The sequence below is a fragment of the Rhinopithecus bieti genome, unplaced genomic scaffold, assembly GCF_001698545.2.
Source record: "Rhinopithecus bieti isolate Rb0 unplaced genomic scaffold, ASM169854v2 scaffold_6946, whole genome shotgun sequence".
NCBI lineage: Eukaryota > Metazoa > Chordata > Mammalia > Primates > Cercopithecidae > Rhinopithecus > Rhinopithecus bieti.
The window spans coordinates 1,790,000-1,862,088 of record NW_016805697.1 but is presented as its reverse complement, the minus strand read 5'-3'; the positions used below and the strand labels follow the sequence as shown (position 1 = coordinate 1,862,088).

Sequence of the window (72,089 nt, the reverse complement as noted above, 5' to 3'; positions counted from 1 at the left end):
CCTAGTAGATGGGATTACAAGCGTGCACCATCACACCAGGCTAATTTTTTTATTTTTAGTAGAGACAGGATTTCACCATGTTGGCCAGGCTGGTTTCGAACTCCTGACCTCAAATGATCCACCTGCCTTGGCCTCCTAAAGTGCTGGGATTGCAGGCATGAGCCACTGTGCCTGGCCAATCTAACTTTTTAAGCACAGAGAGACAAGTAGAAAATTCCACACTTAACCTCATGTGATGGGGTCGCAGTCAGGATACAGGCACATAATACACAATTTATTCAGTGTTCCCCAAGGGAAAAAAGGACCCTCTCAGCTCCCTTCTGCTGCAATATAACTTTTCTGAGCATGCCAGATATATATGTCATTTTTTAACTAAGTGCTTATGTGTGAGTAAGTGTAAGAAAATGATTGCTTATCAGTAGCGTATCAGTTCGGAATGAGGAATGATGGTGACACCAGACAACTACAGACTGTCCTTGTGGATGGCTGAGACAGGGACACCTTGCTTTCTGATGGTTCGATGTATACCAACATTCTTTTATGTGCAAAATTATTTAAAATATTGTGTAAATTTACCTTCAGCCTATGTGTATAAGGTGTATATGAAACATAAATGAATTTTGTGTTTAGACGTAGATTCTATCCCCAAGATATCTCACTGTGTATATGCAAATATTTCAAAATCCCAAAACATCCAGAACCTGAAACACTTTGGCGTCAAGCATATCAGATAAGGAATACTCATTCTATATACGGAAAAAAGAATCCTTGTGTGCTGACTCTGTGGATTATTGGAAGATAAAGACAATAGATTTAGATTATTATAATGGTCAAGTAAATTATATGCATATCTTATAAATAGATCAACAGGCCTTATGAAAACTCTTTGGTTATTGCCAGATTTTTATCTAAAAGGCAGTGAGAGATCCAGGCCATTATCTGCCATGCTTGAAAAAACTTTATTTATTATTTGTTTGTTTGTTTAGAGACAGAGTCTCACTCTGTTGCCCAGGCTGGAGTGTAGTGGTGAGATCATGGTTGACTGCAGCCTCGACCTCCTGGCCTCAAGTGACCCTCCCACCTCAGCCTCCCAAAGCACTTAGACTACAGGCATGAGCCACTGCACCTGGTTGACAAAGCTTTAATATTGAACCACTTGTTAGCCAAAATGTCACAGAAGTTGTGAATTAATATGACTTCTCTTATAGTAGGTGAAAGTGAATAATTTTTAAAATTATGTGTCTGCATTAAAAAACAAAACAAACACCTTCCTAATCACCAAGATCAGATAACACCTAGGGGATTTTTTGGCCTGTCCATTTGTCAGGGTCCTGGAATAAAACAGAATTATTCTCACTGGGGTAAGGGGATGAAACAATGATTCTGGAGCTCAGTGAGAGCTAGAGCTGGGACCGTGGTTGCCTTGTGGGAGCAGTAGCCTTCAAGGGGAACCCAGGAAACCAGCAGACTGAGACCTGGTGATGCCAACTCAGGGTCAACCTCGCAAGGGCACAGAGCAAGACAGAGAAGTGAGAGCACAGGCAGGCACAAACAGAGCACCCAGCACAACCTCACTCTGCTTTGGTCTGGCACGCATCTGACGGTTCCATGATGGTCCCTACCACTTTTTAGGTGGAGGGACTGCAGTTCATCCTTCTGCACTGTGCAGCTGATAGCTGCTCAGATACATACACAATTTTGAGGACTATATATAACTGTTGACTTTTATTTTTTACCCAAGATCCTAATTAATTACTATAAAGAGGCAATTGGGTGAAGTGCACAAATGGCACAGAAGAAGTTTTAGAGCCAGGGGTGGTGGTGTGTGCCTGTAATGTTATCCCAGCTACTCAAGGAGGCTAAGGTGGGAGGATCACTTAACAGGAGGAGTGGAGACCAGCCTGGGCAATATAGCAAGACCCCAATTTCTTGAAAAATTTTTAAAAGACTGGGCACAGTAGTTCACTCCTATAATCCCAGCACTTTGGGATGCCAATGTGGGAGGATCACTGGAGCCCAGGAGTTTGAGACCAGCCTGGACACCAGGGTGAGACCCCATCTCTACAAAAAAATTTAGGCCGGGCGTGGTGGCTCAAGCCTGTAATCCCAGCACTTTGGGAGGCCGAGACGGGCGGATCACGAGGTCAGGAGATCGAGACCATCCTGGCCAACATGGTGAAACCCCGTCTCTACTAAATATACAAAAAATTAGCCGGGCAATGTGGCGGGCGTCTGTAGTCCCAGCTACTCGGGAGGCTGAGGCAGGAGAATGGCGTAAACCCGGGAGGCGGAGCTTGCAGTGAGCCAAGATCGCGCCACTGCACTCCAGCCTGGGTGACAGAGCAAGACTCCGTCTCAATAAAATTTAAAAAAAAAAAAATTTTTTTTTAAATTAGCTGGGTGGTGGCATGCAACTGTAGTACCAGCTAATCAGGAGGCTAAGGTGGGAGGATCACTGGAACCCAGGAGATCAAGGCTGCAGTGAGTCATGATTGCACCACTGCACTCCAGCCTGGGCAACAGAGCTAGTCCTTGTCTAAAAAAATTTTTTAAATAAAATAGGCTGGGCATAGTGGCTCATGCCTGTAATCCCAGCACTTTGGGAGGCCACGGTGGGTGGATCATTTGAGGTCAGGAGATCAAGACCTGCCTGGCCCACATGGTGAAACTGCGTCTCTACTAAAAATACAAAAATTAGCTGGATGTAGGTGGTGCAAGCCTATAATCCCAGCTAGTAGGGAGGCTGAGGCAGGAGAAGCGCTTGAATTCAGGAGGCAGAGGTTGCAGTGACCTGAGATAGTGTCACTACACTCTGGCCTGGGTGACAGAGCTAGACTCTGTCTCAAAATAAATAAATAAATAAGTAAAATATAGACGGGTATAGCGGTGCATGCCTATAGTCCCAGATCCTCGTGGGACTGAGGTGGGAGGGTCACTTGAACCCAGGAACTTGAGACTTCAGTGAGCTATGAACATGTCACTGAACTCCAGCCTGGCAATGGAGAGGGACGTGACTCTAAAGAAAAGAAAAGAAAAGAAACAGAAGTTTTAGGAAGCCTACTAAAATTATTGCACATATTCTATGAACACTGCAAAGTAGCGAGCACTGAGGGTGAACTGGCCTTGCCTGGTGGGGGGTGCTCGTGGGGGAAGGTTAAAGAGAGATGCCCAAGAACATTCCTGCTCTGAACACTCTGGGAGAATCATATCTCACATTTATTTTTGTTTGTGTGTATATGTTTGTTGTTTTATGTTTTATTATATAATCCTCTTTTTCTTTTATTCTCCAAGTCTTTGATAAAATCTCTTTCATTTGAGAAGACTCTAATAGCCTTCTGACTACATCAAAAGAAGCCGGTGGTTGATCTGGGGTGAGCCCTCGGTGAGAAAACCAGGCTTGATTACTGGGAGACTGACTCATGTTTTGGCTTCTCCTGACCAGGGGTGAGGACAAGGAAGATGGGGTGGGAATGAGAGCTTGGAGGACGGCCAGAGTCTCAGAGCTGTGGGTCCTGGTACTTTGCAAAGAAATGTCATGAAGAAAGCACTCTGATTTGAGGGGAAGCTGGACTTCCATGTTGTGGATGATGGGCTGGTCCTAAGAGGGAGGTGGCCAGTAGGTTCCCTCAGAGAAAGGTTGGTGACAAGGAAAATTGTTTCCTGCCCTGTGCTGTTTTCCTCCTACAGTCGATGGTGGGGAGTTAGGAGTCAGGCTGTGCACACCCTGGGGACAGGGGATTGGGGGACTGTGGCTGTCCTTCTTCCTGTTGTGGGTCTGCACTGTGGTGGCAGCGTTGTTCCAAGAGAGGACCCGGACTTAGGAGCATGAGGAAGCAGTTCCCAGCCAGAGGTGCTAGATACCATCTGGGGAAGGGGTGTTCTTCCTGCCACCCATAGGGGAGGACTTGAATATTCTTATTTGGTATATTCTTAAATATTCTTCCAGAGTGATCTTGGAAGGCAGAAAAACTAAGGAACATCTGAGTAACGTGTAAATTCATTAAAACATAGAATAAAAAAGAAAAGAAAAAACTACTATACTGGGTCCAGGTGTGGTGGCTCACGCCTGCAATCCCAGCACTTTGGGATACTGAGCGGGGTGGATTGCTTGAGGCTGGCATTCAGGCAACATGGCAAAATCCCATCTCTACAAAAAATACAAAAGTTATCTGGGCATGGTGGTGTGCGCTTGTAGTCCCAGCCACTCAGAGGCTGAGTTGGGAGTATGGCTTGAGCCTGGTAGGCGGAGGTTGTAGGGAGCCAAGATCGTACCACTACACTCCAGTCTGGGTGACAGCAGAAGACCCTTTCTCAAAAATAAAATTAACAACAACAAAAAACCCACTATACTGGAATTACTCTAAAGTAGATGATACAAAATACCATGCATTTTCCTGATATGTATCCTTTATCATTTTCTTTTTTCTGTTTTTTTTTTTTTTGAGACAGGGTCTCATTCTGTCACCTAGGATTTCCCACCTTAACTTCCTAAGTAGCTGGGACTACAGGCATGGGCCACCACACCTGGCTAATTTTTGTGTTTTTTATAGACAGAGGGTTATACTATATATTGCCCAGGCTGGTCTCAAACTCCTGGGCTCAAGCGATCCACCCACCTAGGCGTCCCAAAGTGCTGGGATTACAGCGTGAGCCACCGCGCCCTGCCTCATTTTCATTTTTGACACTTTCCATGACTGTATAGAATGTTCTTTCTTCAAATTAAAAGTAATTTAAAAACTATTTGAGGAATGCCATGATACAATAATGCTTAATAGTAATAGCACATTTTAGGCTAGGAGCCCAAACAACTAAAAAAACAGAATTTTTAGAACAGCAATATCTTTTAAAATGTCAAATCAAAACAAACACCATTTTAAGTTTACTTAAATATTTAAAATGATTGTACTGAGAACCATTGTCTGTATGTCTTTATTATTGTTGAAAGGAGTTAGCCAGCTTACTTTAGGCAGAAAGTAAGGGAAGGGTCCCCGGAGAACCTCCAACCCATGTTTTGTGCAGATAAGGGAGCGTGCACAGGGGGCTTGCCTAAACATGTCCCTAGCGGATGAAGGGCCCACATATGCACTGGGGGAGTGCAGTGGAGCCACCAGGAATTCATGCCTTATACAAACAGGAAACTCAGCCCCATCAGCTTTTATATAGGAGCTCTTGTATTCAATTACGAAGGGGCAACCGGCAACCTGCTTTCAGGACCCCACTCTTTCCCGAGAGCTTCCCTTTTTGCTTAATAAATTCTATGCCACTCATTCTCCGATGTCCGCGTACCTATTTCTTCCTGGGCATAAGACAAGAACACAGACCCAACTGAGCTGAGGAGCAAAAAATCCTGCATCACTGTTGTCAAGTTTTACTTTAGATTTTAAGTTGGTAGTTTATGTTAAATTATTGTTTTCATTTGAAAAGGAGATTATTTGGTTATTAATAAAGTGTATGTATATATAGAAATATATGTATGAAACAAAATAAACTATTTTTTGCTAGTAGTGGTACTTGCTGGCTGCACATTGCATTGAGGGCTACTTTTTACTGCTTTTGCCACCCTTCATCCCACATAACTGATCACTAAATCCTATCCATTCTATTCCATTCATTCATACAAAAAGTATTCATTGTATATGAATGTTCATAGCAACTTTGTTCATAATAGCCCCAAACTGGAAACTTGGAAACCACCCAAATGTCCTTTAATGGGTTGAATGGGATGAATAAATTCTAGTACATCCAAGCCATGGAATACTACTCAGTAATTAGAAGGAGTGAAATATTGATACACACAACTCAGATGAACTTCAAAGAAATTATGAATGAATAAAAGCTCTTGGGAGTGGTGGTTCATGCCTGTACTCCCAGCATTTTGGGAGGCCAAGGCGGTTGGATCACTTGAGCCCAGGGGTTCTAGACTAGCCTGGGCAACATGGTGAAACCCCATCATTACAAAAATACAAAAAATTAGCCAGGCGAGGTGGCGCGTGTCCGTAGTCCCAGCTACTCAGGAGGCTGGGGTGGGAGAATCACCTGAGTCCAGGAGATAGAGGCTGCAATGAGCTAAGATCATGACACTGCACTCCAGCCTGGGTGACAGAGTGAGATCCTGTCTTGCTCTGTCACCAGTCCCAAAAAATACATACTGCACATACCCATCTATAAAACATTTGTGAAACAGAATAATTATAGAGATGAACAGATTAGTTGTTCCCAGGGGTTAATGATGGGGGGATGGGTGTGGCTATAAGGAGGTAACACTAGAAAGTCTTCTGCTAATGGCTTGAATATCTTCATTGTGGTAGCAAAGCTTCACATGTGATAAAATTACACAGAGCTCTGCACACACACACACACACACACACACGAGTGCATCTAATAACTGGTGAAATCTGAATAAGCTCTATGGGTTGTAGCAATGTCATTTGATTGTTTTTGATATTTTAATATAGTTGCATAAGATGTTAATGGTGAAGGAGGCTGGGTAAAGGCTGCATTGTTGTTTCCTATGCATTTCTTTGCAACCTCCTGTGAATCTATAATTATTTCAAAAAAATTTTTTTAAGTATTTAGGAATTGTCTACATTGTGCTGTGCATTTTCTTTCTTTATATTTGTTCCCTCTTTTACCTCCCTTCTGTTGCCCTGTGTTTAGGCCCTTCCCACCTCTCTCTGACTTGTCTATTCTGTTTCAAATGTATCTTCCACGCTCCTATCAGATGGATCTTTTAAACTAATGCTTTTTTTTTTTTTTTTTTTTGAAACGGAGTCTTGCTCTGTCGCCCAGTCTGGAGTGCAGTGGCGCGATCTCGGCTCACTGCAAGCTCCGCCTCCCAGGTTCACACCATTCTCCTGCCTCAGCCTCCCGAGTAGCTGGGACTACAGGTGCCCGCCACCACGCCTGGCTAATTTTTTGTATTTTTAGTAGAGACGGGGTTTCACCGTGTTAGTCAGGATGTCAGGATGATCTCGATCTCCTGACCTCGTGATCCATCCGTCTCGGCCTCCCAAAGTGACGAGATTACAGGCCTGAGGCACCGCGCCCCGCCCTAAACTAATGCTTCTTAAACTCTACCATACAAATGGGCCACCTGGGATCTTGTTACAGTGCAAGTTCTGATTCGGTTTGTCTTGGGGACTTGGGATTCTGCATTTCTAACAAGTTCCCAGCTGATGCCAATATGGCTGGTCCTGGATCATACTTTGAGTAGCAAGGATCTTAAGTAATTTTCTTTCATGGTATACCCATATTTAAATCCATCTAGTTGATTCTCATTGTTCACAGAATAAAGTTCAGTCAGAGCATGTACCTCTTTGCTCAAAAGTCTCTAATGACACCCCAGTGACCCTCAGAATAAAATCCAAATGCTTTACAATGACCTATAAGGTCCTGCAAGACCTTCCCCACCCTGAAACTCTCTGACCCCAGCTCCTATCACTCTCTCCTTTTCCACTCCATCTCTAGCTTCACTGGCCTTACTGATGTCAGGATCATGTCCCAGGTATAGTCTTGCCATGGGACCTTTGCACTGGTGATCCCTCTGTCTGGAATGCTCTTCCTCCAGAAATCCACATTCTTAACTCCCTAAATTCCCTCAATTGTATGCACAAATTTCCTTCTCAATGTGGCCTTTCCAATGAGGCCTATTCCGTTTTTTTTTTTTTTTTTTTTTTTTGAGACGGAGTCTCACTCTGTCGCCCAGGCTGGAGTGCAGTGGCGCAATCTCGGCTTACTGCAAGCTCCGCCTCCCGGGTTCACGCCATTCTCCTGCCTCAGCCTCCTGAGTAGCTGGGACTACAGGCACCTGCCACCACACCCGGCTAATTTTTTGTATTTTTAGTAGAGACGGTGTTTCACTGTGGTCTCCATCTCCTGACCTTCTGATCCACCCGCCTCGGCCTCCCAAAGTGCTGGGATTACAGGCGTGAGCCACCGCGCCAGCCTCTATTCCCCTTTTTAATGGCAACCTACTACCCTCCCAACTCATTCCTGACCTTCCTTACTCTCTCTACTTTTTCTTTTACCAAACACTTAGCACTTTCTAACATGCTTTGTAATTTATTTATATGTTGTACCTATTGCTTATGTTTTTATTTTATTTTATTTTATTGAGACGGAGTCTTACTCTTTTACCCGACTAGAGTACAGTGCAGTGATCTTGGCTCACTGCAACCTCCCCTTCCCGGGTTCAAGGGATTCTCCTGCCTCAGCCTCCCAAGTAGCTGGGACTACAGGTGCCCACCACCGCACGCAGTTAATTTTTGTATTTTTAGTAGAGACAGGGTTTCACCATGTTGGCCAGGCTGGTTTCAAACTCCTGACCTCAGGTGATCTGCCCACCTCGGCCTCCCAAAGTGTTAGGATTACAGGAATGAGCCACCAAGCCTGGCCTTCTACTGCTTATTGTTCACGTTTTCCTAAGGATAGGAATCTTTGTTTTGTTGTTTAGTGAATCTCAAGTGGCTAGATGGTGTCTCTACGTGATTGTGGGTGTGAATAATGATCAAAACTGCTTACCATACATACATGAGAGAGATGGACCCTGGCCTATCTCTCCACACTATCTCCCACTGCTTTGTCCCATATACTTTGTGTTCCAGATGTCCTAAACACTAACATTTGCATGAATGCACAATAGTTTATTTTCCCTCCTTGCTGTATATTGCTCCTTCTAGGTCTTTCTCCCATTTGTTTCTTATCCTTCAGTGTTCAACTCAAGATATATTTACTTATCTCTGTTATATGAGCACTCTTGATGGCGTGAAAATGCGCCATTTATTGCCCCATTCTACTTATGTATACCTCTATTATTACACTTCTCTTCCTCTATTTCAATAATTTGTTTTCCTATTGAATCAGGGTCTGCACAGGAAACAGAAGGCACACTCAGAGGAAATTATAAAAATAGTTTTATGAAGAAACTATTTTCAGAAGTGAGCATTTAAGGGAGTCTGTTATTGGATACAGGAACCCAGTGAGTGTCGGATCCTTGGAAGAGGTAACTGCAATTGCAGAGGAACCACCAGAGCTGCCACGCCAAAATGATGCCTCCCATTGACTGAACTCAATTAGAAGACACAGAGCAATGAGCCACAGTGATCCAGCCCCCCTCCCTGGAGGCAGGGAGAAGGGAAGAAAAAGGTGGAGAATAGATCTGGAGGAGAGGGGGAGAACAGAGACCAACTAAATCTCTGTAGTAAATGAAAGGTTCCTGAGGGCAGGACCAATTCTCTTTCATCCCTGTAGCCCCACACATAGCACAAGGTTTAGCCTAGAGTAAGTATTCAGTAAGTCCTTGTGAAAGCAAACTACAGTGTCAGAGCATGTATTGCATTTAACTTAGTATTTTAAGGAAGGGAGGCTGGAAGGCAAGCAAGTTGTTCATTAACTCTTAAAAATATTTTTTTTCTTTCATAGAGATGAGGTCTCACTTTGTTGCCCAAGTTGGTCTTGAGCTCCTGGCCTCAAGTGATCCTCCCACCTCAGCCTCCCGAAGTACTGGAATTCCACGCATGAACCACCATGCCTGACCCTGTCTGTTACCTATTTTGGCCAATTTTCATTTATGTTCACACAAGATTTTTTTATACTTTTCTTAGTATATCTAATTTATGTATTCATTTATTTATGTATTTATTTATTTTTTATTATTTTTATTTTTTGAGATGGAGTCTCACTCTGACACCCAGGCTGGAGTGCAATGGCAAGATCTTGTCTCACTGCAACCTCCGTCTCCTGGATTCAAGTGATTCTCTTGCTCAGCCTTCTGAGTAGCTGGGATTACACACATGCGCCCCCACATCCAGCTAATTGTTTTTGTTTTTGTTTTGAGATCGCATCTCACTCTGTTGCCAGGCTAGAGTGCAGTGGGGTGATCTGGGCTCACAGCAACCTCCCACTCCCTGGTTCAAGCGGTTCTCCTGCCTCAGCCTCCCGAGTACCTGGGGTTACAGGCACACGCCACCACGCCCAACTAATTTTTGTATTTTTAGTAGAGACAGGGCTTCACCATGTTGGCCAGGCTGGTCTCGAACTCCTGATCTCAGGTGATCCACCTGCCTCGGCCTCCCAAAGTGCTGGGATTATAGGCATGAGCCACCGTGCCCGGCCATTGTATCTAAGTTAGATGACAACAGCACAACAAGGACAGAATTCATTTTGATCATCCTATTTTGCTGAGTTCAGGCTAATATCTCCAGAAGTGACACAAACCTGGAAACAGAAATATCCATGTGGGGCTGTTGGCACAGGACACAAAGCATGAGAACCACAAAATATTTCAATCAGTGATGCTCGTCCATCAGTTGAACAATATTACCTCCAGAAAATGGCACACAGTAGGCAATTAATAAAAGCTTCTTGACTGTCTAGAGTCAGGTAAGCCAAGGACATTTTTGAGGCATGAAGTAATCCAGATATTTTAATGAGACAGATGAGGCCACTAGGTTGGTTGATCAACCGTCCCAGTTTGCCTGGGACTTTCCTGGTTTTGTCCCTCAGCCTGGGAAACCCTGAGTCCTGGGTAAACAGGGACAGTTAGTCACCCTATGATTACAGCCAATTTTTTAAAATGTAGATTTTTATTCCTTATGATATAGCTTCATTGAGAGGTAGCATTCAAAGATGATTAAGCCATTACAGCTCTTGGACAGTTATCTTGAGTTTGGTAAAACTTGGAACTGTCTCTAACTGGGATCTGGTGACTTCACTGATTATCCAGTTAAGAAATCCTAAGATAGGCCGGGTGCGGTGGCTCAAGCCTGTAATCCCAGCACTTTGGGAGGCTGAGACAGGGGGATCATGAGGTCAGGAGATCGAGACCATCCTGGCTAACACAGTGAAACCCTGTCTCTACTAAAAAAAATACAAAAAACTAGCCGGGCGAGGTGGCGGGCGCCTGTAGTCCCAGCTACTCGGGAGGCTGAGGCAGGAGAATGGCGTAAACCCGGGAGGCGGAGCTTGCAGTGAGCTAAGATCCAGCCACTGCACTCCAGCCTGGGCGACAGAGCAAGACTCTGTCTCAGAAAAAAAAAAAAAAGAAGTCCTAAGACAAACTTCACTGCTGGTATTCTATTAACCCCAATCCTTATAAAACTACTTAATCTATTAATTCCCCAGGTGTACAATCAAAACATACTCTAGCATATTTCTAGAAATAATAAGCCTCTCTTGCCACTGATTTCCTCAGGTTTCTGAGTGTATTTCCAAACACCTTGCCAGCCTTCTCTGTAAACTGCCAATCCCTTGTTCTAATATTCTGCAAGAGAAATATGCAGACACAACTATTGTACCACTGACCATTTCAAATCTCTGCATATGCTAAGCGAGAAAATGGTTGAGAACAATAGAAGACTTTTTGCAGTAAGTCCTTATCCTCAAACTTTTGGCTGAACTGTAGGAATCTGATATGCAATAAATGTCCTGGTCTTGAACCAGATAAACTCCTTTACAGTGAGAAACATCATACAGAGACTGATTTATGTGTTCTTTATGTCTGTCCAGGAAATATTTAGCCAGTATTTATAATGTATGAGAGATTTTAGGGGAAAAAAAGGCAAATGGATTGTTCGAATCTTGGTAGGAAAGGCTAATGCTACTGAAGCAAATAAAAAATAAAATCCAACTGCTGAATTCAGTCACAACATGCAAGTGATCATCCATCTAACAACAGTTCGCTTTTAGGAAGAATAGATAAACCAGTCACCAAAACTATCATCAGCCTATATGATGTGATATTAAAGGAAATAATTCAGTTCATACTTCGGGTTTAAATTATTATTAATTTTTTCTTTTCTTTTCATGAGATGGAGTCTCACTCTGTCGCCCAGGCTGGAGTGCAGTGGCGTGATCTTGGCTCACTGCAAGCTCCGCCTCCTGGGCTCACGCCATTTTCCTGCCTCAGCCTCCCAAGTAGCTGGGACTAGGAGCAGCTGGGACTACGAGTAGCTGGGACTACAGATGCCTGCCAACACGCCCGGCTAATTTTTTGTATTTTTAGTACAGACGGGTTTTCACCGTGTTAGCCAGGATGGTCTCGATCTCCTGACCTTGTGATCCGCCCGCCTCGGCCTCCCAAAGTACTGGGATTACAAGTGTGAGCCACCGCGCCCAGCCAATTATTATTAATTTTTATCTTTATGACAGTCATTGACATTTTGGGTAATAAAATAAATCTGGTGATAAAATAAATGATTAAGCAGTCTTAATCATTTGAAAATCAACTATTTCTAAAGTTTAAAAAAATTACCTAAATATTTAAAATCACCATCACCTGAAAAAGTTAATAATAATAGTGAAAGCTATCTTTATTAAGCATCTTCTACTGTCCCAGGCACCATATTAGAAGTTTTACATAGAGCCTCATTTAATCCTTTCAACCTGATGAGTATTACCAATCCTATTTCATAGATAAATAAGATAAGGATCAGAGAAGGTAAGTAATTTGCTCACTATCACAAACTGTTAAGGTAGACAACCAGCATTCTATCTAACCCAGGTCTCTGTTCTTTCCACAACATCACATCATTACCTTAAAAACAACAACAACAACAACAACAAACACTTAAAGACATGTAAAAATACTATGCTGGTAACTATATTACTTTGCTTCTATGTAATTTTATTTTGAGAATTAAGAATGAAATTAAATAAGAAACCTTATATGGCATTATAAAATCTACTATAATCATACCTTTTATGTATTGCAGAGGTATTTGTTTCTTTAGTGCTTGTTGAATGGTACTAGCTAATAATTGTACTCATTTCTCTAATTTGCTCACATATTTCAATCTCTGAAAAAGTTGCCAAAAGCTGTTAACAGAGAACAATGGACATATTTTTAAAGTTTACTAAATCAGAACAACATGGGCACATGCTAAAGATTAACTTGGAATCATTTACATATATGCCTTCTAAAAAAAAAAAGGTGGTGCTTTTCATAAGTGCAGAAAAAGGAATGTAACCTATTTCTTGCAAGGGCATTTGAGTGGATCTCCTATTCTCACACATGGCTTTGTTTTCAAATTCTTGAAAGTGCAGAAATTCTTTTAATTTAAAGGTGAGCCCATGGAAAATCTGGACCAGCTGTAGAAAACCATCCAAGAACTCAGTGCCACAGCCATTTTTTTGGTTGTGACACCAACCCCCGGGTGATCTGACCCTCTGCTCACCAGTGTTCTAAATTATCCAAGAGAGGTACTTCTGTTTCCACTGCTGCAAGCGAGATGCCTCCATGGAATTCATTGTCTCATTAGCTGATACTGCCTAGAGGATGTTAGAGAGGAACTCAGGCAGCCTTTAGACTCAAGAGAGAGACTCATGCTGTCGAAAGAAGGAAGACTCACAAAGGGTCTAAATTCAGTGCACTGGAGAGGAAGAGTTGGGAAACAGCCACATCTCACCGTGCTATTTGAGGAACCTGGAAAAACAGATCATCGTGACTTTCTTCAAGGTCATGCAGAGTTTAAGTGATTTTTACTGTCCCACATTCCAGCATGTCCTCTTCTATGAATTCATTTCCTATGGTAGTTCATCATTCTCTATTTACGGCATTTTTATTAGGTAACAGTATCTCATCTTTTCCCCATAATTATGCTGCCGCATATTTTTAGAAATTTTCCCACCCGCCATTGTCAGGGACTGAGGGGTTGCATGAATGTTGAGTTTGAAAATTCTGTTCTTGCATCAGACAGGTAAAAGTGGCCTTATTCATATTTCTGTTTTCAATGTCTGGAAAAAAGTCCCAGGGAGAGAAAAACAAGATAAAGCATCATGTTGTCCACTGGTAAAATCTGTACATGGAAAGTAGGCTAAGCTAGAGTAATCGGTTTAAGGTAGCAGTAAATAGTGTCTACAGCTCTTTACTTGGTTAACCTCAGTTAACCAGGACCTGGCAGAATGGGGATTGAAATCAGGGGGCTCATCCGCGGTTTCCTCAAATACTGATTTTATCAGGTTGGGCTGATAATTCCATAAACTGTCTGAGCATTGATCCTTGAATGTGATCGTTTTCAAAGTGATTCTTTTTCTGTTTGGGTTTGTTTATTTATTTTGAGACAGAATCTCACTGTGTTGTCCAGGCTAGGGTGCAGTGGTGCAATCTTGGCTCACTGCAACCTCTGCCTCCCGGGTTCAAGCCATTCTCCTGTCTCAGCCTCCCGAGTAGCTGGGATTACAAGCATGTACCACCACAATCGGGTAATTTTTGTATTTCACAATGCAGGCCAGGCTGGCCTCCAACTCCTGACCTCAAGTGATCGGACCGCCTTGGCCTCCCAAAGTGTTGAGATTACAGGCGTGAGCCACCACACCCGGCTCCGCTTAGATTTTGCCAGTGGTTTTGCAGGGATGGTGTGTCTCCCCGCCTCTACCTCCTCCTCTTCCTGGCTGTTTTGAAAAAGAGAAGAAATGGATTGGAACAGCCCAGGAGATTGCCTGAGTTTTGCTGGCAGCCTCTGAAGGAGCCCACAGTATTTCTACCTTCCCCGGCAAGAACACGGAGTGGCTTTGTTCTGCCCCCGCCGGAGGGGCCGGGCATCTGCGGAGCCCGGCCTTGGACTTGGGAGCGGCTTTCTCTGGCCCCTGGAGAAATGAGCAAGAGAGGCGAGGAGAGAAATTTGTGTCCTGAAGGATGTTGCTTCTCACCTGTCATTCATAAGACGCGCTCGAGTGCTGCCCCCTGGAGGCGTCTGTGCCACTGGCTGGAAGTCAGAGCCTGGGGCACAGGTGTCGGCAACCTCCAGAGTGGAAGCCAACCCCGCGGCCCGGGCCTGCAGGTGACACCGGTGGACGGGGCCTGCAGAGGACCTGCGAGTCTGGGCCTGAAGCAAGCAGAGGCCTCTCCACTCCAGCTGAACGGCGATGGTTGTCAGGAAGGAATATGGGCTCACTGTGGAAAGAACATTCAGTTTTTCAAAAGAAGCCAGAAATACGGATGCTAATGTGAAATTCCTGATTTTTCAAACTTGGCAACCTAACCCGGTTAAAAAAAAAAAAAAGAAAACACGCAAGGAAAAAAAAAAGCATTGCTGTGGCAGGACCACGAGTCATAGGTACAATGCGTTGTACACATTAGAAAGAGAACATCGCTCCGGGCAGATAAAGCGGGGGGCGGGGGAAAGTAGTGGGTGTTTATGTGCCGAGTCAAAGATGCCTATAAGCAGTTGCTCCCCTGCCTGACTGCTGGGCTTAATGCGAGGATCTTGGCTGGATGTCAGCCTCCTTGTGGGGATACTGACACAGCTGCAGCAGCCCTGAGACAGCCACCAAGCCGGCCTGCCCATGCCAGATTCTGTCCTTGGGCCCCAGGTTCACAAATTCTGGATGCTGGAACAGGTAACCAGAGGGCAGGAAAGCCAGTGCAACTTGCAAGTCTACCCTTGTTAAAGGGTCATACAATTGTAAAATTTCACACCCCCCATATCCCAAACATCCTCTCCATATTCCTGGATCGTGAATGTTGGCTCTGTAGGCATGTTTACTCTAGGCAATATTTTTCTGAGGTTATTGTACTCTATGTGTGAGAAAGATGCATTTATGTATCCACTTTACCTTTTGGGAGTACGTTTTACCCGTTGTTATTTTTAACATCTTCCCTTGATTGACCTACTTGTGTTGGATCTCTTTAAATTATTATTTTTTTAAATTTTATTTTATTTTATTTATTTTTTTTGAGATGGAGTCTCGCTCTGTCACCCAGGCTGGAGTGCAGTGGCCAGATCTCAGCTCACTGCAAGCTCCGCCTCCCAGGTTCACGCCATTCTCCTGCCTCAGGCTCCAGAGTAGCTGGGATTACAGGCGCTCGCCACCTTGCCCGGCTAGTTTTTTGTATTTTGTAGTAGAGACGGGGTTTCACCGTGTTAGCCAGAATGGTCTTGATCTCCTGACCTCGTGATCTGCCCACCTCGGCCTCCCAAAGTGCTGGGATTACAGGCGTGAGCCACCGCGCCTGGCTAAATTATTTTTAATTCTGAAAACGTCCTGACAAGGTAATATGATTCCCCTTATTTTACAGATAAAGACACTGAGGCTTGAGGAAGTAATTTTACCCCAGACCAGCTAGGAAATGACTGTGCAGAGGTTCAAACCCAGGTCTGTCTTCCTAGGAGGCTGATGACTTTGTTACTTCTGCCTGAGATGGCAAAGTCTGTGTCTTTTCTCCCTGATGTCACCTAATGAAGATCTATGCTGTCTGAGCACTTAATGCCTAAGAATCTTCCATTTGGTACCTTCTCTTTTCCCCTTTTTATGTCTTTATAAATGTAACAACAGTTCTTTTATATAGCAAAGCATGAATCTTTGTGGCACATAACTTTAAAAATAATAACATACCAGATGCACACATCCAAATGAGTGTGGGTTGCCTTGATGATTAGAGACTTATTCCAGTGATGCTGTTGCCAGTCACCGTCTTTCTTGTGCTTTTTTTTTTTTAGAAGTACCTTCAAAGCCAGTTTACAAACCATTCTAAGAAAGTAGCCTCCTCATTTAGGTGGCATTTACTGTTTTAAACCACAAATGAAAACAGCCAGCTTCCCCAGCCGCTCTTTTCATCAGATTTGACTACAAACAACTTCAGGCTAATTCAAAAAATGAAGCCCAGTCTCCATGGAGGAAGATTTGCCTCTGGAGAATGTTCAGAAGAATGTACTGGAGGCTTTCTTTGGTTGTCACCAAAATCGTAGTTCCAAAAATGTTCTGAGCCCAGTAGCACCATTGGTTATGTATGTGACCTTTGAAGGGGACACATTTATTGGACTGGGCAATTATCCCCTTAATTTACAGATAAATAAGGGTAAAATAATTTTTGAATCATTCCTGACAAGTTGGTTAAACTAAATGAAGAGTTAGGGTGGTGGATAGTATATTGGCTTTGAGCCTGGATATGGAGCCAGAATGGGTTCCAATATTTCCTTTACCACTTACTAGGTATGTAACATCGCACAAATTACTCAATCTCTCCATGCCTTAGTTCCCTGTCTTGTAAAATAAAGATAATAACGGAATATGTAGAAGCTCCTAGACAGTGCGTGGTACAGAATAAGTGCTATTTTAAGTGCTAATGTTAAAATCATATATGTCACTTTATAATACCATCTGTAATTATAGATATATTAGGCAAGATTCCTAACAAAGCAGACACATTTCCTATAAGTAGCCATCATCAACTAGAGTAATAACATGTTCTTATGTAGGAAAAGTAATTTTGTGTGGTTGCTAACATCAAAATGAAATCTGCAACTCTCTGTCAAAACACATCCCATTTCATTTTACATCATAGAGACTCATATTAAAGTGGAGTTGCCTGGTATGACATTACAATGTCAATAGCCTGAAATATCTGTTGCATTTTGGTAAAATATTCATCTAACCCATACCTCCATACCCTTAATGTCAGAACACAATCCTTAGGCAGGGCAGTCCATCTTTGGGCAGGTTTGGTTGTTGAAAAGGCTTCCTGAGACTAAGCTGAAGTATCTCTCCCTTATCATTCTCTCATAGAAACCCCTTGGAGCCCCAAAGAAAAAGTCCTGTTTCTTTGGAGGTCAGATGTCTCCAACTATTTTCTTTTCAGGAGAAACAGCCTTAGTTCCTTTAAACCATTTCTCTTTGGACACGGTTTTGTATCTTTTCACCCTATTTATCTTGCTGGTCTCAACAGACTTTGATTTCCCCAATTTCTCTGCAGATGTACTATCCAGAGGTGAGCATGGGCCTCCATATTATAGACATGGGTGTCCCTCCTCATTCAGTGAATTACACTTTCATGAATGTAGCCAAGGAGCACATTCATTTTATTTTATTTTAATTTTATTTTGACAGCAGACTGCACACTTACAAAGGTGCCAAGAGAAAAGAACCGGTAGCCAAGAATCCTATATCCAGTGAAAATGTCCTCCAGGAACAAAGAGGAGAATAAAGACATTCACATGGCCGGGCACGGTGGCTCAAGCCTGTAATCCTAGCACTTTGGGAGGCCGAGACGGGCAGATCACGAGGTCAGGAGATCGAGACCATCCTGCCTAACACGGTGAAACCCCGTCTCTACTAAAAAATACAGAAAAATTAGCCGGGCGAGGTGGCTGACGCCTGTAGTCCCGGCTACTCGGGAGGCTGAGGCAGGAGAATGGGGTAAACCTGGGAGGCGGAGCTTGCAGTGAGCCGAGATCCGGCCACTGCACTCCAGCCTGGGTGACAGAGCGAGACTCCGTCTCAAAAAAAAAAAAAAAAAAAAAGACATTCACAGAGGGAAGAAAGCTAAGAGAATTTGTCACTAGGAGATCTACTCCAATAGAACGGCTAGGAAGTTCTCTAAATAAAAAGAAAACGATAGAAGAAGGACCTATGGGGCATAAAGAGGTAAGAAACAACATGGTAAATCAAAATTTGGGTCAATACAGTAAGAGCTTTCCTTTTCTTCTTGAGTTTTTGGAATTATTTGATAGCTAAAGCAAAAATAACACTCATCTGGTTTAAAATGTATGTACAAGAAATACCTAAGACAACTATATTATAAATGAGGTAAAGGAATGTAAAGAGAGGAACATTTCTATACTTTACTTGAACTGGTAAAATAATGATACCAATATACTGTGATAAGTTATGAATAAATAATGAAATACTTAAAGTAACCCCTTAAAAAGCTATGCAAAGAGACACACTAAAAAACACTATAAGCAAATCAAAATGGAATGACTCACAGTGTTCATTAGCAAATATGAAAAAGAAAAAAGAAAGAGAAATTAAAAATTGAGATAACATAGAGAAAGCAAAAGCATAACAGATTCAAGCTCTTACATATCAACATTTACATTAAATGCTTCTACACCAGTAGAAGACAAAGATTGAGTGGATTAAAAATATTAGGCACAGTGGCTCACACCTGTAATACCAGCACTTCGGGAGGCCAAGGTGGGTGGATCACTTGAGATCAGGAGTTCAACACCAGCCTGGCCATGATGGTTAAACCCTGTTTCTACTAAAAATACAAAAATTAGCTGGGCTTGGTGGCGTGTGCCTGTAATCCCAGCTACTGGGGAGGCTGCGGCACAAGAATCGCTTGAACCCAGGAGGCAGAGGTGGTAGTGAGCCAAGATCGCACCACTGCACTCCAGCCTGAGTGACAGAGTGAAACTCTATCTCAAAAAAAAAAAAATTATATATATATATGTGTGTATATATGGATACACATGACCTACTATATGCTGTCTACAAGAAACTCACTTCAACTATAACAATAAGTAAGTTGAAAGTAAAAGAATACAAAAAGATGTATCATGTAAACATTAATCAAAAGAAAGCAGAGTTGCCTATTTATATTGAGAAAACACAGACTTCAGAGCAACTACAATGACCAGGGACAGAAAAAGACATTATATAATGTAAAAGGGTCAATCCACCAAGAAGTTATAGTAATCCTAAATGTGTATGCACCAAACAACAGAATTGTAAAATATGTGAAGAAAAAACTAACACAACTGAAAGAAGAAATGGACAAATCCACAATTCAAATTCCAGAGTTCAACACCTCTCTCTCTGAATAACTGACAGACTAAATAGACTTAACTCAGTAGGGTTATCGGAAAACTCAACAACATCATCAACCAACAGTATCTAATCATCACTTACAGAACACTCCAAACATTCCACCAAACAGCAGATACACTTTCTTTTCAAGGGCCACATATATACATGTGTGTGTGTTTGTGTATGTGTGTGTGTGTGTGTGTGTGTGTATATGCCAAGATAAACTGTATCCAGATCCATTAAACAAAGCTCAATAAATTTGAAAGAACTGAAACTGTACAGAGCATGCACTCTGACTACGACAGAATCAATGCAGAAAGATAACAGGAAAATGTAAATACTTGGAAACTAAACAACACAATTCTAAATAACAAGTCAAAGAAGAGGCATAGGCCGGGTGCGGTGGCTCAAGCCTGTAATCCCAGCACTTTGGGAGGCCGAGACGGGCGGATCACAAGGTCAGGAGATCGAGACCATCCTGGCGAACACAGTGAAACCCCGTCTCTACTAAAATACAAAAAACTAGCCGGGCAAGGTGGCTGGCGCCTGTAGTTCCAGCTACTTGGGAGGCTGAGGCAGGAGAATGGCGGGAACCTGGGAGGCGGAGCTTGCAGTGAGCTGAGATCTGGCCACTGCACTCCAGCCTGGGCAACAGAGCAAGACTCCGCCTCAAAAAAAAAAAAAAAAAAAAAAAAAGAGGCATAGAAGGAAATTTTAAAAATACATTGAACTGAATAAAGATTTAAAAACAATATTTGTCAGACATAGTTCAAACAGTATGCAGCACTAAGAAGTAAATTTAGAATACTAAATGCATACATCAAAAAAGAGGAAAAGTCCAAAATGAATAATGTAAGATTTCACGTCAAATATATAGAAAAAGAAAAGCGAAACAAACCCACAACCAACAGAAGGAGAGAAATAACAAACAGCAGAAATCAATGAAGTTGAAAACACAAAAGCAGAAAATCCATGAAACAAAGAGCTGATTCTTTAAGGGGAAAAATGTCAACAAAATTGACAAACCTCTAAAAAGACTTACCAGAGAGAGAGAGAGAGAGAGAAGAGAGTGAGATAGTTACTAATATTAGGAATTAAACCAGGACCATCACCATATACCATGTGAACATAAAAATTAACAAGGGAATACTAGCAACAATACTACACAAATAAATTTTATACCTCAGATGAAATGGACCATATAAACCCATAAACCACAAACTATTGCAACTCACCCAGTATAAAATAGATAACTTGAATAGCTTATACCTATTAAGCAAACTGATTGTATAATTTAAAACTCCCCAAAAAGAAATCTTCAGCCAGGTGCGGTGGCTCACACCTGTAATCCCAACACTTTGGGAGGCCAAGGTGGGTGGATCACCTGAGATCAGAAGTTCGAGACCAGCCTGGCCAACATGGTGAAACCCCATCTCTACTAAAAACACAAAAAATTAGCCAGGCGTAGTGGCAGGTGCCTGTAATCCCAACTCCTCCAGAGGCTGAGTGAGGCAGGGGAATCACTTGAACGCGGGAGGCAGAGGTTGTAGTGAGCAGAGGGCCCCCCCCTCCCCCCCAGCTTGGGGGACAAGGGGGAAACCCATCTCAAAAAAAAAAAAAAAAAGAAAAAAGAAAAAAAAAAACCAAATCTTCAAGTCCATACAGTTTCACTGAAGAATTCTAACGAAACTTTAAAGAAGAATTAACTCCCATAATTCTTCCATAAAATATAAGAAGAGGGGCCAAGGTAGGTGAATTGCTTGAGGTCCTCTGGGCAACAGAGTGAGACCCCTCTCTACAAAGGAAAAATTTAAAAATTGGCCAGAAGTGGTAGCCTGCCCCTGTACTGGGAAGGCTGAGGCAGGAGGATCACTTGAGCCCAGCAGTTTGAGGCTGCAGTGAGCCATGATTGTACCACGGTACTCCAGCCTGGGCAACAAGAAGACTGTCTCAGAAAAATAAATAAATAAATAAATAAGAGGGCACACTTCCCAGTTCATTTTATGATGATAATATTACCTTAATACCAAATTAGCCAGGTGTAGTGGTGTGCACCTATAATCCCAGCTACTGGGGAGCCTGAGGCAGGAGAATTGCTTGAACCCAGGAGGTGGAGGTTGCAGTGAGCCAAGAGCGCACCACTGCCCTCCAGCCAGGGTGACAGTGAGACTCAAAAAAAAAAAAAAATTACCTTAATATCAAAACCAGACAAAGACATTGCAGGGGGAAATAAAACCTACCAGCCCAGATCCCTCATGAACATAGATGCAAAAATCCTTAACAAAATATCAGCAAATAGAATTCAGCAATATATAAAAAAAAATAATTACACATCATGACCAAACGGGGTTTATTCCAGGAACGCAGGCTGGTTCAATAATAGAAATAAATCAATGTAACCCACTACAGTAACTAAAGAAGAAAATCACATAATCATATCGATCCATGCAAAAAATTTGACAAAATTTATGATATAAACTCTCAGAAAAATTGGAATAAAAGGTAACTTCCTCAACTAGATAAAGATTTAAAACACCTACAGCTAACATTATGCTCAGCGCTGAAAGACTGAATACTTTCCCCCCAAGATCAGCAACAAAGAAAGAATGTTCACTTTTACCACTCTTATTTTAATATAGTGCTGGAAGTTCTAGCCAGTGCAATAAGGCAAGAAAAGGGAATAAGAAATACAGACTAGAAAAAGAAACAAAACTGTCCTTATGTGCAGATGACATGATTATGTATATAGAATATTCTAAGGGATGTATTTAAAAAACTCCTAGAACTAAGAAGTGAATTCAGTAACATAATAGGAAAAAAGATACACAGGCAAACATCAGTTATATTTCTATAAATGCAGTGTACAGTTGCTATATGCAATTGCTAATTGAAAATAATATAGGTTTGGGTTCAACATATAAAGAGCTTGGAAGTCATCACTTCTGTCTTCAAAACAAGAATTAAGTTGGACAAATTGAAAATCAACAACTCTTCTTAGATTCATTAGAGAACTGGGGCTATAGAACAAACTCCAGCAGACGCTTTGTGTGCAGGCCCTCATACTTGCCTGAGTTTTACCTGCAGGAACCCCCCCAGACTCTCAGGGTGAAGATCAAGAGAAATTCCCTTGTGCTTCCAACAGGGAGAGAGGAAAAGTAGCAATTTTGAAATACCCACAGAGCCCTCTGTTCTCCTTAACAAAGCCAGACCGCAGGGAAATTATTTTACCACAGCTTGATAGACTGTGGTTTTACCAAAGCCTACCAACCTGGGATAATGGATACCCCCAACTGCAGGCCACTCTAACATGGGGAAAGGGAAAGGGGAATACTCAGGCTTATTAAAAGACTGAGACCTGATCACAGGACTGCTGAATACTTACTCCCATCCTCCCACCTTACCACCACATCAGCAGGGCTCCTGTATAATAAGAGGAGTTACAGGTAAAGAACCTTAAGCCTCACACCATATTCACGGAGACTCTAGAGAAACCCAAACATAACAGGAGAGACAAAAACAAGGGCACCAGAGGAAATTTTAGCCTCTGACACCAAAGCTATGTTAAACAGTAAACACAGCCTAACTCCAAGCCAGATAAACATAAAACCTCATATTAAAGGCCTGTTTACCTCAATTACTTTTATCTGATACATCATGTCTGGTTTTCAACAAAAAAAGATAAGGAACATCCTAAAAGGAAAAAACAGAGTCTGAGGAGACAAACCAAGCATAGAAACAGACTCAGATATGACCGAGATTTTGGAATTATCAGGTTAGAATTGAAAATAACTATAATTAATATGCTGAAGGCTCTAATGGAAAAAGTGGACAATATGAGAGAACAAATGTGTATGTAAGCAGAGAGATGGAAACTCTAGGAAAGAATCAAAAGAAAATGCTAGAAATAAAAACCACTGTAACAGAAATGAAGAATTGCTGGGTATGATAGAATGGTGCATTTGTACCACCTACTTGGAAGGCTGAGCTGAGAGGATCACTTGAGCCCAAGGGTTCTAGGCTAGCCTGAGCAGCATAGTGAGAACTGGTTTCGAAAGAGAGAGAGAGAGAGAGGGGAGGGGAGGGGAGGGGAGGGGAGGGGAGGGAGAAAGCCTTTGAAGGGCTTATTAACAGACTGAACAGAGTCAGAGGAAGAATCAGTGAGCTTGAATATCAATAGAAACTTCCAAGACTGAAACACAAAGAGAAGAAAGAATGAAAAAGAACAGAAAATGCAAGACTTGTGGGACAATTACAAAAAGTCTGACATATGTGTGAGGTGAATACCAAAGGGAGAAGGAAAAAAGAAAGGAGTACAAACAGTGGGCAAAGGACACAAGCAGACTTCATCAAAAGAAGACATACAAATGGCCAATGGGCATATGGAAAAATGCTTGACATCACTAATCATCAGGGAAATGCAAATCAAAACCACAATGAGATATCATCTTACCCCTGTTAGAAAGGCCATTGTTAAAAAGACAAAAATAATAGATGCTGGTGAGGATGCAGAAAAAAAGGGGAACTCATATACTGTTGATGGGAATGTAAATTAATACAGCCATGATGGAAGAGTATGGAGGTTTCTTTAAAAACTAAAAATACATCTACCACATGATCCAGCAATCCTACTACTGGGTATTTATCCAAAGGAAAAGAAATCAGTATATTAAAAGGATACCTGCACCCCCATGTTTATTGCAGCACTATTCACAATAGCCAAGATATGGATCAACCTCAGTGTTCATCAATGCACACATGGATAAAGAAAATGTGTTCTATATAAACAGTGGAACACTATTTGGCCATAAAAAGAATAAACAATGAAATCTTGTTATTTGCAGTGACCTGGATGGAACAAAAGGTCATTATCTTTAATGAAATAATCTAGACAGAGCAAAACAAATACCACATGTTCTCACTCATGTGTGGGAGTTACAAATGCTGATCTCATGGAGGTAGAGAGTAGAATGATAGATACCCAAGGCTGGGAAAGGTGTGTGGGTAGAGGGGATGAAGAGAGGTTGGTTAATGGGTAAAACACCCAGTTAGATAGAAGGAATAAATCGTAGTGTTTGAGAGCAGAGCAGGATGACTAGTTAACAACAAGGCATTGTATAATTCAAAATTATTATAACAGATAACAGAGGACTTGGAAAGCTCCCAACACATACAAACGACACATACTCAAGGTAATAGCCCAAACACCTTGACTTGATCATTACACATTCTGTGCAGGTAATGAAGTATCACATATACCCCAAAAATATGTAAAATATCATGTATCAATTAAAAAGTTGGTGCAAGTTTAAAAAACACAAAGGAACAGAAGAAATATTTGAAGTAATAATGACTAGAATTTTCCCAAATCAATGACAAGACACCATACCACAGACCTAGGAAGCTCAGACTACATCAGACAGGATAAATAGCCCCAAAACTACACATAATTATATCATATTCAAACTGTAGGAAATCAAACACAAAGAGAAATTCTTGAAAGAAACCAGAGGTATGAAACCACCTTATCTGCGCAGAAACAAGAATAAGAATTACATCATTCTCTTCAGAAACCACATAAGCAAGAAGAAAGTGGAGTGAAATATTTAAAGTATTAAAAGAAAAATACACTAAACTAGAATTCTTCCCGTGAAATTATCCTTCAAAAGTTAAGAAGGTTTAAGACCATTCCGGCCAATGTGGTAAAACCTAGTCTCTACTAAAAATACAAAAATTAGCTGGGCATGGTGGCAGGTGCCTGTAGTCCCAGCTACTCGGGAGGCTGAGGCAGGAGAATTGCTTGAACCTGGGAGGCGGAGGTTGCAGTGATTCGAGATCATGCCACTACAAAAAAAAAAAAAACAAAAAAAAAAACAGTGGAACTAACCAGTGATTGCCCTTGACTGAAGACGTCCACCTTGCTCAAGGTCATCCCCGCTTCCTGGGGACTGCTCATGCCCAGTGACTGACAGTCAATGAGAAGTTTTAAAGGCCCAAATTCCTCATTCCAATTTGGAATGCCTTGGGACCAGTCTCTCTCTCTCTCTCTCTCTCTCTCTCTCTCTCTCTCTCTCTCTCTCCTCTTTTTTTTTTTTTTTCAAAGAGTCTTGCTCTGTCAACCAGGCTGGAGTACTAATTTTTGTAATTTGAGTAGAGACAGGGCTTTACAATGTTGCCCGGGCTGGTCTCCAAATCCTGATCTCAAGTGATCCACCTGCCTTGACCTCCCACAGTGCTGGGATTACAGGCGTGAGCCACTGCACCTGGCCAGTTCTTCCCAATCTTTATAGCCGTGTTTCCTCATCTGCAAATAGTTGTCTGCAGATTTCCATTGAATTTTGTGTTCTACTTTTGTAAAGACTAAGAGACATGGCTGGCCCAGCCAATGTATGATTAACTTATCTTAAAATTTAAATGCCACTTTAAGTTTGTTCCAGTAGACCCTCCTCCCCTTGTCCCCATATTCTCTAGAGTATGAGCCTATTGAGAGTCAGGAGAATGCACTATTCAGTGAATTGAGAGGTTCTTCCCTGGCAGTGAGTGGGATTCAGAAATATTCTGGAGCCCCTTTTCCTTGTTTGGAATGGACCATGCCCTCAGGCCACCCCTGTAAGGCCATGCATGGTGTGTGGCCAGCCCGACCGCTGGGCTTCAGCCTGGGTTCCTGGTTTTCTCTTCTATCATCTGCTGGGCCAGTAGCCAAGACTGAGCCCAGTCCAGTTGGCTGAGACTCTGCTTCTCCTAGTTTCTGCCAACTTTCTTTGTTTCTGGTATTTCTACTTTAATTCATACATTGATCCTTGGGCCAAGACTCTGGTCAACAGGATACCAGGAACTCAGGCTTCCCAGAATACCCTCTCCTCCCCCCCGCCCTCAGATCAGGCCCTTCATACTGATGTTGGCCCAAGTTGCACCTGTTCCCATCCTGACTGCACCTGAGTCCACACTAAGACTTTGAACCTGAACCATTAGCATCTTGCAGCCTAGGTGAGTTCCCCTGCCCTGTGCCAGGCACCTCAGCAAAATCCTCACAGTGAATGCTTCCATACCCATCACTTCAGCTAGTACTGCCGCTTTGACAAATTAGTCCCTGTTAATGAGAATTAAGTCCAGGGTAGTTTGTTCCCCTGATTAGATCCACACCCTCTGAAGGGTAAAATTGCTGGCAAAGCAAGTGAAATGTTCCCAGAATTTGAGCATTTATCTTAATGGGGCTTTGTATGAGGATTTAATTTAGGTTTAGTTGTGACCAAAATATCCTGCCTCTTTGTTTTGTTGCCTATTATTAAAACACTAGTCAAAGCCTCCATCTCAGCAGATCTATTTATTTTCCCACAATTACATTTTAAAAATTTTCTTTAACTTCAGATTTGTAGATATTCAAAACGATAGATACCTTACTTACTCCAAAGCAAGAAAGAATTTATAACAGAAAACAAGCAGTATTAACACATAAACAAGCCACAGTGGAACAGTTTACTGGGATTTGTAAAATAGAGCACTACTTAAATGCCAGACACTCTAACATCAACTATATGTCAGAGGGGCTATAAGTCAAGTACCAAGAACCAAGATGTTCTAAGGACTGGCGGGGAGAAAATGTCTTATAATCAAGCAGTAATAAGATGACTAAGGTTATAATGGTCTGGTAACTAAGATATTTGTTGATATTTCCAAGGACTGTAAGTAGCTTAAAATGTTATATTAAGGTATTCCCTACAATTTCCTAAACTAAGATCCTACATTTGTAAATATTTACTCAAAATCATTTGTTAGCATAACCTCTTAAGCAAATTATGCTTTGCTTGGGCCAGTATTAGATTTTTATTCTGTAGCCCAGGTATACATACTAGCCCTAGATAAACACACGGTGGACAATTTACACACAAACGAAGAATCGGTGGACAATTTACACACAAACGAAGAATCATTTGCACGTATGAAGCCAGTGAATAGTCTAAATTGCACAACGTACTACCACCCAAGCAAGCCTATTTTTTATAAGATTATCTGTCCTAAGCTCAGTAAGTTTGTAAGTGGCCTCTCTGTTTTCCTTCAAACTGGTATTCAGCTAAGTGGACAGGCTAGGCAAATCTACTGGCAGATTCCATCTCATTATGCTGGAACAATGACTGGAATTTAAGGAATGATATATGAAGCAAGATAATTTAAGACCACCAAAGAAGTGACAAAGGGAACCACATTTTTGTGTGTCCCAGAAGCTGTCCTGCCTCCAGCTCAACGGATGTCTCTGCAAGTTCAGCACAGGGCAAATGGAGGGTGCACTCAAACTTCAGGGCCCTTTTGTTTAACCTTGTGTACTCCAGGTTGGCTCTTGAGAATTAAAAACCAAAACTCACATTACAAGCATCTTTCAAATTCTATAATTGAACTAGAGATATGGAAATAGATCTAGACAAATTATGGGGGTGAGGGGGTGAAGAAGGGACAGGCAGCCGCTGTCCTCTAAGGTTTCACAAAATGGAAGCGGGGAACCCAGAGTCACTTTAGCTTCTGAACCGACTTCAGTAAAGGTTGGTCTTCTTCATGATCCGAAGGAACTCCTCCTCATTCACTTCGCCGTCCCCGTCCCGATCAGCTTCGTCGATCATCTCCTGCAGCTCCTCATCCGTGAGGTTTTCCCCCAGCTCGTTGGCCACTCGCTTCAGGTTTTTGAACGAGATCTTCCCGGTCTCATCGTCATCAAAGAGCCTGAAGGCCTTCAGGATTTCTTCTTTGGCGTCCTTCTCGGACATCTTCTGAGTCATCACGGCCAGGAAGTCATTGAAGCTGATCTTCCCCGTGCCTTCCTTGTCCACCTCGGAGATCATCTTCTTCATCTCTTCCTTCCTGGGTTCGAAGCCCAGAGCTCTCATGGCCACCTTCAGCTCCTTCACGTCGATGGTCCCGCTTCCGTCCGCGTCAAAGAGGTCAAACGCTTCCCGAACTTCTTGCTTCTGATCTTCAGTGAGCTCCGGCTTAGGCGCCACCTTTCTCTTTTGGCTGGTGGGGGCGGCGCTGGGCTTCTTGAAGCTGGAAGCCATTCTCCCGCCTCGGCTGTGATCCCAACGGCGCCGCCCCACGCTCGCGCTCGGGCGCCCCCAGCTGGCGCGGCGCGGGGCCACCCGTCGTTCACCGCCAACCCCCAAGTCCGTTGGGGTTGGAGCGGGCCTGAGGAGCCTCTTCCTACGCCCCCATATCTGCGAGATCCTGTTTACGGGACAATCCGCAATTCCCTCGGTATTACCCGGTTTCCACGAGTTGACACCTGAGCTGGAGAACAGCCTGTAGCCACAGTGGTCTTCCGTAATTGATTGGCGCTGGCAGTTCTTTCCAAGATATTTGCTAGCATCCATAAGACCCCAGTTTTATAGTTTTATAGGTTTATTTAGAGCCTCTGTCTCTCTCTCTCTCTTGACAGGAGTGCACTGGTGCCACTCGGCTTACTGCAGCCTCCACCTTCCAGGATCAAGTGATCCTCCCACCTCAGCCTCCATAGTAGCTGAGACTACAGGGCATGCCACCACACCCTGCTAAATTTAAAAAATCTTTTTTTTTTTTTTTTTGTAGAGACAAAATCTCACCATGTTGCCCAGGCTGGTCTGAAACTCCTGGGCTCAAGGGATCTTCCTGCCCCAGCCTTCCAAAGTGCTGGAATTATAGGCATGAGCCACCAAGCCTGGCCTCTCCTTTTGATACTAATTTAAAAACCCTCTTCTTCTGGCTGCAACACACAATGGGGTGATAGATCCTAAGGGTAAATTTAGGATAATCAAGATTGAATGTGATCACTTGACATTCAATGTGGGGAAGAAGAAGGAAGAGAGAATATTAAAAGTCATACCATGTGTTCAACTTGACATAAATGGGAAACAGAGAAAATGGAAAAATTTATGTATAAAATTTAGAGAAGTTTGTCTCCTGACATTACACTCAACAATAATAAAATGTTTCTGGAATGTTCTCAAATATGAAATGTAATATCCAAATGTATGATTTACTTTCAGTGTTTCCATTTTACATACTCAGTATAATTACACTTGAATAATGGTCATAATTTCATTCACAAGGCTTTTGATTTGGAGGGAGGAAATTTGAAATACTACATTCTGGTATTCTAGTTGTTTTTTTTTTTTCTCTAACCCCCTAGGAGCATATTACTCTCCTTGCTTATCATCCAATCAGAGCTGTGCTGTAACCCACGCTCTGGTAGCCTTCCTTTGGCAGTGGGCACAGGAGACGATGCAGGACATGTTGGGACTCAAAACTGCCTCCTGGGAATAAAGGGGTTCTCCTACAAACCAAAGAGCAAGAGAAAAATGGAAAAGAAAGAAAAAAATTACCAAATAAGCCCACCAAAGAATTGCCTGTAGAATTACTTTGTATTTCTTTAAATGGTTACAGAAAAGAAAGCTGACTTATTTTTTAGCATTCTTTCCCCAGCAAATCTCAATCTATTAATACCTTTTGTAACCTATGAAGGTTACAAAAGATGGCATTTTGAAGACTTTGTGTTAAAAAGTTTTAATGGCCGGGCGCAGTGGGTCACACCTGTAATCCCAGTAATTTGGGAGGCCAAGGCGGGCGGATCACCTGAGGTCAGGAGTTCAAGACTAGCCTGGCCAACATGGTGAAACCCCGTCTCTACAAAAAAAAAATACGAAAATTAGCCGAAAGTTGTGGCACACAACTGTAATCCCAGCTACTTGGGAGTATGAGGCACGGGAATCGCTTGAACCCAGGAGGCGGAGGTTGCAGTTAGCAGATATCGTGCCACTCAACTCCAGCCTAGGCAACAGAGTGAGATTCTGTCCCAAAACAACGAAACAAAACAGTGCTTCATACATAGTAAGTAGGTGAATAAATATTCGTTGAATGAATGCATGACAATTAATGTTGGTCCTAAAATACCTTCCGAATACAAGTGACAACCCCAAAAGATGAAATGATGCCAGGAGTGTTTTACAAACTGTTTTTTAAAATTTGTGGTCAAGTATTTTTTACGTGGCACATTTAATTAGCCATATATCACTACCTGCCCCAGCTCGATATGTGCCTTAGTTGACAGAGAGCCTGGACACAGGGTTTCTTCTAAAGGCCAAGGAAACTTACATAGGACCTCCCCCTCTCTTGCCTTCCAGTGCTTGTTGTAGACAGTGTCAACTCAAGGCACACTTTGGCAGGCAGACGCTACAGCCGCTGTTCTTCCAACACCGCAAATCCTTGTGACCTGCTTTCTTCCATGACAGAAGCCTGGGATCTTATCCCAAGTCCTTGCCTTATTATCTCTGGACCTTGGAAAGTCACTTAAACCACCCAGAGCCATCGAAACACCTGCAAAGTAGGCATCATCATAAAGCTTCCTATTGCATTTTCAGTGGGAGAATGGACACGAAAGCTCCAGGAGCAGTGCCCCAGTGGGGCCATACGGATCTGGGTAATTGTTAGTTGAATACGAATTTTTCCCAGACATTGTACATTTCCTTTGGCACCCACCCCTCTGCCCAAACTCAAGCCAAGCTATGATGTGTTGGGAAAAACTGAAGTATAGAAGCTGCCTTATATAGAGCCACATTTGGGCCAAGCTGAACTCAAAGCACAACGGTTGTCATGGTTTCCAGATGTGTGCAATCAACAGTTACAACAAAGGGCCACCAAGAGCTTCCTTCATAGAAACAGTGCCCACAGTCAGAGTCAGCTCTTGGTGGGGAGTTATATTTTATGTTCAGAGTCCAAATTCTGACTTAAAAAGGGAAGGGAAACACATTTAATGTGTGCCTAGCTTTGGGCTTGCTTCTTATAGTTGTCGTCTTATTTGATCCTTGCCATCACTTCCCATTTTGCAGATGAAAAAAATGAGGACCAGGAGAGGTCTGTAACACATATCTAATGGTACATGGCCAATAAATGGTGGCTCTGGGATTTAAATCCTGGCCTGTTGAAGCTTTGTTCAGTACATCATGCTGCCTTCTCCACAAGTTGATTCTATATTACCAAAATAAAGAATCACTGGGAAGACAAGATACTGATTTTGTTACAGTAGGTAGGTAGTCAGGCATGAGTGGGGCAGAGAAGGGCTCCCCTCCCAGTCCACCAGAAATGTCAGGTGATGATCAGGGGATGGTTTGGCAGTTGTCACACTGCCACTCTAAAATGATCATTGATCATGGCCGCAACAGGGAGAGGCAGTTTCCCAACAGATGAATACACTTGAAATTGGTAGTCGGCAGCTTCCAATAAGATCTCAGGAACTGGGCCAGTGGGCTTGAGCATGCGCATTAAGAGACAAAATGGCAGAGTATGACCTAGGGGCATTCCACTGGAAAAGGGAAGAAAGCGTTAGGTGAGCACGCATACAGCTTCTTAAACACACTGCACATGCCCACCTCCTAATCACAAGCAGGGCACTATGCACGTGGGAGGTTCACCCTAAGGGAAGAATGAGGGAAACGGGCACAAGATGCCGGAAGTAGGCCAGCATATAAAATCCTAGGTTCAAGATGAAACGGGGCACTTGACCTCCAAGGTGTCCACCTGGCTCTCTTCCAGGTGTACTTGTGAAGCGGCCTTGTTGTCTGGGGTGACACCCAAGGTTCTCGGTCTCACGGCCTTGGAGGTAAAGGATGCGGAAACACATAACGGGTGGGGTTTAGAGCAGAATTTTAGTAGGTGAAAGAAAGAGAATAGCTCTCTGCCCCAGAGAGGGGTCCCGAAAAAATGAGTTGCCTGTCCGTGGTTAAATGCAGGGGGTTTTATAGATGAGCTAGTGGGGAGGCAGTATCTGATCTACATAGGGCATGAAAAACTGGTTAGGACCATGTGTGCCATTGGCATAGGGCACGAATCTCTGGCAGCCCCCACCCCAATCTTTTATTATACAGGTGAGTAGCTACTCCATGTTGCTTCTTTTTTTTTTTTTTTTTTTTTTTTTTTTTTTTTTTTGAGGAGTCTCACTCTGTCACCCAGGTTGGAGTGCAGTGGTGAGATCTTGGCTCACTGCAACCTCTGCCTCCCAGGTTCAAGCGATTCTCCTGCTTCAGCCTCCTAAGTAGCTGGGATTACAGGCAGGTGCCACCACACACGGCTAATTTTTGTATTTTTAGTGGAGACAGGGTTTCACCTTGTTGGTCAGGCTGGTTTCGAACTCCTGACCTTGTGATCTGCCTGCCTTGGCCTCCCAAAGTGCTGGGATTACAGGCGTGAGCCACCGAGCCTGGCCACTTATTTCTTTCTCACTGTGCATGTGCTAAAAATAGAGGGGAGGTGGAGCCCCCATGGTGGACATTCCTGGCCCCAGGCACCTCTTTCTAACTGTGCAGCTGCTGGCATCCGCTTGTGCAAGTTTCCAGCTTCCTTCTCTGTGTTTGCAGCCCGATCTCCCAGGCTGCTCTTTGTTGGAAAAGAAGTGATTTCTTGGGCTGTTCTTTGTTGGAAGCCCTTCTGCCGAGGACTCTTTTGCCCTCATTATCTGCTTAAAATAATTTCGGTCTCCTGTATCACTTGCCTTATGTTCCTGCTGTCAGGCGTACATAAACTTCCACTCCTGCTCTGAAACTTGCCTCAGTCTCTTTTTCTGCCTATGACCCTGAGTTGAATTCTTTCTTCTGAGGACGTAAAAATAGAGGTTGCTGCAGACCTATACGGATTCTCTGACGATAACTTGGATATTCGCTACCAGTGATACATTTTGGTGCCATGTGACTCAGATACCTTCTGCCGATAACAATTTTCTTCCCTACACATAACAATAATTAAGCATCTTGCCTAGAAGGATTGAACAGGTATTTGTAGGATCTAAGACAGGCTCCCATTGTGGGGCAAGTCACTGAAGCTGCAATATGCTTAGTATTTACATCTGCTCTTCTTCCATTCCACTTCACCCCGTTCCCTGCTTTCAACTCTGTATATAAGCTGGGGAAAGCAATCTGGGCAAAATGCCTTTGCTTGGCATTAGTGAAAGTCTGTACAAGGCATGTGAAAATCAGCTTTATTACTTTAAAAGTAATTTTTAAGTTCTAGTGAGAGTGACATAAAGTAAACAAGACATCCTACAAAATCAATGGAGATGATTTTTGTCAATGGGTTTCTGTTTGTTTTGGGTTTTTTGGGGCCCTCAATTTGTTTTTTGTACCACAATGTCCTAAGTATTATGCAAAATCGGTGGTTGATTCTCTGAGAAGGGGAGAGGAGATGGTTATTTAAGTCCAGTCATGGAGACTTAACAGCTGGAAGCGGGGAGAAAAGAAGCACTGGAATTGCACAACAGGGTCTGGAGTCAGTTGAGACCAAGATAAAGGACCCACCAGCTTGCTTATGCTGATTATTTGGTTTTCCATTTGACTTGCATGGCATGAAAAAGGTGAGGCTCAGGAGCCTTTTAAACTTTAAGTTGCACTCAGCAAATTCAGCAAATTCCAGGTGCCACCCAAGGCAGAAAACATGCATAATACAGCTTCTTTACTGCTGCTTATTTACTTTCCAACAAATGCAGAACAGAGAAAATGTGAATGCTGGATGCTGCTCCTACAAACCAGGATAACTGTGCTGGGGCTGTGGAGGGGGACCCCAAAACCAACACTAACAGAGCTGAATTATTTATTCTTAAATACATGGAGCCAGTTACAAGAAATGGACTCAGCAGCAAAAGGTTTTACGATCCCAGTGGTCTCCGAATGGGAATTTGAAGTCCAGTCCAGTGATTCAACCCAAGTCTTTTTGGCAAGTCCAGGAACATATTTAAGTGTCCAGCCAAGGGCTACATGATTCCTTATTCCATGAACCCCAGAAATAAGAAAATACTCCACTCAGATACAAAAGCAAACTTTTCTAAAAAGATCTGCCAGAATTTCACACAGTTTCTCAAACTTTCACCCAAATATTCCTAATAGCAAAAGAGAGTTGAAAGCTATCCCCTGAGATACAGGGAAACATTTGGAAGAAACCTGCAAAAAGCATCAAATGTCTTTATAATCCTGTGTTTTAGCTTTTTAAAAAGTGAATGTTGCTTTCTGTTTCATAGTGCATTTGCTGGTTCTATGATAGTTTTAAATGACTGACCATTCCAAAAAAATACACATTGCTTATTTTATGACTTTAAATGGTCTCCAGGAACATGACCAGGGGTTACAGAACCTTATATGTTTTAGCAAACACGGATGTGGGATTTAATGTGGGGCTTGAGGTGAATAAAATAAAGATCTACAATGTTTCTCGCCCCTACCCAACCCCTAGCTGCTCCACTGATACCCCATTTGGGTTTGGTAGTCAAAGAAGGGAAAGGATGAAAAAGTGTGAGGAGGAAGGGAAGGAAGAATGAAAGTCTAGAGCATTTTGAACTTGTTAGGTAGAGTAAAATTAAATGCATCCAGTGGAAGAATGACTGCCCTTCCTTCCCGGAGCCCAGATCAGCCCCAATTAAGCATTACTTTGATGGAAACAGGCTGAGAAAAGACAAGATCTATGTTGACATAAACTCCAAGCAGAACCTCATGGGGTTTGCAATTCTGCAGTTGTCCCACCCTGTAAGTGGTCTTCAGAGTGCACACCAGGTGCAGGCATCCAACAGAAAATGCAGAACCAGGAGGCCCAGGAGCGGCTTCATTGGATTTTTAAATCTCATTTTAAACCAATAGCTCAGTCTATGAGCGATTGGTTTACTCTTTGATCCACCTTTTATTCTCCAAGGGCCCTGGAACGTCAGGATCTAAAGCTGTTTCTGAGGCTGTTAACTGAGAATTTTTCATTCACCAGAGGTTGAAAGGTCAGAAGCCCACAGTGGTGTTAGGTAACACAGAATGAGCCAAGTGGGCTGCCTGGGAAGGGTGGATTTAGGGATTAACAGTGGCCTGGAGAGTTTGTGCCCTTTTTAAAGACACTGACATTCAAATTAAGAGAAAAAAGAAAAAAAGAAAACTGTGCAGGTCCAAGAAAACAGGTGAAGCAGAACTTGGCCTATAGGGTGCACGTTATCCACCCAGCCCTTGCAGAGGCCACCTCTTTTGCTGAGGTTCAAGCAGTAAGGACACTTCTCAGAGAAAAGGACAGAGACAGAGGGAAGATGGAATTCTAGCCTAAAGTCCATCTGTGCCTAGTTCCTTTAGCATAACTATCTTTACTAAAGGTTAGGCCATACTACAGGACCAGCCCACAGGGGAAAGTCAACTAATGAAGATGTAGCAATTAACCTGTCTGATTTTTCTCCCCACACGAGCTTGGAAGGAGAGAAGCCCGCTCTGCCTGCCGTGTCCCTGCGTCCTTTCCACTGGAACCTCCTTGGGCCTAGTAGTCCTCTAGGATTGGCAGCGAGGCTGATCTAGGTCCAGTCTTAGAGGCCATCCATGAGGTCCAGTACATGGCACAGTGAGGGAACAGAACAGCTGGGGGCTAGGACCCTCTCTCATGCGCTCCACAACAGTCTTGTTTCCAGAAGTCTGCTCCCAGCTCAGAGGGAATTGGAGAAGCCAAATGAAAGTGATGAGATGGGAGAGGAAACTTATGCCTTTTGTGAAGAAAAGACGCATTTTTTAAAATTCTGAGAAGTGGATTTTAGATAAAAATCAGTTCTCTGACTGAAATATATGTTTAAAAACAAGCTTCTGAACTAAATTAGAGTTCTACTGCATTTCAAAGTCCAGCAGTTGTGTCAGCAAACAAAACATCAAAGGAAAGCAATAGGTCATTTCAGTCTCCTCTGAAGCAGCAACTAGAAATCCCTTTCTCAACAAGTAATCATATTACAGCCCCTCCTGCTAAGCTCTAAGTAGGAAAGAGGGGGTGCAATTAGGCAAGACGATGATGTCTCCCTCATCCTTTTGAGTTGGCAACTGACCACGCCCAGGGAGGTTTTTCATTTAGATGCTGCTTAAACATCTTTTGAAGCTCAGTGGGTTCCCCACCCCGAACTGAGGCCCTCTTAGTTTTCTTCATGTTCTGCATTTGCTCCTTTGCATCTATAAAGTCCTTCCCAAATTCCTTTGGTTTCTGGATCATTCTTATCTGAAATCCATGTTCTTTTACTTTTTTTCACGTGGCACTGGTCAGGGCTTCTTTTGCCTTGAATGCTGCACAGGGGACAAAGCTTAGAATGGAAACTGGGTTATTTAGTTGTACTAGTGTTTTCAATTACACCTCATGCAAAGTGTTTGCCTGCCAGGGTGATCTCAGACCCCATTGCATTACTATTGAGTCCATAGTTAATCTTAACACTCCCACAGCCTCTAAGAACAGATTTCATACAGGCACATTGAAAAAGAATATTTTACAGATAACGTATGAGAATGAGGCAAGTGGGGGAAAGAGGAGGCAAACTCACTCTCAAATGTAAACTCACACATCAAACTCATCTACCAACCTGGACTAAAAAGGGGGGATACATATCTCACAACGGAAGTGTCTTCGTGAACTCAAAATCACGAGTATTTAGTGAATCCTAAGAAAGTGGTAGACATTCTTAGCCTCTCTTTCTGCTTTAAAGCTGTGAACATCTTTTTAAAATATTTATATATTTATATAGTTTCAGAGACAGGGTCTCACTCTGTCACCCAGGCTAGGGTTCGGTGACACAGTCAGGGCTCACTGCAGCCTTGACCTCCTGGACTCAAATGATCCTCCCGCTTCAGCCTCCTGAGTAGCTGGGACTATAGGCACATGCCATCATGCCCAGCTAATCATTTTTACTTTTATTTTTATTTTGAGACAAAGTTTTGCTCTTGTTGCCCAGGCTAGAGTGCAATGGCGTGATCATGGCTCACTGCAACCTTCGCCTCCCGGGTTCAAGCGATTCTCCTGCCTCAGCCTCCCGAGTAGCTGGGATTACAGGCACGCACCACCATGGCCGGCTAATTTTTGTATTTTTAGTAGAGACGGGGTTTCACCATGTTCATCAGGCTGGTCTTGAACTCCCGACCTCAACCGATTTGCCCTCAACCTCCCAAAGTGCTGAGATTACAGGCATGGGCCACCTCGCCTGGCCTCAGCTAGTTATTTTTTAAAAAATATTTATAGAGATGAGGTTTTGCTCTGTTGCCCAGGCTGGTCTCAAACTCCTGGCCTCTAGTGACCCTCTCACCTCAGCCTCCCAAAGTGCTGAGATTTCAGACCTGAGCCACTGTACCTGGCTTAGACTGTAAACATCTTAATTTCCCAACACAGCCAAATTTTAGAGACTAAAACATAAGCCATATATTTTATGCTTAGGTACTCTTTAAGATAAAGAGGTACCTTAGAATTCCTGATTCATTAAGGATGAATTATAATACACAAAAAATAAATAAATTCAAATTTAGCATGAGGGCACTCCAGAAATTTATCAGACTAGGACTAATGTCTAGATAAATGGGATAAAATTAAGAATGTGTTCGGAAATTGTATCCCTGGTCTTAGGAAAAAGCAGCTCCCAGAGAGATGTCTGTCCTCTGATTCTCGTCATTCCACTTCTGCCAGAGCCTGTTAACACTCCAGTGAGGAGAAGGCAGGAATGTTGCAGCTATAGAGTCCGTTTGAATCTGAGACGGGTTGTCCACATTATGTAGGTGGCATGTAAATATGTAGGTAGTGGCCATATGACCACGTGTACAGGGCAGCAGTGTGGTGGGGGGCTTGAGTGTGGACCCATAAGCCCTTTGTGACTGCCTTTGAACATCAGCCTCCTCCTTCTACTAGTTACTTGGCCACGGGCAAGCTGAGCTTCAAATTCCTATACCACAAACAGAAGAATAATTAGCTCATAGGGTTGTAGTGGTGATTAAAGGAGATTATCCATGTAAAGTGCTTTAATACTGTGCATGGCCCACAGTAAGTAAATGTAGTACTTTATGGTTTATAAAGCATATATACACATACACTCATTTAACATCTCCAAAAGCCTGTAAGGTAGGTTGTATTATTCCCATTTTATCAAGGAAGTGCCTGAGGTCAGACAGTCTCAGCTGTTTTCCTATTCACACAGAGAACAACACTGGTCTTCTGATCTTTTTATTTATTTATTTTCGAGACAGAATCTTCCTCTGTTGCCCAGGCTGGAGTGCAGTGGCACAATCATGGCTCACTGCAGCCTCGACCTCCTGGCTCAAGTGATCCTCCCACCTAAGCCTTCCAAGTAGCTGGGACTATAGGTGTGCACTGCCATGCCCAGCTGACTTTTTTATTTTTTGTAGAGATGGGGGTCTCACTATGTTGCCCAAGCTGGTCTCAACTCTTGGGCTCAAGTGATCCTCCTGCCTCAGCCTCCCAAAGTGCTGGGATGACAGAGTGAGCCACATGCATGGCCGAGTCTTCTGATCCTGACATCGTGCTCTTCCTTTATGGCCCTCCCTTTAAGCACCAGGCGAGCAAACTATTTATTTTAGGTGTTCTAGTGTCCCAGAGAATATCAGAGCTAAAACTTTCTTCAATCAGATTTAGCGCAATGAGTAAAGCAGAAACTTCTGAGTCAAGCATGCCTGGGTTCAAATCCCAGCTCTGCCAGTTTCGAGTTGGGCCACTTTCGTCAAGTTATCCCCCACTCCCTGTACCTACTTCCTCCTTCATAATGTGGCACAGATTTTTCCTCAAGTCAGTATGTGCACTTTGAAGGAAAGCAGTTAACACAGTCCCTTTATATATCCTATTCAAGGCTCTGTCAAATTTAGTCACTTACTAGCTAAAGTTTATTCAGTGAGGGGTATATTTAGTGTGCTAAAGCTATATCAGTTCTTGATAACTGGTATGATACAATGGCATAAAATCATATTTGTAAAAAAAATTATCATTACATTGCTTCAGCTTAAAATACAGTGTGCTAAGTCTTGAACATGTATATTTTATTTTATTTATTTACTCATTTATTTTTTGGGGATGGAGTTTCACTTTTGTTGCCCAAGCTAGAGTGCAATGGCACCATCTCAGCTCACTGCAACCTCCACCACCCAGGTTCGAGCAATTCTCCTGCCTCAGCCTCCTGAGTAGCTGGATTACAGGTGCCCACCACTACGCCTGGCTAACTTTTGTATTTTTAGTAGAGACAGGGTTTCACCATGTTGGCCAGGCTGGTCTTGAACTCCTGACCTCAGGTGATCTGCCCGCCTTGGCCTCCCAAAATGCTGAGATTACAGGAGTGAGAAACTGTGCCTGGCCTAAGAATGTGTGTATTTTATAAAGTATTTGGAGGGGTTGTGTTTGGATGGCAACACCATCCAGCGAATTCAATAATTCAGTACCAATTGTCACAATTGTTCTTTCGTGTTGCGGACTGAGCCAAACAGAGGTGAAATTTTCAATGTGCTCATCATATGGACCATGGCTTTGCTGCTTAGTAACACCTAAACTTTTTATTCGCTGGTCTAAACAAGTCTCTCCAGTTTGATGTTTGTAGCTCATGATTATCAGATGTATTTTTTATTAGTTTGCACAATAAGGGTCGCTTAAATGAAATAGATTTATTTCTCTCTTGTACAGCTCAAGTTCACATGGCTACTTAGATATTTCCAGGGTGCCAAGATCCTTCAGTATTATCGCCCCAGGCCTCCCAGGTGGTTTGCCCTTGTCTACATGGTCTGAGCTGGCTTACTACCACAGGCATCTTTCCCAGCGGGAAGGGAAACTACTTAAAGATGATTTCAAATCCTCTCAGCCCCACCTAACTACTCCTGTGATGATCAGATCTGTGCAGACTTTGCCAGTTTGCACAATTGCAACCTGTTAGTACCTCACTTTGGCCCATGCCCCAAGCCTCTCAATTTCTGTTCTGGGGCTTCTAGACATCACAGCAGTGTACACTTAACACCTTGATGAATGGCAGACTAGTATCAGTGGATATTTCCCCCTTATGTCTTCCCATCACAAGGTCCTGTGGGATTGAGCACCAGTCACCCATAAGAGTGTCCAACTTAGTACCTCTTTCTTGCATTGACCTCCCCTCTTTCTTGCCACCCTCTCTATCCCTCAGCCATGCTCCCTGAGATCACTTCCCAAATAAACCTGCAGTTGAATTTTAGGTTTAGATTCTAGTCTCAGGGGGACCTTGGCCAAGACAGGGGAGTGCACAAGCCTTTTATGTACCAAAAGTTGTCTTCATCCTTTCTGCTCACATTCCACTGGACACGTGAAGCTGCAATGGGGGCTGAGCGGTGGATTTTTTATTCTGGAAAGATTTGCTCTCAGTTTAAAAGTTCATTACTGTGGATGAAGTCTCTGTGCATGCTTCATAAAATATGAATTTGCACAACTAAATACATCATGGATAGGCTAGAGGTTATGACCACTGGACTAAGAGACCTGAGCTTTCATCCACACTCTTCCACCCATTTTCCAGGTGAACTTAGGCAAGTTGCTAAGTCTTCTGAGCTGGAACTTCCTCATTTGTAATTGGTGATAATCATAACTTCTTTCTCTGAGTGACTGCGAGAGAAATTAGATTGCAGATGGGAAAATGCTTTGAACGTTTTAAAATATGATGTATTAGGTTGGTGCAAAAGTAATTGCGGTTTTCTGCCATTACTTTTAATTTATTTTGCACCAACTTAGTAAATATAGGTTAGATCTAGTATGAAAACAATAAACCAGTTGTAGAACATTCGATTCCATTGTGTTACTGTATTACTGGTTACACCTACAGAGCACGATCCAGTTTATCCATAGATGGATGAGATTGCCCAACTCACCATCCCGAGAAGCAACCATCAGCACCAGGTAAGCATTTTCCAACTTAAAAGGTTTCATTGCGTGGGTCTCTTGCACATCATCTCTCATCATTTCATCATTGTTTTCCAAAAGGTTATCCACCTCTGGAATTTATCCTTTTAAAAATAATCATAAAGAGAAGAAAGGGAGAAAAAAGTTGCCCATGGTACTCATTATGTGAGCCTAAGGGACAAAACAGCATTCTCTCTCCCCATTAATAACCTAAACTTTCAAACATGTAGCCATGGTTAAGGATTCCTTCTGGACTATTTTAAGGAGCAAATTTATTAGTTCTATAGCATCTCGTAATCCTGAGGTATTTAGGAAAACTACATTCTTTGGATTCTGAAACCCTGGCTGTCTCCCCAAGCTACTTCAAACAATGCAGCTTTTGCTGACGGGGCATTCCATGAGCCAGTAGTGTTGTTGAATTGTAAGTAAATAATCTTGAAACAAATCCATGGTTGACACACTGTCATATTATGCTTACTGCTCCAGAGGAGGGATTTGTTCTGAAGATATTGAAAAATTCCATTGCTGTTTGGGGGAAGTGACAATTGGGATCACCCATAAATTAGAGTAATTGCCCTCTGTTCTGTACCATAGATATGATCCAAAACATTGCACATGTACTATATCATATGTGCAATAGAACAGTGCTGGATAAAAATATACAATATTACTAAATAAAAACAGATACCATGGATATGGCAGAAGTTTAAATCGCCAAGTTTGGCCACAGCTAGCTTTGTTCTTCTTCTTGAGCATGGGAGCTCAAAACTAGAGGAGAAAAATGAACCAGTCCAACCACATCCTCCTTTTTAGCATAGGTTTCTTGATGTAATTTTAAAAATGATTAATATTTAATTTTATTTTTTGAGATGGAGTCTCCTTCTCTTACACAGGCTGGAATGCAGTGGTGCAATCTCGGCTCACTGCAACCTCTGCCTCCCAGGTTCAAGCTATTCTCTTGCCTCAGCCTCTTGAGTAGCTAGGATTACAGGTGTGCACCACCATGCCTGGCTAATTTTTTGTATTTTTCGTAGAGATGGCGTTTCACCATGTTGGCCAGTTTGGTCTTGAACTCCTGACCTCAAGTAAGGAGTTCAGCCTCCCAAAGTGAACTCCTCAGCCTCCGTGCCTCAGCCTCCCAAAGTGCTGGGATTACAGGCATGAGCCACCGTGCCCAACCTAATGTTTAATGAGCCTGATCTCTCTTTCCCTGTAAGAAGGGGACTGGTATTATAGCTTTCTAAAACTCGGTACCTTCTCTCTTCTCTCCTTTTCCCTCCACCCTGGCTCACTTAGGGGTTGGTGTGACTTTGCTTCTGGTGGAGGTTGGTGAAAGCGTTCATTTAATATGAAGGAGGAACCAATACACAGGGGAGGAGGGCATCAACTGCAGTCCTTTATTTCAGCAAAACTTGTCTAGGCTAACTTCATCTAAATCACAGCAACACATAATTATGGAAAATCGAAAAGAACAAAAACCAGGATTAAACTGCAACATCCCCTTGCAAACATAATCGCCTTCCTCTGATACTTTCTACAATCATTGAAATAGCAAACATATGCTTTTGAGACCATTTTTCTATGTATAATGGGGGTCACAGAGATAGGAGATTGTGATTGGAAGAGAAGATTTTCCTTCATTTTCTGGCTCTAATGAGTACCTTCTAACATAGAGCTGAAAACTCATCTTCGGATTCCTCTACAAGAGGCTCCAATATTTAGCAGAGGAACAGTTCAGCAGGGTGGAAAGAGCCAGCCATGTTGCAAATACTTATAGCCCCGAGGACGATGCTGTGTAGCAGAGGACGAACAGCTCTGCTCAGCCTGCGGAGTCAGGGAGACGCCTCCCTGGAGGAGGAGGACACACTTGAGCCCATTCTGGTAAAATGACTATGAACTGCCCAAGAGAACAAGCGGTAAGGAGGAGCAGAAGGCTTTTATGCAGGGGGAAGAACACGTAGAAAGTAGTAGAAGCCAGAAGGGGAGCACGTTCAGAACTGCAGGGGTCTACTTGGTTAGGCATAGGAGGTGAGCCTGTGAACTTGGAAGGTGGAAATTGGGGGTGGCCTGAGTCCTGTGAAGGGCTGATGGGTACTCAGGTATGGTGGGAACTGGGTTGGCAGCTGCAAACCATGGAAGTCCAGAGTCAGAGTCTTCAAAGGGCAGTCAGGGTCTCAGAGTCTTGGAGTCAGTCTTAGAAGGGGAGAGTCTGGTGATGGGGCTTCCTCTGTCATAGACCACCCAAGTCGGGTGGCTGATAGCCGGTGTGGCACTACAGGATGGCCACAGCGTCCTGTTTGTGGGCTTCCTCTGGCCAGCCCAAGGGCTCAGGGCCACAGCACTGCTCTGAAGGTTTGCAGCAACAGCAGCAGCAGTGGGGTGGACTCATGCACAGCTCTAGAGCCGTCCATGGCTGGCCTTCCAGATCCCACCTCCTCCCCCGCCTCCCATGCCAGCCTGGCTGGGTCTTTCGTGTTCTCATGCTTGCACATTTTATGTGTTCTGGCCAACTAGACTCTTTCCTGCATGTAAAAAGCTGGCGAGTCCCCCTTCATTTTGTTCCCCTCTCTTTTTTAATCTCCTCTGTTTTATGCTTTATAGCAGGGAATGCTTAGCATTCAGATAATCCATAAATATCTTCACTTGTTCCAGTTATCTTCTGATGAGGGTTCTCAACCCTTGTCCCCTCTTACCCCTCCTCACACATACACAATAGGAGGGAGAAGAGTACAAATGAACCCAGCTTCAGCAGTGACCAACTCGCGGTTGATATGTTGCATCATTATCTACCCCCGTCAGATTATTTGGAAGCAATTCCCAGACATTTCATCTCCAGGTATTTCAGTGTATGGGAACAAGAAAGGATTGAGTCACATGCCAATCTGAAGTCTTTCCCATGGTCATACATGAAAGTATCATTTTTCTGTTCATGTCATCAAGGTGTTTTGTTCTCAGCAATTTATTGAAAGATCCCTTGCTACTTTAAAAATGCATTCTAGGCCAGACACAGTGGCTCACACCTGTAATCCCAGCACTTTGGGAGGCTGAGGTGGGTGGATCACTTGAGGTCAGGAGTTCGAGACCAGCCTGGCCAACATCTCTACTAAAAACTCCATCTCTACTAGAAATACAAAAATTAGCTGATGTGCTGGCGTATGCCAGTAATCTCAGCTACTTGGAAGGCTGAGGCAGAACAATCGCTTGAACCCGGGAGGCAGAGTCTGCAGTGAACCAAGATCGTGCCACTATACTCCAGCCTGGGCAATAGAGTGAGATCTGTTTTTTAAAAAATACTTTCGGCCGGGCGCGGTGGCTCAAGCCTGTAATCCCAGCACTTTGGGAGGCCGAGACGGGCGGATCACGAGGTCAGGAGATCGAGACCATCCTGGCTAATACGGTGAAACCCTGTCTCTACTTAAAAAAAATACAAAAAACTAGCCGGGCGAGGTGGCGGGCGCCTGTAGTCCCAGCTACTCGGGAGGCTGAGGTGGGAGAATGGCGTAAACCCGGGAGGCGGAGCTTGCAGTGAGCTGAGATCCGGCCACTGAACTCCAGCCTGGGTGGCAGAGCAAGACTCCGTCTCAAAAAAAAAAAAAACTTTCTACGTGCAGAATGTGTATATAATCAATACTCTCAGAACTAAAAATATTTGAATAATATTTGAACAAACACCTATATAACTATGATTGAGCTCAAAGGAGAGAGAGTGAGAGAGAGAATATTACCAGTATCTCTGAAGTCCATGTTTGCCTCCTCCCTTTCCCCACTCCAGTTACCCTCTATTCTGAAATTTGGGCTAAGCATTTCCCTCATACATATGTGTGTGTGTGTGTGTGTGTGTGCGCGCGCGCGCGCATGCGCGCACACACGCGCAAGCACATAAGTTTGGCGCTCTAAACAATATATTGTTCAGTTTTCCTGTTTGTGAGCTTTGTATATAAATAGAATTACACTGAAATTACCTTCTGGGACTCTTTTCCACTTCAACATCGTGTTTTCAAGCTTCATCCACATTGAGGCATGTCTAGCTGTGGATTATAGTATTCCGTGATATGAATCCACTGCCGCTTATTTCTCCATTCAATCATTGATTGGCAATTAGGTTGTTTTTAGTATTTCCCCCCAACCTCCCAAATCCTCCTAAGAATATTATTTTACTTGTCTTCAGGACATATGTACAAGAATTTTCCCAAGAGTGGGACTGCTGTGTATATACACTCATCTTTACTAGGCGATGCAAAATTGTTTTCTCAAGTAATGTGTAATTTTACACTCACATTAGCTCTATATAACAGTTCCCACCAATACTTGGTCTTGTCTGACTTTCAAATTTTCACTCTTTGGTAGATTTAATATATTTTTCTTGAATAATAAGAGTAAACATCTTTCCATATGTTTACAGGCCATTCATGTTTCTCTTCTACGGATGTCTGTGTTTTGCATTTTCTATTTTATCTTTTCTTGATGATTCATGGGAATCCTTTACATATTTTGGATATTAAAACCTTATCAGTGCATAGAATGTCTGCAGAAAAGGCTGCCAACAATTCCTCTCATCCCTGCAGGTGCGCGCCACCTGCCACCTTTCATCATGAGGTGGGGTTATCGCACCTCCTCTTGGATTGGAGGTGGCCCTGTGTGTTGCTTTGATCAATAGAATATGGCAGTGATGATGCGTTAGCTCCAGGCCAAAGCCTTAGAGGCCTTATGGTTTCCATTTCACAGTCTTGGAAGTTAGCGGCTGTGCGAAAAGCTTCAGCTATCCTGATGGAGAGAGAGGCCATGCAGAGAGACTCTCCACACGATGAGACATGGTATACAGAGAAAGAGAGGCCCAGGCAGCCGCTGCTCATTCAACCGCCTCAGCTGATGCTCTATCCATACAAATGAAACTGTCTTGGAAGCCTCAGCCAAGCTCCCAGCTGAATGCACCTGTGATCCCCACTAACGCCCCAGGAAAGAGAAGAACTGCTCATTGAGCTCAGCCCACATTCCTGATTCAGAGACTCACAGGTAGTAAAATAGTTATTGTTTCCAGCTAGAAAATTTGTAGTTATACAACAATATAGAATAGAAACAATTCATCAAATGTGCTCTAAAAATCTTGTTTCAAGGCATACCTTTTTTGCTGTCTTTATAATACAGAAGGCCACCCTTATCCACTGTTTCACCTTCTGAGATTTGTTACCTGTGGTCAATCGAGGCCCAAAAATATTTCTGTATTTTGAGGAAGAAAGAGAGCTAGAGACCACATTCATATAACTTTTATTACAGTATACCTGTTATATTATTCTTGTTAATCTCTTACTGTGCCTCTTTTATAAATTAAACTTGATTACAAGTTTGTAAGTATAGGAACAACTATACATACTATATATAGGGTTGGGGACTATCTGTGGTTTCAGGCATCTACTGGGGGTCTTGGAGTGTCTCCCCAAGATATAAGAGGGGACCACTATATCTTTTGACTATCACAAATTGTAACATACACAAGCGGTCCCCAACCTTTCTGGCACCAGGGATCGGTTTTGTGGAAGACAATTTTTCCATTGACAGGCGGGGTGAGGTGGGGGGTGGTTTTGGGATGATTTAAGCACATTACATTTATTCCACACTTTATTTCTATTATTATTACTTACTCGCCATAATGTAGAATCAGTGGGAGCCCTGAGCTTGTTTTCCTGCAACTAGACAGCCCCATCTGGGAGTGAAGGGAGACAGTGACAGATCATCAGCCATTAGATTCTCATAAGGCGCATGCAACCTAGATCCCTTGCATGCACGGTTCACATGGGGTTCGAGCTCCTATGAGAATCAAATGTCTGGGCTGATCTGACAGGAGGCAGAGTTCAGGTGGTAAAGCTCACTTGCCCTCCACTCACCTCCTGATGTGCAGCTGGGTTCCTGACAGGCCACGGACAGGTACTGGTTTGTGGCCTGGGGGTTGGGGACCCCTGATTTATACTGTAGTTGAATTCTTCAATACTTTATAGTTAGTGATTTTTATATCTTATTTGAGAAATCTCTCCCTACTTTAAGGTACTGCATACTAAAAGTTTAAAAGTTTTGCTTTTCACATTGAAGCTCCTTAATCTGTCTTGAATTGATAAATTCCTTAATTTACCTTGAATAGTGTAAGGTAGGGATACGTTTTCATCTTTTTAAATATGGATCATTGCTTCAGCACCACAGATTGAATGGTCTCATCAGTTTTCCATGTATGCTGGGTCTGTGGCTGCTCCGTTGATTCGGTTTGTCTGTCCCTACACAATGACTGCATCATTTAAATTAATACAGTAGCTATAGAATAATAAGTCTTGATACCTGGTAAGCACATCCTTCTCTTTTATTTTGCATGAATGTCTTTGCTGTATTATTGACTTTTTGGTCTTCCTTATAAATTTTAGAATCATCTTGTCAAATTTCATGATGGACCCTTTTTGAGATTTTGATTGGATTTACATTGAATCCATAAATCATTGGGGTGGAGGCATTTGTGACTTTAAATATTGAGTCTTTATCTATAAACGTGTCATCTTTCCAGTCTTAAAAATGTTTTGGCTGGGTGTGGTGGCTCACGCCTATAATCCCAGCACTTTGGGAGGCCAAGGTGGGTGAATGACCTGAGGTCAGGAATTCGAGACCAGCCTGACCAACATGGTGAAATCTCATCTCTACTAAAAATACAAAAATTAGCCAGGCATGGTCGCTGGCACCTGTAATCCCAGCTACTCAGGAGGCTGAGGCAGGAGAATTGCTTGAACCCGGAGACAGAGGTTGCAGTGAGCCAAGACCACGCCATTGCACTCCAGCCTGAGTGACAAGAGAGAAACTCTGTCTCAAAAAAAAAATTTTTTTTCTTTAATGCCTTCTTTAAAAGTTTTATAATTTTACATATAAGTCTCGTACATCTTTTGTTGGACTTACTCCTAGGTATTTTATATTTTTATTGCTAGTATTAAATTATTAATAAAATATTTTTATTTGCATATTCTAATTGACAGTAGCTGGTGAAGAGAAAGGCAGTTAACCTGGTATATTGATTTAGTGTTTGGAAATTTTACTAATCTTATTTTAATTCTAATAATGTGTAAGCTTCTTTGGGTCTTCTATGTGAACAAGTCTATCATCTCTGAATGGTAGCTTCGTTTTACCCTTTCCAACCCTATTAATTTTCCAAAAACTTTAATGTGCTGGCTGGGACCAGTTTTAGCATTAAGGTTAAGCTGGTGTCATAATATGAATTAGGGATTTATCATTTGAAAATATTGTAAAGCTTGAAGTTATTTAACCCTTAGATGTCTGGTAATATTTAACAATAAAACAATGGGTCTCATATTTTCTTTAAGGAAAGATTTTGAATTATTTCAATTTCTTTTATGAATTCTATTTCTTTAATTTTTTTATGATTCAGTTTCTTTAATGCATATGAATCATTATGATTTTCTGTTTCTTCTTGTATCAGTTTTTGTAATGTATAGTTTTCCAGTAAATTACATATTTCATTTATGATTTTGAAATTTATTGGCATAAAGTTGTATATAATATTATTATTTTCTATTGTACATTTCTGCTATAATTACAGTTATATCTTCTTTTCTATTTCTAATATAATTTATGGTAACTTATCTTGTTTTCTTGATCAGTCTTGCCAGAGATTTGACAATTTTATTAGTTTTTTGAGATAACCAATTTCTGGCTTTGTTGGTCCTCTTTATTAAAGCTTTTTCCCCGGGCCGGGCGCGGTGGCTCAAGCCTGTAATCCCAGCACTTTGGGAGGCCGAGACGGGCGGATCACGAGGTCAGGAGATCGAAACCATCCTGGCTAACACGGTGAAACCCTGTCTCTACTAAAAAATATGAAAAGCTAGCCGGGTGAGGAGGCTGAGACAGGAGAATGGCGTGAACCCGGGAGGCAGAGATTGCAGTGAGCCGAGATCGCGCCACTGCACTTCAGTCTGGGCGACAGACTCCGCCTCAAAAAAAAAAAAAAAAAAAAAAAAAAAAAAAAAAATTTTCATTTTCCCTCATCGGGGGTTGTTGCTTTTTTATGTTTTTGACAAATGGTTCAAAGTACACTGACATTCTCCATTTTGAAGAGTTGAAAAACAATTTTTTTCAAGTCTAAGTAGGCAGATACAAGTGTTTTAATAGGTGAGGTACATCTTTCAGGCAAGAAAGTTACATAATAATGAAAAGATTTCATAACATACTCTGCAGGGATCATCTAGTCTTCAGTTTCTTATCTTTGACTAAGTCATTTTACTGAGTTTCAGTTTAACTGATACCTCGTAGTGCCTGATGGGTATTTTATTCCATTTACTCTTAGTGAAAATTTTTTATGTCAAAGATTTAGACAATGGATCATTTGAACACATTTATTGTTATTTATTATTACTGTATATTTGAAATGCACAGGCAGGAGGGAAAATTGATAACCTGAACATCTACCATCCCTTTATTTTTGACCCAGGTGGCATTAGTGTTCACTCACATCCCTACGTAACTGAGTTGTTTATCGTGACCTCCATGTGCGGTACACACAGTACATGGTAGGTGCTCAATAGGTACTGTTTGTATGAATGAATAAACAAATGAACGACCTAATTGTTTTGACTTCCATAGATGGTGATCTGACATGTGGGACCACTTCTTATTTATCTTTGTATCCCAAGTGTCTAGTATAATGTTTGTACATAGTAGGTATTAAATGTTTTCGGAAAAAAAGACTATGGGGAGAAGAAAAGGAGAAAAGAGGAGAGGGAAGAATTCTGTGTGTTCTTCTCTAGCTGTCTAAGTTAAAAAGAACACTTAGTGGGTTTGGCCAGTTTCACTCTGACCTTATTTAAAGCCTTTCAGTGCTCGTTTTGAACCAGAGTGGTCAGAAAAGATTCCAGAGATAGTAATTACCTCTCTATAGGTGAAAATGTTTTCCCAAGGGATAGAGGAAATACAGAATTCTGTTTTCATAAATTCTCAAGGCTACTTCTAATTGCCTATGGATTGGAAAAAAATTCTTTGTCTTTGATGTTTTTGTTTTTTGCTTTGTTTTGTTTTGTTTTTTGACTGAGTCTCGTTGTTGTCGGCTTGGGCTGGAGTGCAATGGTGCGATCTCGGCTCACTGCAACCTCCGCCTCCCGGGGTCCAGCAATTCTCCTGCCTCAGCCTCCTGAGTAGCTGAGATTACAGGCACCCGCCACCATGCCCAACTAATTTTTGCATTTTTAGTAGAAACAGCATTTCACCATGTTGGCCAGGCTGGTCTCGAACTCCTGACCTCAGGTGATCCACCTGCCTCAGCCTCCCAAAGTGCCGGGATTACAGGCATGAGCCACCATGCCCTCCAGATGTTATTCTTTAACCATCTTTAAAAGATAAAAAACCATCAGAGGTCTGTGGCTGAATTGCATTCCTCCTACCTGAACCCCAGAAGTCTGTCGTGGGTTTGGATATAATAATACTTCAATTTACTCAGAGGTGAAAGTGAATAAAGCATAGCAAATAGATGGCTGTTAATATTGCATGCTGCACTTTAAAATTTTTTAAAATTATTTTAAAATGTTTGTGGGTACATGGTGTATATATTTGTGGGGTATATGAGATGTTTTGATACAGGCGTGCAGGGTGAAACAAGCACATCGTGGGGAATGGGGCATCCATCCCCTCACACATTTATCCTTTGAGTTACAAGCAATCTAGTGACATTCTTTAAGTTATTTAAAAATATACAATTAAGACGGCGCTGCATGTTTATATGTGGGATACACATCCTCATGCTGATACTTTGCCTCATGCCAGGTGGTTTAATCAGCAGCTTTGACAGAGTTACACAGTTACCTGCAGTGAGACTCCAGTAATACTTTTAGAAACCAACCCACCATGAGCTCTTGCTGTGTAGGTATTTAAATAATTAAAAACATTCCTTTATCAAAGGAGTCTCCTTCTGACAGTGGAATCCATAACTTTTGCAGTTTTTCAAAACATTTAGATCAAAGAGATGGTTGTGTTTTGTGCAGCACCATCAATTTTTTTTTTTTAATGAGACCAAACTTTGTTCAAAACTTCATGGGTTCAGAATCTTAATAATTTTAGATTGGGGTACCCAGCTTCGCATGAGGATATGTAAAGTCTTCTTCCAAGAGAAATGAATGCTATAACTGTGCTACATAAGGAGATGTTCATATTTATTTCTTTGGATCTTGACAGGTTGTGTTTGTTTACACAGGAAGTTACAGCAGTTGGTTTCAGGCTGAAATCTCTGAAGATCAGTGAGGAGGGAAACAGAAGGGCCTGAATGCGCATGTGCACGTGCACACACACACACACACACACACACACACACACACACACACACGATCGTCAGGTCTTACTCATTGTAGAGGAAACACAAACAGCCTCAAGAAAGGCCCTGAGAGTTAAGATGGGACACATTTGGAGGGGAAGGTCAAGAGAGGACATGACGCCCAAGTTGGGGAAATACCACCCTCTGAGCATCATTTTAGTATTAAAAAGTTTTTTTAATGACAGCCCTCTACAACAGCAATAGCTTCTGAGATTCAGGCTACTGAAATTCACCCAGACAGGTCCAGATGGTCCGAAACGCTTTCAGAAGGAAAGGCCCTGCTGTGGGGTTTAGAGACGCTACTGATGAGATTAACATGCCTCCAGAGATATGAGAAGGAGCAGGCATCATCTTGTTAACGTCTTGTGGCTGGATTGTCACTCATGGTGAGAACTGGATGATATGGTGAATAACGAGTGTTGTCATGGTAACAGAAAAAAGGAGGTCACCAGGGAACCCAGAGAAGGAAGCCTCTGTCCAGCACACCAAGGAACTCCAATTTGAGTGGCAAGTTGTTCCTGCCCAGGGCAAAATATCCAACTGGATGAAGATCTCAACTCTTTGCATTCCAATCTTCCATTCTCCAACCAAAACTTATAAGGAAAGGCATGTCCTGGCCAGTGGGCCAAGTGTTCCCCTCTCCACTGCAAACACATCAGCACGTAAGTCAATTTTCTCAAGTTTGGGCATTCCCCCAACTCCAGTACCTCTGAGTGAACCGATCAGAGCAATGTTTTGAACCCAAAGATATAACCTGAGGCCCAGCTTCTAGGCCGCAGTGACTCCATGACCTCAGCTGTTCATAAGGCCCCAGCTGACCCGAGGGGATGCTGGGTCTGACTCCTGCCACCTTGAATGCCCGGGGAGGGAATAAGGGCCCATAGTATAAAGCCCCCTAGGTTGCTTCAGTTAACAATCAGTTGTCCACTTTGTGCCTTTTCTGACCTTGCATTTCAGCTTTCGGCCTTGGTACCATAGACGCCCCACCTTTGTTAGTCTGAATTCCTGCTCACCTTTATGGGGCACTGTACTGTCTGTGAAGCTTTTCACATTCATGATTTCATTTGACCAAAATAACAAGCTTGAGCAGTAGGTAGTATTACTGTCCCCATTTCATGAATGAGAAAAATGAGGCTCAGAGAAGCAAGGTGACTTACGCATGATCACTTACTTGTACCCAGACATTCTGGCTTGATTTCTATATGACATGTTAGTCATATCCTTAAATCACTGATACACAATTTTTAGCCTCATATTCCTGTGAAAATGTTTCTGTATTCCAAACATAGGTATGTTTATTCATCTATGAATTGTAAAATCGATGACAATGTTAGTGTATTGACTGCACTATAGAAGATACAATAAAACATGTTTTAAACAGATAAGAAAAAATGAAATAAATGATGTTTTAAAGATAACTCTATTAATTAAAAAATTATTTTGTTTTGCTTCAATTATAAGTAATGTTCATTTTAGGGATGTGAAAGTTAAAATGTCAGTGTTTATGAAAATCTTGGTTTAACACTTTGTAATGTAATGATTTTCAAGTTTCGTCCTCAATTTAATATATTTTGATTTTTTAACTTTGTTTTTTTTTTTTTTTTTTTGAGACAGAGTCTCACTCCATCACCCAGGCTGCAGTGCAGGGGCACGATTTCGACTCACTGCAACCTCTGCCTCCCAGGTTCAAGCGATTCTCCTGCCTCAGCCTCCTGAGTAGCTGGGATTATAGCTGCCACCACGCCCTGCTAATTTTTGTATTTTTAGTAGAGATATGGTTTCACCACATTGGCCAGGCTGGTCTCGAACTCCTGACCTCGAGTGACCTGTCTGCCTTGGCCTCCCAAACTGCTAGGTTTACATGCAAGAGTCACCACGCCCAGCCTAAAAATTATCTTTTTATTTTGGAATAATTTTAGATTTATAAAAAGTTATAGGCTGGGCACAGTGGCTCATGCTGTAATCTCAGCACTCTGGCAGGCCGAGGTAGGAGGATCACTTGAGTCTAAGAGTTCAAGACCAGCCTGGGCAACACGTCCAGACTCTGTCTCTACCAAAAAAAAAAAAAAAAAAAAAAAATTGCCAGACATGGTGGCGCATGCCTGTAGTCCCAACTACGTGGGAGGCTAAGGTGGGAGGATGGCTTCAGCCCAGGAGGTCGAGGCTGCAATGAGCCATATTCACGCCAGCCTGGGTAACAGAGCAAGATCCTGTCTTAAAAAAACAAAGAACTTGTAAAGATAGTACAGACTTGTGTATATACCACTCCCCTCGTTTCTCCATTGTTAACACCTTACATGGTACGTTTGTCAAAACTTAAGAAACTGACATTGTTGCATTGTTTTCAGCTAAACTCCAGACTTATTTGGATTTCATCACTTTGTCATTAATGTCCTCTTTCTGTTCCAGGAACCTACCAAGGGTCCTAAATTGCATTTAGCTGTCATCTCTCTTCAGTCTGCTCTGGTCTGTAAGTTTCTCAGTCTTTCTTTGTTATTTATGACTTTGGCAGTCTTGAGAAGTACTAACCAAATATCCTGTAAAATCCCTTCAATCTGTGTTTGTCTGATTTTTTCTCATGATTATGGTTATTTTTAATAATTTTTAAAGAATATTTAAATAATTTCTGTTTAAAGAATAGCACAGAGGTCAAGAGCCCCTCCCACTATGTCATATCGGGGGTACGTGATAGCCATATGCTGTCATAGAGGATGTTAGCTGTCACTTGGTTAAGATATTATTTGTCAGGCTTCTTCACTGAGGAGCTGCTGTTTTCCCCTTTTGCTACCCTATTGTTTGGAAGCAAGTCACTATGTGCAGCCCACTTTCATGGCAGGGGACAGGGAGTTGAGAATTAAGTTCTACCCCCTAGAGAAGGAGTATCTACATACATTGTTCGGAATTCTGTAAAGGTTTGTCTCTCCCTTTTTAAAATTTATTTATCCAATCATTGACTCATGAATATTTATTTTATAATTTGGGTTATAATCCTATACTACAGTATTTATTTTTTTGCTCAAAATTACTAGCTTTGGCCATTGTAACTTCTTTTATTTATTTATTTATTTATTTATTTATTTATTTGCATTCATGAGATCCCTTCCCCTTGAATCTGAGTTGGGATTTTGTTTTCTATAGGTTTTGGGGAACAGGTGGTCTTTGGTTACATGAGTAAGTTCTTTAGTGGTGATTTGTGAGATTTTGGTGCACCTGTCAACTGAGCAGCATACACTGTACCCAATTTGTAGTCTTTTATCCCTCACTCATTTCCCACCCTTTCCCCCTGAATACCCTTGTGTCCCTGGCTGTTGTGAATTCTTTCAGATTGGCTCCTATGTCTCTTTGACTTGCTGCCATCCTTTTGTGGTTTTGGGGGACAGTTTCACGCTTTCAGGTATTACAAGATGCTCCTGGTTCATCTTATATTTTCTTTGCCCCAGTCCTGGAATCAACCATTTCTTCTAGGAGTCCTGGTTTCTTTAGTAAGAGAATGGTATTTAGAGACCAAGATCTAAGCACTGGGTATGTTTATTGCTATTAGGGTGTCATTGCTTCTAGCCTCATTCAGTGGACAGGATTAAGATAGGCATGTACACTAACTTATGTATTCACATAACACTTGGTTTTTAATGGACTACATAGAAAAACATTTCTTACAATGATAAATAGACACGAATAGAAGAATTGCATGATGGCTAAACTTTCTGAAACATCATACTTAATTTTTAATTGGATCCAGCAGTTATGCAAAGCTCTTTTGTTCAAATTCAGCTATTCCCTAATATTAGTCAGTTGGATCTTGCAAATTAATGAAAAAGTGTTGCATTTCTGTATTGTGGATTCAAAACCATTGAAATTTTAAAATAGAAGATTTTTTTTAAAGCTAGAAATTATCTTCTCAAGTTTTTAAAATATGCAGATATTAGAGGCTTTATATAGATGTCACACACTATTTTTGACAACAAAACTTTATGATTGTGGAAATATTTCCATTCATCCAGTTTCATACTGTATAGCATTAATTCCATTCAGATAATATTTACTTTCTCACTTATTGTGAGCATATCACCTCTATTGGAAAGTGACAGAGTAGGAGTGTTTATTTTTATATGTTTATTTATTTTTTATTGTCATAAAATATACATCACATAAAAGTTACTGTTTTAATCATTTTTTAGTGTACAGTTAGGTGGCATTAGGTGTATTCATGTTGTACAGCCACCACCATCAGCCATCTTCAGAATGTTTTCATCTTATAAACCTAAAAACCTATAGTTAAAAAATAACTTCATGTTCCTCTCTCCCCACAAACCCTGGTAACCACTATTCCACTTTCTGTTTCTATGAAGTTGACTACTCTAGGTACCTAATGTAAGAAATAGAATATTAATATAATCAGAAATCCTTATTTTTTCTTCTCATATACCAATGGACCCCTGCTCTAAACAGCACAGGAAGTAGTGAGGGTTGGGGAGTCGGGGGGCCTGAATCCTATCTTTTGTTTGCATGTCCTGCTCTCTCCACCCTTGACAGTTGTCTCTAACCACTCTGGGTGACAGAGTGAGTCCAGGCCCCTCTCTCCTGAGTGCTCTGCTGTCCCCCTGGTTGGCTGTGCCACTGACTCCCATTAATCACTCGGGTTAACCCCTTACTATTTCAAGTCCTCAGCCCAAGACACCTGGCTGAGAGTTCATCCATTTTCTTTGTTTTCTCATAAGCAAATACAGCAGAAGGCTCTGAGGTCCTGGAGCACCTCTGTCAGGACTTAGAGTAAAAATTTGCTCAGTGAAATTGCTCTGGCCAGGAGCAGTGACTCACACCTGTAATACCAGCACTTGGGGAGGCCAAGTGGGGTAGATTGCTTGAGACCAGGAGTTCGAGACCTGCCTGGGCAACATGGCCAAACCCCATTTTAAAATAATAATCATAATAAATTTTTAAAAAGAGAAAAAAGTTGCTCCTGGGCTCAGGACCTCCTGTCATGTTGAGAAACATTCAAAAATTGCTAAAAGTTCTTGAGATTAATTGATGTAGGTAGAAAAGTTCCTGCAGAGACCTTGGCTGGCTATACATGTGACAAAACAATTACCAGCCATTCTCACTGCTTTCTTATGAAGCTCATTAGCCATAACATACATAGAAAACTGCATGGTCTGTGTGTGCAGCTATGCATATGTGTTCAACTAGGAGTTAGAATTGGAACAGACTTGGAATTATTCTGCTGTCATCCATCTAGACCTTCTTTTGCTTCATTCGAAAAGACAACCATAGTTAGATAGTTTAGTGCAAGTAAATTTATTTAAACTGTCAGGTAACCCATTTATTCATGCTGGAGTTTCCTCAAGCACTCCTGGTGTGTTTTTTTTTTTTTTTTTTTTGTGATAGGGTCTGCCGGGACACAGATCAGTACCCATTTCCCCCCAGATCAACACTGACACTATTCTGGCTGAAAAAGATTTTTTTTTTTAATTTCAACTTACTCATTTGGCAGAAACACCATGCTTCTGTGCCAATCAAAATAGAAAAGAGAGAAGGAGGCATATGAAAAGAAGGGGAGAACTGTTTTCTAATTAACCTAGATATACATATTAGCACTTCATTTTTTACCCCTGTAACAGCCTTGTGCCCCACAAATGGATATGGGGCTGCAATTGAAAATGTAAGCCTTTCGATATCATGAAAAAAACTGTTGAAGTGAAAGAAAGTATAAAAGAAGTTGGGATCTTCATCACTGCTCTGTCCTACAAATGTGCTCCAGTGGATTAAACACTACACTGATGCACACAAATCTTTCTTATCAAGAACTTTTCTCAATAATAAAGCCGAATTTCCAAAACTGTTATTACCTATGTGCAAATGGTTTCCCCATGGTTTTTTCCAACAAAAGTAACCTCCAGCAATGCAAGGAATATATCACAAGTACGGACCTGCCTGCTGTTCACACATTCAGCTCTGGGCCCATGTCCATGATGCACATAAGCAAAGAGCTAGGAGATAGCCAAGGCAGGACAGGTGGTTTCAGGCTGGGGAGGATGGAGTGTGCAAGGTGGGGCTTGAAAAAAGGATGGTGGGCCGGGCGCGGTGGCTCAAGCCTGTAATCCCAGCACTTTGGGAGGCCGAGACGGGCGGATCACGAGGTCAGGAGATCAAGACCATCCTGGCTAACACGGTGAAACCCCATCTCTACTAAAAAATACAAAAAACTAGCCGGGCGATGTGGCGGGCACCTGTAGTCCCAGCTACTCGGGAGGCTGAGGCAGGAGAATGGCATAAACCCAGGAGGCGGAGCTTGCAGTGAGCTGAGACCCGGCCACTGCACTCCAGCCTGGGCAGCAGAGTGAGACTCTGTCTCAAAAAAAAAAAAAAACAAAAAAGAAAGAAAAAAGGATGGTGAAGGGAGGGCATTCAAGGCTGAAGAAATGGTGCCTGTAATCTGAGTGCTTTGGGAGACCAAGGGAGGAGGATCACTTGAGCCCAGGAGTTCAAGAGCAACCTGGGCAACATAGCGACATCCCATCTCTACAAAAAATTTTTTTAAATAGCCATGCATAGGGCCAGGCACAGTGGCTCACTCCTGTAATCCCAACACTTTTAGAGGCTGAGGCAGGTGGATCACTTGAGGTCAGGAGTTCCAGACCAGCCTGGCCAACATGGTGAAACCTCCTCTCTACTAAAAATACAAAAATTAGCCAGGCATGGTGGCTAATGCCTGTAATCCCAGCTACTTGGGAGGCTGAGGCAGGAGAATTGCTTAAACCCAGGAGGTGGAGGTTGCAGTGAGCCGAGATCGTACCACCGCACTCTAGCCTGGGCGACAGAGTGAGACTCCGTCTCAAAAAAAAAAAAAAGAAGAGAAAAGAAATCCACCATTCTTGGCCAAAGATTGTCATGTGACCCTATTTGAGGTAGTAGGAAGCAAGGGAAGGTTTACTAGAGTCTTCAGAGAGAGCTTCTGGAAAACCCAGCTGGTATCAGCGAAATGGGAAAGCCAGGAGGAAACAGAATTGGATGAGAAAAGGTCATTTTCGATATGATGACTTTTATTCTTCCTTTCGGTAAGTGTTGGGTGTCTATCATGTGCTGGACACCATGTTCCTGCTCTCGGGGACACACAGACCAGTGGGGAGACTGACATGTAAAGAGATAATAGCAATACAACCAGCAAGGGAAATGTACTGTGTTGTGTGCACAGGGTACTGTGAAAGGACCCGTAAGTGACAGGGTCAGGGAAAGCTTCTGCATCAGTTACCCCCTAAGAGAAACCCCAAAGTGGGGTGAGGTGGGAAGGGAAGAATGGGAATTGCAGGCACATGGGACTGCCCGAGCCGATGCATATGGCACCCCCCACCAGAGCCACATAAGGAGGTGAGATGTTGAGGAGAGACTCTTACCCAAGCCTTCATCTGCAGGCACAAAGTGGAACGGGGTGAGTGGTCACCCTTGGCAATGTGACCAACGTAAGTGTGTGTGCTAATACCGCCGACCCTTGAACAAGACGGGCTTGCACTGTGGAGGTCCATCTATATGTGGACTTTCTTCTGCCACTGCCACTCCTGAGACAGCAAGACCAACTCCTTGTCCTCCTCTTCCTCCTCAACCTACTCAATATGAAGACGACGAGAATGAGGACCTTTATGAGGGTCCACTTCCACTTAATGAATAGTAAATGTATTCTTTCTTCCTTGTGATTTTCTTAATCACATTTTCTTTTCTCTAGCTTACTTTATTGTACAAATACAGTATGTAATACATATACAAAATATGTGTTAATAGACTGTTTATGTTATTGGTAAGGCTTCCATCAACTGTAGGCTATGAGTAGTTAAGTTTTGGGGAGTCAGAAGGTATACTCAAATTTTTTACTGTGCCAGGGGTCGGTGCCCCTAATATCTGAGTTGTTCAAGAGTCAACTGTAATTCTCACCTCCCAAATCACATGCATCTCCTCTCAGGGAAAGGGAGGTGTAGGTGAAAGAAGAGACATAGCTACTCTTTGTTGAGTTCCTACTACGTTTCAAGAACTGTCTTAGTGGCTGGGCACAGTGGCTCACGCCTGTAGTTCCAGCACTTCGGGAGGCTAAGGTGGGCAGATTGCTTGAAGTCAGGAGTTCGAGACCAGCCTGAGGAACATGACAAAACTTCATCTCTACAAAAAATACAAAAATTAGCCAGGCGTGGTGATGTGCACTTGTGGTCCCAGCTACGCGTGAGGCTGAGGCAGAAGGATTGCTTGAGCTCAGGAGGCTAAGGCTGCAGTGAGCCATGATTGGATCACTGCGCTCCAGCCTGAGTGACAGAACAAAACTCTGTCTCAAAAAAAACCAAAAAAACAAAAAAAAAACCTGTTAGATGTTGTCTCAATAATCATAACAATTCTCATGCTAAAGAAGACACATTTGAAATTCTGATAGGTTCTATGATTTTCCTAAGGGCATACAGCTAGCAAGTGGTGGGGCAGGGATTTTCAGATTATTCCGGCTCCAAAGCTCAAGTCTACACTTCATTTTGCTTATGTTGAATCAGCTTGAAACTTCAGTTTGAATGTAACCACTTGGTATTAATTAGAAAGAAGGAGAAATTGGCAAGTGCTAGTTTAAATGCTTTGAACCACTCTCTGGAGAGCACATTAAATACCCAAAAGCGAAGCAAAAATGTATATTAATAAGATCACAGTCATTCAAAAGGCAATTGTTTGCCATAAGTTCCAAAAAGAATAAAAGGAAGGGAGCTCAATTTCCCCAATTTTTCATGCCAAGTACTCAGGTTCCAAGTTTCCCTCACGGCTCTTTCTTCACCTCTTCTCCTAACACGTTCCCCGTCACAGCTTCACTCCATAAGATGTAAGTGGTATTTATAGGAAATGCTGATCACTGCCAACAAGAGAATACTCACATTAAACACAATTTAGAACAACATTCTCTCCAGTTGTTTGTAATAACCTCTTGGAAGTTTGAAATTAAAATCTGTATCCCATCCAGCCTTTCTCCCCGCCTCTTCTATTACACTAAGCCAAGAGCTTGCCCTGAACATCCTTCAACTCCCTGGCCCACCACCCTGATGTGCTCTGTAGCTAATTATCTCAATCCTTAAATATTAGTCCTTTCTCTTGTCTCCTCTGGTTTCCTGGACATGATTCATCCTCCCTGGGTATTTCATTATTTATGTCAATGAACAAACTCTTTGTCCCTTGAACACGCTCTTTCCCCTTTCCTTACCCTATCTTCTCTTAATATCTTTTCAACAAAATATGTGTAGAATTTCTCTTCCTTCCCAGGAAAAGACCCCAATGTTGAGATAATCCAACCTTCTAATTCAAGAGACAAGGTCATTGAAACCCAGAGAGATTATGCAACTTATCTAAACTCACACAGCTAGAAAGAAGCCAAGTCAAATCAAGAAAGAAGGACCCTTACGTTCTAGCTCAATACTTGTTTCAACACCCTGCACTACCACCCATTCACACCCACCCCAGCCACCTGGCAATTTGGTGTCAGATTGTGTCTGCCCAAGGCTGGGGTTATGTCCCATTTCATTTCTCAAGTGACATGTAACATAATGGCACAGGTGCAATTGTCCTAGTGGCTTGTCTTGTGGCCCAAATGCTGCATATGTACTCATTATTCTGCAACAAGGTTCTTAAAAGAGGTATCTTCCAAAAGCCTTCCCTCCAAGGCCATTTGCTGGTGTGTGCTCTCCCTCCTCTAAGGAAGTTTTAAGGGGACAAGGGGAGAATTGTAAGTCAAAGTATGTGAGGCTGGGTGGGCTGGGTGGGGCTTCTCAGAGGCAGGGCCCAGAATTGCTAAGCTTTGCAATTGTGCTACAGAGAATCTGGGAAGGGTGTGACAAAGACGTTTTGCTTTATTCCTATTGCCTTAAGGTTCTTTGGGACTATTGCTGTTCTAATGAACACAGCAAACTACCCAGAAAAAGCAGCCATCAAAGCCAGAGTTTTCACTGTGGCATGTGGGTCTACACAACAGCAGCCCTCGTGCCCCTTTGGATCATTCATGTCTTGACATTTGCCAGTGTAGATATAATCAGTCATTGTTTTTTTAAAGCCTGAAATGATTGTAAGTACCAGGACACAGAGGGTGAGCTTCTGGACATGAGAGGAAAAGCCCCGGCACCTGAATTTGATGGGACAGGACAATGCTAGACCCGCTACCCAGGGCTCCTGCTACCCAGGGCTCCCGCTACCCAGGGCTCCCGCTACCCAGGGCTGGCTTTGCGGACGTGTGGCTTTTGTGCAACTTGTGCTCGTTGTGATGCTCTGCTAGTGTTGTCTTGAAGTTTTTTTTATTTTTATTTAATTTTGTATTTAATTTTATTTTTATTTGAGACAGGGTCTCACTCCATCTTTTCTTTTCTTTTCTTTTTTTCTTTTGAGACGAAGTCTTGCTCTGTCTCCCAGGCTGCAGTGCAGTGGCACAATCTCTGCTCACTGCAACCTCCGCCTCCTGGGTTCAAGCAATTCTCTTGCCTTAGCCTCCCTAGTAGCTGGGATTACAGGCTCCCGCCACCACGCCCAGCTAATTTTTGTATTTTTGGTACAAACAGATTTTGCCATGTTGGCCAGGCTTGTCTCGAACTCCTGACCTCAAGTGATCCACCTACATTAGCCTCCCAAAGTGCTGGGATTACAGACGTGAGCCTCCGTGCCCAGTCAATTCTTAATTTTTGAAATGGTTCTCCCATCTCGTTTTCCAACAAAGCCCACAAGTCATATAGCCAGTATCCTTCCCTTGCCCCATTAACACCCACATAGAGTTCCTTCTCTAAGCTAGGCTGAAAGAGCTATGATCTTTTCATTGCTATTTCCCATCTGTGCCTAGAAAATTGTATATTGATTATCATTGGACCAAAACTTTTTTCTCCCTTACCAATGCCCAACTTTATGAGTCCTCAGAACTTAATTACAAACATCAATCTACATGGAGAACTTGAATTTTATTTCTTAGCTTTCCTAGTTCTAAGAGTCTGTCATTCTAATTTTCCTCTGGCTTGGATGCTAATTAATTCTGTAACTAGGGTTTTTTTTTTTTTTTTTTTTTTTTTTTTGAGACAGAGTCTTGCTTTGTCACCCAGGCTGGAGTGCAGTGGCACAATCTCTGCTCACTGCAATCTCCGCCTTCCAGACAATTCTCCTGCCTCAGTCTCCCGAGTAGCTGGGATTACAGGCACGTGCCACCACTCCTGGCTAAGTTTTGTATTCTTAGTAGGGACAGAGTTTCACCATGTCGGCCAGGCTGGTCTCAAACTCTTGACCTTGTGATCCACCCGCCTCGGCCTCCCAAAATGCTGGGATTACAGGTGTGAGCCACTGCACTCAGGCCTGTAACTAGGTTATTTATAGCAACTTCTCAAAATTACTTTTAGAAAGCTTAAAAGACAAGCTTTTTTCACTATAAATGAAAATTAAAATGTTTATGAGGTTGTTCCTAAGGAAGATGTTTAAAACTTTTTTCTAAAACATGAATAAAACATCAGGGATTCTCAACCTGGGCAACAAAGTGAGACCCCATCTCTACAAAAACTAAAAATGAAAATAAAAATTAGCCAGGAGTGGTGGCACATGCCTGTAGTCCTAGCTACACAGGAGGCTGAGGTGGGAGGATTGCTTGAGCTTGGGAGGTCAAGGCTGCAATGAACCATGAAGGCACCACTGCACTCCAGCCTTGGAAACAGAGTGAGACTCTGTCTTTTAAAATAACAACAACAAAAAAAACAGGCCAGGCATGGTGACTCACGTCTGTAATCCCAGCACTTTGGGAGGCTAAGGTGGATGGATCACCTGAGGTCAGGAGTTGGAGACCAGTCTGGCCAACATGGTAAAACCCCATCTCTACTAAAAATTCAAAAATCAGCCAGGCTTGGTGGTGGGCACCTGTAATCCCAGCTACTTGGGATGCTGAGGCAGGAGAATCACTTGAACCTGGGAGGCAGAGGTTGCAGTGAGCCGAGATTGTGCACCCCAGCATGGGCAACAAGAGTGAAACTTCGTCTCAAATAAAAGAAAAAAAAAAAAAAAAAACCAGGGAGTAACTTAAATTTCAGTTGGCCAATTATAAAATTTGTCTTCTAATTATTTGCTTTTGGGCAATCTTTATGGATAAAAAAAAGTTATTAGGAATACTAAAGCTATTGGGACTAGTAATAGATAACATGCCTGGTGTATACATTGACAATCATTTAATGTTAATATTGTTAAGATTTTTATTAGTTATCTTTAACTTTAAGTCTTTAGTAACAAGGAAATGAGTAGCCGGTAACTAATCTCTTGACTCAACGGGCCCAAAACAAATAAAATATAAAATAAACAAGCCAATACAAGAGATGAAATGCTCTTGTATAATTCCCAGTAAGTCTCAATTTCAGGCTCTTCTAAAGCAGAAAAGAAGTTGAGTTCCTTCCCTCTCACATAACCCTGTATTCTTTTCTCAATTTTGGAAAGTAAGTGGCTTTAATCATTCACTCTAAGTTAAATGTGCTCATCCCTTCAGTAAATGTTTATCTTGGACTCCAAGAAACAGATTGCTGAAGCAGGTGCCAGGTGAGCAGAGAGGGGACCAGCTTCATCCTTGCCTTCAGGCAGCTCATTCTCCAGGTGGGAAGACTGAAACATACACTAGCACCTCATCCACCAGATTGCGAGCTTTAACCCAGATGTAAGTGCCTTTTTCTTTTTTTTGACAAGGTCTGGCTTTGTTAACTAGTGGTGTGATTATGGCTCAGTGCAGCCTCAACCTCCCAAACTCAAACAATCCTCCCACTTCAGCCTCCTAAGTAGCTGGGACTACAGGTGTGTGCCAGCATGCCCAGTTTGACTCTGTCTTAAGCCATCTTTGTCTAGCACATGACTGGCACAGTGGACATAACTCAGTGTGCAATAAACATTTCATAACTGACTAATTAAATAAATGCACGCTCATGAGTGGGCTACTAATCAGCTTCTCTTTTTCTCATAAACACTAGCTCCCTTTAGACAGCACAAATCAAAATACTGAACAAACAGCTTTCAGGGATAAAGATGTTTTGGAGGAAACCATACAGGTCTATATGTCAGGCTACATCAATATGATCTTCTATACTCCAATTTTTTCATATTGTCTTCAAATAGGAAAGGAGTCATAACAAATGATTTAGATGTTACTGAGGTTTTCAGTTAGTAACATAAAAAATCTGAGACAACCTTAATTTAACAACCAGGACTGGCTACAGACAATACAGGGCATACCTACGGTGGAATTCTATGCACCTACTACACATCCCATTATGGAAATAGATTTGTGGGTATGGAAACATTTATGGTATGTATAGCACTAAGTGGAAAAAAATGCATGTTACAACCTAGGCCTCCTAACAGCTTTGAGTATCATTTGAATGTTATTACAATTGTGGATCTCAAGGAACCATGGACTCTGACAGATATTTCATGTCTTTGTTGGTGTTCCTGCCCTAGACTGCAACTGCTCGCTCTATCCTGAGTTTCAGGATGCGATTGATGATAAAACAGATGAAATACTTAGGCCCTAAAGACAGAGTGCTAAATTTAAGAGAAGACCTTGGGTGAATGTATCCAGATTGGCCATGAAGCTTCCAGGCTGAGCCAGAAAGCACCATCTGAGCAAATAGACTCTTACAGAATCATTTTATAGCATTGACTTCACACTTAGCAGTTTATTGCTTGAACTAGATCATTTCTGTTGCCATGCATAAATTTGTATGTGCACCTTTGACCCTAAAATACAAGTGTGAGCATGCAATGGAAGACAGCAGTTGTCCCAAGACTCCAGAGTTCAAGCCCTCCTTCTACCACTTAATAGACAGGTGGCCCAATGGAAGACACTCACTTTCTTAGCCTTATTGTTTTTATAAATAATAATAGGATTCATACATAGCCAGCTGGCCTGATGCCTAGGCTGAGTCCCATATGGGAAAGTGTGCTTCTACAGTGCAGATTTTATACATGTCTAAGGTGTTACTGTTATCAGATGGTGGTGGAGAATGTCTGGGTGCTGGGAACCCCAGTTTTAATTCCTACTTTAGTTGTGTAACAACTGGAGACAATCACAAAAGCTCCTCAGGCCTGTTGACTCAATGGTCAAATGCAGAGATTTGCGTAGGGACTTGCTAGATATACTTCTGATATGAAAATTCTATTATATTGGAAAATAATCTCCAATGTTTCACTCTTGTTTTTAGTTTTCTCTTATCATAAAAGACTGAGTGTTGGATTTGGCTTTATGGAACTATATGTGAGCGTGCTTATGCAGAGGAGTTACTGGGGAGAGCGAGAGAGAAGAAGGGGAAATGGTCAAGAGGAAGGGGAGAGGAAATTGGAAAGCGGAAGAGGGATAAGATGTTACAACAGGCGTTGTAGATTGGGAAAACAGACCACCCGGAACTGAAGGCCCCTGATTATGTGCTCTAAGGAAACAGGAACCCAGGGACAGGGCGGATATCAATGCTTTGACAAAGCCTGCTCTGGTCGTGAGTGACTCATCAGACTCACCTCCCTCTGTCCCCAGCCCCACCACATGCTGCTTCTGCTGTGCCAAATGTTCCTGATTTGGGTGTGGTCTTCTGCTTTCTCAACTTGCTTCTCTGAGAAAAATGAGTTATCTAATTTAAGCATGATGACTTTGATAAGTGAAAAATTCCTTGAGAGTAATTACAGACAAATCCACATTAAACTATGGACAATTTTCTATCAAAATGGATTTCTTTCTACTGTTCTCAATTAAAATTCTGACTTCTGAGACTTGGCTTCAAAAGCTGTATTTTTCACCTTGTGGTTGCCAGAGACATTGTGTTACAATGCCCATCTGAACACCAGAAGACCTGATTGCATCTAGCTCAGTCCTCCAGGCAAGACAGTAGGATATCAGAGATTGCATTATTTTGTCAAAGGAGGTCAGATAATTCAGGCAAGGCTAAAAATTTGACCTCTTAGCATTTTATTATTATTATTATTATTATTATTTTAATGGAGACAGAGTCTCGCTGTGTCACCCAAGCTAGAGTGCAGTGGTGCAGTCATCGCTCACAGCAACCTCAACCTCCTGGGCTCAAGCGATCCTCCCTCCTCAGCCTCCTTAGTAGCTGGGACTACAGGTATGCACCACCATGCCTGGCTAGTTTTTGTATTTTTTTTTTTGTAGAGTCAGGGTTTGCCATGTTGCCCATGCTGGTCACGAAATCCTGGGCTCAAGCAATTCCCCTGCCTTGGCCTTCCAAAGTGCTGGGATTACAGGCGTGAGCCACTGCACCTGGCCTTACTAGCACTTCTTTTTGGTCTGAATCATTCTGGGCAGTTAACTTAGTTATCTGTTTCATCTTCTAAGACACACGTTCTGAGAAAGGAAATACAGTGCCAAAATTAAATTTACAAAACGTATCACTCTAGGGAGGTCCTTTCTATTTTTAGAAGGGAGAAAGCTGGAGATCCTGGAGGAATAGCTCCCAGGATTAAGTTCTGGGGAGGACCTTGCTTCTCAAGGGAAGATTTGGAAGTCCAGAGAGGTTGGGGGACTTGCCTGCAGCCTTCGGTTTGCTCAAGGCCAAGCCAGCAAGCAGCATGACTCCTAGTATATTCTTTTATCTTAATTTTTTTTTTTATACTGTGAGAGACATATAAAATGTATTATCTTACTTTTTTTTGTTTGTTTGTTTGAGACAGAGTCTCGCTCTGTTACCAGGCTGGAGTGTCGGGTTTTTTTTTTTTTTTTTTTAGACATTGAGTCTTTGCTCTGTCACTCAGACTAAAGGGGTGGCACATATCATTAGCTCACTGAAGCCGGCTCGAAGACTTTGGGCTCCACACAGCACCGTCTCTCTCCCTGCTCACTTCCGAGTTATCTAGAGCTACTGGCAAGTCACCACCACATTCAGGTCTTCAATCCTTTTTTTTTTTTTTTTTTTTTTTGAGACGTGACGTCTTGCTCTGTCACCTATACAGGCTGGAGTGCAGTGGCCTGCAGATCTCAGCTCACTTGCAAGCTCTTCGCCTCCGGTTTTTCACCTTAAGCCATTGGCTCTGTGGCTGCCATTTATAGGTTTGTAGCTGCGCGCCTCCCAACCGTACGCTGGGACTACAGCGAGTCCCGCGACCTTTTTCTTCTGCTCCGTCGTAGTTTATTTGATTTTTAGTAGAGACGGTTTCACCGTGTTATGGCTCAGGGATGGTCTTGATCTCCTTTGACTCTTCGATGTCACGCGTGGCGGTGGCCGTGCTCGGCCATCCGCAATAGTGGCTGGGGGTTACAGGGCTTAGGAAGACCACCGAGCGAGATGCGTCACGGGCGCCTCCGCTCTCAACCTTTTTAAAGAGTAATCTGTGTCAGGTGTGTGAAATACACTCACTGGATTGTAGGCGAGCATCACCTTTTTACAATCATACACCACAAGCTCTTCATCTTGTAAAACTGCGATACTTTGTGCCCATTAAAGCACTAACTCCACTATTCCTCTATCCCCCGCCAGTCCTGGTCAAAACCATTCCACTCCCTTTCCTCTATGAGTTTCTTGGTGCATCCTCGGTCACTCTTGCTAGTACGGAATTGGAACAATATACAGTATTTTTTTCTGTGACTGGCTTTTATTATCTTATGAATGCACTGTATCTCAGAGTTCACCCATGTTGTTAAATACTCAGCAATTTTTCTTCCTTTTTTAAGGCTGCAACTAAATTTTCCATTCTCGGTGTATTGTGTAGTAACGTGACAGTTTTGCTTATAACCATTACATCAGTATGAACCTTGGGTATGCTCTGGTGTTTTAGCTATGGTAGTAGCTCATATCCTTTTTTCCTAATCCACATGGGAAAGCCTGTTGGGATTAAAAAGAATTTTTGAACCTGAAAAGCATAATCCCGCACAAGGTATCGCTTATGTAAAGACAAATCACCGTAGTTTTTCCGTGTAATCATCCTGGCGCGGTGGCTCAAGCCTGTAATCCCAGCACTTTGGGAGGCGAGACGCGGCGGGTTATCACGCAGGCTCAGCGAGATCAGATGACCAAATAGCCTGGCAACACGGTGAAGACCCGTCTGCTTATCTAAAAATATACAAAAAAAAACTAGCCTGGGTGAAGTGGCGAGTGCGCGTGTAGTTCCCAGCTACTTGGGGAGGTTCTGAGGCAAGGAGAATGGCATAAACCTTGTCCAGGAGGTCCAGAGCTTGCAGTCGAGACTGAGACATCCGGTCCACTGCCACTCCCAGCCCCGGGTCGATCAGAGCAAGACTTCTGTCTCAATAAAAAAAAATAAAAAAAAAATAGACATCACCAAGGTCCCTGACTGCATCTATCTAAACAAGCCTTTGTACTGAAGTCTGAAGAAATAAGCATGGAAAGAGATCATCTAAAAGATACCCGTTTCAAGAGAACACAACCTCTAAGAACAGATTATTACCCTACAAAAGGACGTCTTTTGAAGAAGCTCCAACATTGAGTGGTAAGGCCAGGCGTAGTGGCTCATGCCTGTAATCCCAGCACTTTAGGAGGCTGAGGCAGGCGGATCATCTGAGGTCAGAAGTTCGAGACCAGCCTGGCCAACATGGCGAAACCCCGTCTCTACTAAAAATACAAAAATTAGCCAGGCGTGGTGGTGTGCTCCTGTAGTCCCAGCTACTCAGGAGACTGGAGCAGAAGAATCGCTTGAACCCAGGAGGTGGAGGTTGCAGTGAGCAGAGATTGCCCCACTGCATGCCAGTCTGGGTGACAGAGTGAGACTCTGTCTCAAAAAAAAAATTTTTTTTTTGAGTGGTAAAAAGTGTGAACTCCAATGGGATTTGAGTTCTGATCCTCTGTCATCCCATCAAATCCCTCAAGTCTCAGTGTCTACATCTCTAAAATGAGGGGAATAATAATATCTACCTCATTGGGCCCAAGACTAAATGACATTAAATACATGTAGAGTGTTTTGCTTAGTGCCTGGCACATTACAGATGCTTAATAGACATTCGCTATTACTATAATTCTAGTTATTAATTTATAGGGTAACCAAATTTCTTCATTGCATACATTTTTTTTTTTCTTTTTTTCTTTTTTTTCTTGTTGCCTAGGCTGGAGTGCAGTGGCACGATCTCAGCTCACCACAACCTCCGCTTCCTGGGTTCAAGCGATTCTCCTGCCTCAGCCTCCCGAGTAGCTGGGATTACAGGCGTGCACCACCATGCCTGGCTAATTTTTGCATTTTTAGCAGAGATGGGGTTTAACTGTGTTGGTCAGGCTGGTCTTGAACTCCCGACCTCAGATGATCCACCCGCCCTGGCCTCCCAAAGTGCTGGGATTACAGGCGTGAGCCACCATGCCCGGCCCTGCACAAATATTTTTTGAGCTTCTCTGTGCCAGGCACTGAAGATAAAACAGTATGTATGATACAATGTTTGACTTTGAAAATAAAAACAGATTGTTATAAGGCAGTGAAAGGGCTAAGTTGGAGCCCCAAGGAGGAGTACTTGGCTTGGTTTTGTCAGGTCTGAGGATATTGTTTCTGGAGAAGAGCACGTCCAAGTAAGCAGCAGGTAGCAAGGGTTAAAGGGGCTGAGAAAAGAGTGGGTGAGGGGAGCCCACAGTGGAGAATGCCGGGAAGGGGTCAGGGCTGAAGAGTGACAAGTAAATGGGGAAGGCAGTGGGCTGGAGGCAGGTCCTAAGTCCCATCTGCTTCCTCAATGGTGCTTTCCATATGCATTTTGAAAAATTAGTTTCAATGACTTCTGCTTAAGAGTTGTAGTAAATATGCAGATCAAAGGCAGTTGCCAGGCTAAAATGTGTCCTGGAAGTAATATGTTCCAACTGACAGATTGACAATGTGGTTCAAGAGCAAGAATCAAACTGTAATTTGACTCAACTGAAAAAAATCAAAGCAATTAATACAACAAGAAAAAATATTCAGAAGGAAAGACGGAAGAAAGAAGGAGAGAAAGAGAAACAGAGAAAGGGAGGAAAGAAGGAATGAAGAAAGGATGGATGAGAAGGAGGAAGGGGGAGGGAGGAAGGAGGGAGGGAGGAAAGAAGGAAAGAAAGGAGGAAGAAAAGGAAGGCTGTTCCTTGGAAGTGAGAGTTTGTCACAGAAACTGTTTTCCTTTTCTGCGTTGTTTTGAACTCTGTGTGTGTGTGTGTGTGTTTAAGATTTAGTTTTATCTTATTTTATTTTTTATTTTTATTTTTCTTAGAGACAGGGTCTCTGTCTCCCAGGCTGGAGTGCAGTGGTATAATCATAGCTCACTGCAGCCTCAAACTCCTGGCTCAAGTGATCCTCTTGCCTCAGCCTTCTGAGTAGCTGGGACTACAGGTGAAAGTCATCATGTCTAAGATTTAGTTCATTTTGGTTTTGTAAAGAACTTTTTAATAATTGGTACTCAGGCTGGGCGCAGTGGCTCACTCCTGTAATCCTAGCACTTTGGGAGGCTGAGGTGGGCGGATCACGAGGTCAGGAGATCGAGACCATCCTGGCTAATATGGTGAAACCCCGTCTCTACTGAAAATACAAAAAAAATTAGCCAGGCATGGTGGCGGGCGCCTGTAGTCCCAGCCACTCGGGAGGCTGAGGTAGGAGAATGACGCGAACCCGGGAGGTGGAGCTTGCAGTGAGCCGAGATCGCGCCACTGCACTCCAGCCTGGGAGACAGAGCAAGACTCGTCTCAAAATAATAATAATAATAGTAGTAGTAGTAGTAATAATTGGTACTCAAATTCCTACTAATGCTATAATTGTGAAAATGAGACTAATTTCATAGCCATTGATTCTCATGAGCTATCTTTCAAGCCCCTGAGGATTCTGGTGTAAAACAAACAGAATTAACAAAATTCCGCCGGAGGAACTGATTTCAGATGTCTATCTTTGTTTTTCAGAGTCACTAAGGCAAAGTTCTGAAGCCTGGTGATCTTTCAGGTATGCTCAAATGATTTCAATCTTGCATTCATCAAGTGTACCTCACTAGGGGTGAGCTAGACATTTTTATTACTAATGGCTTTCTTCCATAGTGTCAACATTTTGATTTGAATGTCCCTAAAATTTAAAGATGTTAAAATTATGTAGAGTTGAAATGATTCTCCAAACTTGAGAATTTCCAGATGGCAAGGGGGAAGGATTCTGCATAGGGTTGGAACACAAAGTGAACTTACGTCTCACGTGTAGCACATTGTCGCCTCTGTGGAGACCCGGACTCCCCTGGAGACTGTCTCCCTCCTTCCCCGACTTCTCAGGACTGCTTACAAATCTCCCTCAGCGTGAATGACCCTACGACTATCTGCTAACTTTCCAGTCTCTGCCACTAAACAGTCAAATCCCCCAGGGGCTTCTGAGCTACCCTCAGCATCTAGAACACTGTCTGGCACCAAATGGATCATCAAGGAGTATGTGTTAGTTTGTCAAATGACTGAGTGACTCCAGACAACGAGTGACGATTATCTGAGTAAACTCACTCCATTATGTGATTTGTCTAGCCATCTGTCTTATCTCTAACTTAATCTGAGACTGATGAATAAAACGATGACATCATCTGAAGCTCCGCTTAGACATACCTTTGATCTGATAACCAAGATTTCCTCCT

General features: G+C 42.5%; 2 protein-coding genes and 1 long non-coding RNA gene across 5 annotated transcripts in view; 1 reads left to right on the top strand and 2 right to left on the bottom strand.

Moving 5' to 3' along the window:
* The window catches only part of CLUL1 (clusterin like 1), a 56,983-nt gene extending 42,204 nt beyond the window's left edge, over window positions 1–14,779 (bottom strand). Inside the window, exons 1-2 of one of the 2 annotated variants that reach the window (XM_017873543.1) lie at window positions 14,647–14,779; window positions 2,895–3,016 (exon numbers count right to left, since the gene is read on the bottom strand). Coding sequence is in view for 1 of the 2 variants with exons in the window: in XM_017873542.1 (XP_017729031.1) it covers window positions 14,647–14,657 (11 nt within the window). In the remaining variant the exon portion in view is untranslated. The remainder of the gene's footprint in view (window positions 1–2,894; window positions 3,017–14,646) is intronic. The other variant, XM_017873542.1, reaches the window with a different exon arrangement.
* Window positions 14,780–26,835: 12,056 nt separating this feature from the next.
* CETN1 (centrin 1) lies at window positions 26,836–28,641 on the bottom strand. Its single transcript, XM_017873540.1, has one exon. The coding sequence runs from the start codon at window positions 28,566–28,568 to the stop codon at window positions 28,050–28,052; it is 519 nt and encodes a 172-aa protein (XP_017729029.1). The 5' UTR covers window positions 28,569–28,641; the 3' UTR covers window positions 26,836–28,049.
* A 43-nt stretch (window positions 28,642–28,684) lies between these two features.
* On the top strand, window positions 28,685–59,157 carry LOC108530568 (uncharacterized). Of its 2 annotated transcripts, none has more exons than XR_001885883.1 (7): window positions 28,685–28,764; window positions 30,666–30,865; window positions 41,117–41,190; window positions 45,919–46,206; window positions 51,773–52,197; window positions 53,945–54,005; window positions 58,945–59,157. It is a non-coding gene; the product is annotated as an uncharacterized LOC108530568 (long non-coding RNA). The 2 variants fall into 2 exon arrangements; XR_001885882.1 differs by having other exon boundaries at window positions 30,666–30,961.
* The last annotated feature ends 12,932 nt before the right edge of the window (window positions 59,158–72,089 follow it).

What these genes read in the sequence shown, in the direction of transcription:
- CETN1 (XM_017873540.1), bottom strand. Translation starts at nt 28,568, where the DNA reads ATGGCTTCCAGCTTCAAGAAGCCCAGCGCCGCCCCCACCAGCCAAAAG.